This window comes from Eumetopias jubatus, unplaced genomic scaffold, assembly GCF_037043125.1.
Source record: "Eumetopias jubatus isolate StellerSeaLion01/CBP00866 unplaced genomic scaffold, mEumJub1_p1.0 scaffold_9, whole genome shotgun sequence".
Taxonomy (NCBI): Eukaryota; Metazoa; Chordata; class Mammalia; order Carnivora; family Otariidae; genus Eumetopias; species Eumetopias jubatus.
Genome location: NW_028274815.1, coordinates 126,246,181 through 126,300,386, shown reverse-complemented (window position 1 = coordinate 126,300,386; position 54,206 = coordinate 126,246,181). Strand labels below are relative to the sequence as shown.

Below are 54,206 nucleotides of genomic sequence, written 5' to 3'. Positions count from 1 at the left end.
CCCTGGGGCAGGTGTGCTGAAGTGACTGGCCCAAGGCCTCCGGTGGGCTGGGGGTAGCGCTGAGCCTGACCTGCTAAGTGCTGTCCGGGACAGGGCCCCACAGCTGTCAGAACACGAACCAGGCCACCAGACCTGGAGGACCAGCCAGCAGCCCTACTGCCAGTGACAGGGTTTGGTGAGGAGGCTAGGCTCCTGAAGAGCCACTCACCCCTCTTCCCACATACTCACCCTTCCCCCTCGGGTGTCCAAACAGCACATCTCAGGCTGTGAAGGGTATAATAAAATTATTTTTATTGCATTTTGTGCAGACAGGAGTCTAAAAAATACAGTAAAAGCTGTAAAGCATTAAATGGGAGCATTCAACAATAAAGGAAAGAACCAACGCGCTCCTTTCCATATTGGCACAAAGAACACAAGATCAATACTGAGGCAGAATGCGGAATACTGAAACACACTGAAAATTAAAGTCAGGCCTAATAATAGTAATAAATAATCTTGATTTGGTTTGCAACCTCTCCTATTTACAAGGGTGTTCAACTTCATTGCATTGCCCTGCACACAGATCGTCTAAAACAAAAGCGACGCTAGTTAGCACTACAAGTCTATTGAAATATTGCACTCGGAATTAAAGTCACTTGAATGGACATGAGACATCTAGCTACAGTGATTATGAAGATAACTTAGTGACTTAGGATGACATTCATAACAAATATTGCACATGGAGCACAGAAAACTTGGGTTTTGTTGTGGGATGTTTGTCTTCATCAATGGAAACTTCGCTCTTGCCAACCAGACATTCTGGGCCCAGATAGTGCAACTTTGGTTCCCTAATTGGTGTTGATACAGCCCCCTTCCCCTTCTGCCCAACCTACCACTTCAGCCTAGCATGTTCTGCCCACCAGAAGGCTAGGCCCAGCTGTGGTTCTCAGAGGGTGGTCTTTAGGAAGAGGTAGGGGGGTGTGGGAGGGTCAGGTGGGGGGTGGCTGGTGTCCTAATACCTCCAACTTTCTGAAGAGTCTATCTATCTGGCCCCCTCATCAAATCTCAGAGGGCTTGGCCTAACAGGCAGATATCCAGACCTGCCTCCAGCCACACCTGACCCAGTCTATAGATGGCAACAGCTCCAGCTCCCTGCCTTGGGCTCAAAGGGAAGGAGGTGGTGAGGTCAGGAGTACCCAGTACCCCCAGCTCTGGGAGGTGGACAGGATGTCTAACCAGGTGCAAATGTCAGGGCCCTGGGGCTGGAGGTACTGAACCCAGTTTCAGAGGGCGCTGGAACGAGCATGCGGTGCCTGTCCCCCTTAGTAACGTGCCCTGGGGGAAGGGAACCCGCCCAATGCGCCTTCTCTAGGGATAGAGGGCGCCTCTGACCGGGCTGCTTGGAGCAAAAGCGCCAAGGATTGGAGTTGGAGAAGCCAAAGATCTTGGGTCCTAGTTGGAGGAGGGCAGAGAGACGCTAAGAACAAAAGCACGTGGCGACTCCAGCCCAGGTGCCTGGGAGACGCAGCTAGAGGCCGCTGCTAGGCAGCGAGGCCGGGTCCCGGGACGCGGAGAAGGCGGCTGGGTCCCGGCGGCCGGAGCCGCCAGCTGCCGGATGGGGACAGGAGAGAGAACATCAGGGGCAGAGCTGGAGCCTCCCCGGTGGGTATGGCCCCTAAACCCGAATCGCCCCCCTCCTCCCTCGCCTGTCCCAGGGACGCAACTCCGGGGAGGGGACGCCCTCCAGCTCCCCAGTTTCAGTCTTTGGCGACGAGCCATGGGATAGGGGGAGCAGGCGACAAGCCGACGAGGAGAGACGCAGGCTCCCCCTGCGAAGGCACGGGGGCGGGGCTTCCTCGACCTCTCCCCACCCCCGAGGAGCCCCTCCCCTGCCCTAGCGCCTGCTCGCCGGGAGCCGAGAAGAGGCGGCGCGCTTCCCCGCAGCCGCCGGGAGGCGGATCCAGGAAAAGCCGGACACTGGTCTCACCCCATCTCCGAAAAGAACTCGCGGGAAGGGTCAGAAGCGCAGGGGCGCGCGGGAAGGGCGAGGAGGCGAGAGCGGGGCGGGGGCGCTGAGGGGCCAGGACCACGACTCCCGCCTGGGCCGAAAGCACTTTTGCTCCCAAACTCGCGGACGTCCAGGAAAACCCAGCCTCCCGAGGCCGCCGCCTGCCCCGGGCGCCCCCAGCGGGAGAGCTCGACAGCGGCGAGCAGAGAAGTCCGTTGCGCTTCTAGTCACAGAAATATGGGGACGTTAAAAATACACGCGATGTCTCCTGTACACTATGTATAGGCGCGGCCCCGCGCGGAGGGGCGGTGGATCCGGCCGAGCGCGGCCTCCCCAACCGCGCGCCCTCCAGCCGCCGGGAGCCGGGCCCGCGCCGGGGCGCTGAGGAGGACCGGGCGGGGCGGGGGAGAGGACCGGGCCGCGAGGCCCGCGGGGGCTCCTCACGGCCCCGCGCCTCCGCTCTCCGCGCCTCCCCAGCCTTATTGCAGGGTCTCCTCCCACGCGGCGAGGCCGAGCCCGCGGAGCGACGCGCCAACGGGGCGCTCGGGCTCCGGTCTCCGCGCGGGGCGGTCCTCTCCGAGTCAGCCCCGAGCGGCGTGGCCTCCGGGCTTCAGGCAGCGGGGAAAGGGGCCAGGGCGCGGGCACAGGGTCTGTATGTAAACGGTGACAGCGGCGGGGGGCGCGGCGAGGGCTCCGGGGCCGCCGGCCGGGCGCGCTCGGGCCCGGGTGGCAGGTCCTGGCTCTCAGGAGTAGATGGTGATGACCTCGCGGCCGCCGCCGCGGACCAGCATCACCCGGTCCAGGTGCTCTGTGAGGACCTCGAGGAACTCCATGTCTGAACGCGCGTCAAGGAGAGGGACCGTCCCCTTCCCCTCCACACACACCAACCCCCCCCCCCCCCATGGAATGGGGGTTGCGATCGGCGCCAGGGAATCCTGGGCCCGCGTCCGGGTCCGAGGTAACTGAAGCAGGAACGGGCTCAGCTCTTCCATCCCAGGGCTAGGACCCGGGCCCCCTGACGTCCGCCTCGATCCCCCACCCTCCACTTTAGGTCCAGGATACAGTTTTCGTCACCGTTGCGGTTGCGCGGAGGTCCAGGCATGTTGAGCAAAACCAGCTTGGCATCCCGGGATTTCTTCACGATGACCTCGTTCAGCCGCACGGCCGTGTGCATACGCCGCACGTTGGACTGGTTCCTGGGGTGGGGGGGCAGAGGGGAGGAGGGCGTATAAGCAGGAACCGGGAGAGCTGGACCCAGTACCCTCCCAGTCCCAGGCGCACTGGGCCCGGTCAACCCCAGGCCTCCCGAGACTGGGCCATTCAGAGACCCCAAAGGTCAGGACCACGAACTGAGGGTTCATGATAAAGTGAGGAGAGCAGGGACCCTGGCCAACCCAGAAGAGAGAATTAAAAAAATCCTGAAACACTTACAAATTCTCCCACTCCCTTCAGGAAACAAGAGAAGCAAAGAAGAACAAGAGAGGGGTCAGAAGAAGGAGAGACTGACGACTTGGGTCACCATCACCCCCTACAGCCCCCCCCCCGCAGTGCATACTGGTCCCTTCCTCCCAGCCACACCCCTTTCACTTTTTCACTGCCTACACCTGGGAGTGCTGACCCTCAGCAATTAGCCCAACACCCCAGTTCTCAGATGGGAAAACCCAGACAAGATTTGGGCTGGGTCTTGGACCAGGACCTCCTCTGCTCCTTTGCTCTGTCATGGGGAGCAAAGACCCCGTAGGCTCACCCCAGCCCCCAACCCCCAGCCCCCAGGTCCCTACGGCTTCATGCTGAAGAAGTCCTTGATGCCCTCGGAGGAGACGGGACTGGGGCCCTTATTCTTCTCTGCCACCGACTTGTCCTTGGTCCAGGTGAGATGCACCTTCTCAGGATCTGCCTCGCCCTCCCCCTCAGGCTCCTCCCCCGGGGATGGAGAGCTGCTGGGGCAGCTGGGAGCGCTCTGGTCATGGATCAGCTGCACCTGAGAGATGAAGGGGCAGCACGTGACTCCTTTAGAGGCCAAAGGTTCTGCCCCCACCGGCTGGGGCCAAACCACCCCAGCTGCACACCTCCTCCTCTGGCTTCTCCTCACTGTCACCAGCTGTCTCTTCTGGGACGTTGAGGCGGAGCCGAGTGTTGGCTGGATTCTTTCTCCGGATTGAGCCACGAGACTCATCTGTGATACTCTGGATCTAGGGAGTGACACAGGTTAGGACCAGCTCTGCTGTCACTCATCACCCATGCCCTGCAAAGAGCTATGGCCAGAGCTGATGCTCTGTCACAGACGCACGCTTTTAGAAACTGTACCAGCTGTTAGAATATTGCAGTGTTTCTCTACCAAATACCCCGCTCACCTGGCCACTCCAACTCATCTCCAGAACCCCTGATCTCCCCACCCTCCAGCAACCAAAGGGTTAACACTTGGCCCCTGCAGGGCTCTATCTTAGCATATGGCCCAGGGCCAGTTCTGAGTGGCCAATGCACTTGCCATTTCTTAATTTTTTTACTATCACCCCTGGACAACATTCCTGGAGTGTTCATCCTTCTCAGCTCCAAAAGGTACCCATCACCCATTCCCCTGAGGATCCATTAACTCCATCTGAGAAATACAATATCCATACCCGGGAGACCCCCTCAACCATGGTCTGTCACCCTCACCTACAGGATCTGCCACCCACTCCACAGGCACCCTCTCACCTGCCCCCAAGAGCTCTTCAGTCCCCAGTCCCAGAGTACCATCATTCATTTCCCCGAGGACTCTACTCCCTGAGGTGGGGCTTTCATCCCAACTCCCGGGGACTAGTGGTCCCACCTTACCCACACCTGGACGATCTGATACCCATACCCCATGGGAAGCTCATCATCATTGTCCCCAAGAACTCCCCAACCACATCTTAGGAGGTGTGCCCCCAACTCCCACCATTAGCTACATCCCTAAATATCTGTCTGTTACCCACTCTGGCAGGGTCTATCACAAGATCCCTTGTGCCCCCGACTCTCGCAGCCCACGCCCCTGAGGAATCATCATCCACACATATTTAGCTTCCACTGTTCTCCATTGGGCCCCAGAAGTCACATACAGAGGGGGAAATCTGTCACCCAGGCCAAAGCCCTTGGCATCGTGGCTGGCAGGCTTGGTAGGTGCAGCTGCAATGTGCCCCTGCTGCTAGGAAGCCCAGTGCTGGGAGGTGGGCTTGAGGGGGAGAAGGGTGGTGAATAACGCTCTAAGGTGAAGGCCGTGCCAGTGGCCAGGAGTGTGAGCACTGGGCCCTCCTTACTGTGCAGACCCAGAGCAGGCAGCAGCTTGAGGCTCTCAGAGCCCAGCCAGGACAACCTCACCTCCCGCTCGCGCTCATTCTTGGTTAAATGCATCTGTTTGAGGATCTGGGAACGCTGTTCCATCACCAGTGTCTTCTCGTAGGTGTAAGCCGAGATGTCACTCTCGTGCTGTGGGTGGGCAGGGACAGGGGCAGAATGACGGGGGGCAAGGGAGGAAAGCATGAGTTCAGGGGCAAGGCCATGGGAAGGGAGGCAGACCCCCTTCCTTCTGCCAGCCTTGGGTTTCTCTATCTAATGACCTAGTTTAACCAATAGCTGTGGGAGGCAAGGACAAAGCAGAGGGCAATGCTCCTTGAAGGCAATGCAGCTCATTCGCTCCTCAGCCCAACGCAGGACCAGGCGTATGAATGGGTGAATTAATGAATGAGTAGATTAATTAATTACCTGAGTGAATAGAGAAGGGGAAGAAATTTTATAAAGGAACAGTGATGAATGAGTACGTACATGGATGAATGGGGGGTTGAGTGAATGAATACATTAATGAATACACAGAGGGATGGGTAGATGGATAAATAAACCGAGGGAAAGGATGGATGAGAAGCTCTGTAGTATCATCTCAAGCCACGTGGACTCTGAAGCCAGCTTGCCGGAGTTTGAATCCTGGCTCTGCCACTTAGTTGTACTGTTGGGCAAATTACTTAACCTTTCTGTGCCTCGACTTCCTAATCTGTAAAATGAAAATGCTGATGGTTGTATCTATTTCATTGGTTGCTGTGAGAATTAATATATATAAAGTGCATGAGACAGTGCCTCACATATAATGACATGGCTATTCTTATAAAGGAGAGAGGGAGGGATGGACAGATGGATGGTGGGTAGACTGACTCTTGGGTGACTATGTGAGAGGCTAAGAGGTGGATAAGGTGCGGAGGGGGATCCACCATCATAAACTGATATTTTGGGGGTTGCCCTATTGATGCTGGGGCCAAGAGGAAAGAGGGCTAGGTAGGACCCCAAAACCTCAGAGGTGTCTCCTGGGCTCCTGGGCACTCACCATCTCCACCACCTCGACCTCCGCGGTGATACGTAAGTGGTACAGAAAGGTAGTCAGGTCCTTCTTCATCTGGATGCTATTGTCGTCCATCTGGGCCACCGTGAAGATACGCATCTTGCACTTCCGCCAGACCTGGAGGAGTGAAAGGGGACCCAGAAAGGTCCAGCCCAGATGCAGTGCAGAGACCCAGATCCAGAACCTAGAGAGAACCCTGTCCCTCGCCCTTCCCGCCCACTTTCCCACGCCTACACACAGACCCGAAATCCTCTATCTCAGCGGCCACTCCCTACAAAACCTCCCCTGCTTAGGTAAGGGTCCCCCATTAAAGCATCCCTTGCTTGGGTTAAGCATTGCTCTCCTTTACAATGCAAGGTGTTGCAAGAGGAGACACAATCAGTTCCCAGCATCTCAGGATAAGTGGGGTGATCAGCCCCCTTTCCCCTGAGCTCTCAGGGAGGAACTCTGGGGGAGGCAGGCCCTGGGCAGAGCCCGTGAGCCATGCCCGCCCTCACCTTGTGGTGCCGCAGCAGGAAGGGCAACAGCATCAGCATGCCACCATCATGAACGATCCACCAGACGTCGATGCTGCCCTCAGAGAAGCGCTCAGGGTTCCCAGGGAACATGGAAACGTTCTTGGTGACCAGCAGGGCCAGGTGACCAGCTGTGGTTTCCCGGACCAGCTCTGGGCAAGGCCAAGAAGAAAGCCAGATGGGAACAGAGTGACCCTGGTCCCTTTCCCGCACCATGCACCTGCCACGGAGGCTCCTGGCACCCAGTGCCCCACCCCACGCCCACCCCCCACCCCGGCCTTGGATGGAGTCATCAGAAAACCAGCATCCTTGTGGGTCTCATCATTTAATTGTTGTTTGGATTTGGGAAAGCCTCTCAACCACACTGGGCCTCAGTTTCCCCACCTGTTGAGTGGCAACAACACCACCTGCCCTTCCTATTAGGAACTCTCCTGTGCATGGCCTCGTTTATCCTCCCAACTGCCAACTACGTCCCACTTATAAAGGACACAGGATAGCCTGGAGTCACCAGGGCAGCCTCTAGGTTTACCAGCTGTGTGACCTGGAGCAAACACCTCGATCTCTCTGTGCCTCCGTTTCACACCAATAAAGTGGAGGAGACAGGTAATAGCCCTCACGGGACTGCTGACAGAATGAGAGGCTTAGAGTCTGGCACACAGAACATGGTCTATAAATGTTAGTTATTATATTACCATCAAGGAATCCAGTGCTCAGAGAGGGTGAGTCACTTGTGAACCATCACACAGCGAGGCAGGGCCAGAGGCGAGATTTAGACCCGGGCCTCTCTGACTTCACCGCGGTAGCTCTTTCCACTGCCCTCCACTGACTCCCTCCCAGGGCCGAGCCAGCTCTGCAGGGCCCAAGACTATCTCCTTCACACCTGAGTCCCCGGCACCTGGCACAGCGTCTGGCACGTGGCCAGCTCCAAACACCAACACCTGCGGATGCAGAATCCGCACCTGTCACGTCTGGGAAAGAGTGCCCGGGCCCAAGAAGGAGAACCTGCCGCCCATCACTGCCCACACTGTGTTACCAATGAAGTTCCTCCACGTCTGATGATCTTCCTTCTGCCGCCAGTTGCGGGGCCAGCCGACCAGCACGGTGTTGTGCTGCAGGCCCCCGAGGCCCCCAGACTGAATCAGGTGCGACACACCGTCACGCAGATTGGAGGAAATCACCACCTGGCAGAAGCCCTTCACTTTCTCTGCCTCCATCAGGCGCCGGATGGACTGGGGAAGGGGGTGGAGTGGTAGCATGTCAAACGAGGATGAGCCTCAGGCCTCCCTAGCCCTGCATGGCCCCTCGTGGGCTCCCTTCCTCCTGTCTCTCCCCTCCATCATCCCCATCTTCCTGAAGCTCAGCTCCGATCATGTCAGCCCCAGGCGGCAGAACTGTGCATGGTTCCCCATCACCTGTGGCCCCCATTCCTTGCTGATCCGTCAAAGCTTTCCATGACCTTACCCTGCACTTGCCCCCACCCTGCCATCGCTCACAGTCCCCCTGCAAGCCCTCCAGCACCGCCCAGCCACCTCCCCCACTGTCCATTCCACCCTGCCCGAAACCACTCCCCAACCCAGACCTGAATGGAACTGGGCTCCCCTGCATGCCCAGATGATTTGCTTTGAACGACTTTTAAAAAATTAGCATGAATGATAAGCATTTTAAATGCACATGCCACCCACACTATGAGGGTAGTGTTCTTCTTACTCTCATTTTATAAATGAGGAAATTGAGGCTCAGAGGAATTAAGACTTGCTTAAGGCCACCCAGCTAATGGATATCATTGTAGGGGCTCAACTCCAGGGCTCTGACTCTATCCCACACACTCTGGACCACTACCCTGATGTCAAACAGAGCAGGGCTTCAACTCCTACCTCTGCCGCCTCCTAGCTGTGGGACCTTGGGCAATCACCTAACCTCTACGAGCCTCAGTTTTCAAATCTGTCAAATGGGGATCATGACAGCTACCTCATGTAGCAACAGGAAGAATTACAAGACATGATGTGGGTAAGGTAGAATGCTGCCTGACAGATTGTAAACACTCAACACATTCTATTACTCTGATATGAACTCTAGTGAAGCACCTATCAACTGCAGACAGGTTTGAGAGCCTTCTGGGTATGTTCCATCTTCCCATTAGCCTGGAAGCACCTTGAGGGCTGGGATTTGGTCTCACAAATGCCCCCATCTCCCCATGCCTGGTACGCAGCACATTCTCAGCCACTGCATGTTGAAGGAAGCTGACCAGCGGAAGCCTCCAGCTCTGGGCCTCGACAGATTGGTGTGAACGGCCCAGTGAGGCAGAAACAGCAACTGTCACAAGCCATTAGGGGTGCCCCTCCCCATCTCTCCTCACCTCCCTCCGGCCCCCTTTCCTTTCTCCACAACTAGTCACAGCCCCAAAGGGAGAGAGGCCTGGATCGAAGACAGAACCCACTTCCTCTGCTACCCACCAGGTTCCAGAAACCTGTTAGTGCTCCAACCTGCACAAGCCTCTCACCCCTGTCCGCACTGGCTCTGGACTCTGCTCTGAGAGTATGGACCATGGATGCGGACAGCAGCAGGGGACCCAGAGCCAGGGACCCAGGCTCAAATCCTGACTGTGCTTCCAGCCAGCTTTGTGGCTGTCAGCAAGCTGCCTTCCCTCTCTGGGCCTGTTTCCTCCTGTGCTCACACTGCCAACTCTGCGTGGCGCGGGGATCGAGAGAATCACGGATGTGAGAACACGCTGAAAGATGTATACTTGGGCAGGGAGAAGTCTGGAGTAGGAGTCAAGCAGACTCATTTGAGTCTCTGTTTTCTGTCCTTAGACAAATGCTCTGACTTCTCTAGGCCTCAGTTTCCTTATCCATCAAATGGGCACTTTGGGCTCTGATGGTCTTTGGTTCTGAGAGCTGGATTCTAAGGAACTCACTCTCTGAGCCCTTAGATTCCTGTTCTAAGGAAGATGACAGAAAAGCCTGAGCCCCCTTTGATCCCAAGGGTGGCAGGGAGGGCAAGTATAAAGGGACAAGGGCTGTCTTCCTGAGTGCCCTGCCCTCCCCTCTCCCCACCAGGGCCTCGGCTCACTCACCTCCTCTGCCCGCTGGGCCTGAGGGTGGTTGTCCAGAAAGGTGCCCTCCAGGACAGAGCCCACAATGGTCAGGCCCTTCCCCGCCTTGAGCTGGGAGGTCAGTGAGAGAAGCTGTGGGTGTACCACGTTCTGGTCTTGGTCCACGCGCACCAGCACCAGCAGCTGTGGCCTGCAGAGGATGCAAGGTGGGCCATACAATACCCACCCAACCTCCACCCACTGTACACCACACACCCACGCACCATAAGCCAGTGAGTTTACTAGGCATCCGCCCTCTATACCCCCATTCCCTACCCGTCCACCTAAACATCCATCCACCCATCCATCTCCTTAAACATCAACGCATCCAACCAGCTCCCACACAGCCACCCATCCACCCACCCACCCACTCATCTCTCATCCACCTCACTTATCCATTCACCCACCCATCCATTTTATCCGTCAGTCACCCACTCGTATCCATACTAATTTACCTATACATGCATTAGTCACCTAATTACCTGACATCCACCTGCCACCGTCCGTTCACACATTCATCTGTCAGCAGTCACCCTCCGATACATATATACACTTGGCCATCGACCCAACTATTTATCCATTCATTTCCTTTTTCATTTGGCTACCCCATCCATCCCACTGCCCAACAGTTTAAGAGCATTCTCTAAGCACTCGGGGCTAGACACTGTGCCAAGCATTTAAGAATTCACAGACAAATAAGGCAAAGCCCTGGTCTCTGGAAGCCCCAGTTTAGTAGACATCAGCAAGTGCAGGCCAACAATGTCCTGGGCATAGTTCAGAGTTCAGGCCCTCCTCTCGGCCAAGTGACTTGAGGGAAATGAGTGAGGGCCGGGCCCACAGAACCGTCAGCTAGAAAGCACCCTGGGTTGAATGGCGGGAGGTAAAAATTCTGCTTCCAGTTCTGCCTTCCATGGCCTCTGAGACCCTCTCTGGCCCCTGACTTCCACCCAAATAAAGTGTAGAGATTGTTCTGAATCTCGAGATTTCTAGGAGCCCCCATAACTCCCCAGGTGAATGCAGCCACCTCCCCCAGAGTAAATGCTACACGATATTACATTCGTCTGTCTCTGTGTGGGCCTTCTCTGTGGAACTGTTAGCTCATTAGGTCCCCACAGGCTGGAAGGGGGCCTGGCACATGGCACATACCCTGCATTCATACATTTTCTAAACACACGATGGAATGAACAGAGGGATGAAGAGAGGGTAGCTCAGCCCGGCCCGGGGGCTGTAGGTGGGAAAAGTCAGATGAGGCTCGGCTAAGGAGGGGAGGTGAAGGGCAGCCCATTGTGGCGGGGGACAGCATACACCCGGCAAAGCTGGTGAGGAAGGTCAGACGCTGCTCCCTTCCCCTGGGCCCCTCCACATGCGCCTGGCCACTTACCTCCAGTTCTTGGTATGTGGGGGCCCTTCCTCTAGGCGTAAGAGGGCGTAGCGTGCTGCACTGAGGGACAGGCCTCGGATCCCGTCGCCCCACTCCTTCTCAGCCCTGGAGGCCCGAGGGAATCAACCAGGGGTGTCAGAAAGACCCATGCACACTGAAGTGGCCGCCCCAGGGCAGAAAATGTGCAGCCATTCTGTCACCTCCTTTTCTCGAAGCTTCAGCCCCTCCCTCAGCTCCTGTCCTCTATCCTGCAATCCCACACCTATCACCCCTTTCCCTCCCCCACTCTTACCTCATCGCCACCCCCTCCCATCCCTTAGCCTCTCCCAGCCCTCCCGCCCCCTGTGCTTACCCACGGTACTCGATATACTTGTAGATAAGGCCAGCAATGAGCATGGCCACCAGCGCATAATACCAGGAGCAGATAAACATGAGGGCCAGGCAGAGGCTCATGCCCAGGAAGGAGAGTGTCCTGGAGAATGGGAGGAAGACCCAGCCTCTGAGCCCTGGCAGGACTGTCACTGGTGCTGGGGTTCAGACAGCAAGAGTTAGACGGGGTAGGGCCTGGGCAAGCACTGGGAGGTCTAGGGTTGATCAGGTCTGGGGGAGCTCACACCATCATCTCCATGAGCAGCACCATAGGGATATGGGACCTTCTGGATGAATGAGCAGCCACAGGCAGGGCACCACCCCAAGCCCCACCCAACTCTTTGTCTCAGTGCCTTCTTAGACCCTGCTAGACCACCCTGCCTGAGGGCTTCCAAGGCAGAGGTCTCTGGAGAGAGCTGTAGGCAAGATCTCCTGGTAAGATTGTGCCCCCAGGAAAAGGTGACTGGCAGAGCAGGAGCACTAAGATGGGAGTCAGGCAGCCTGGATTCTAGTCCAGGTATGCCATAGTCTTTCTGGGTGACTTGGGGCCAGTCCCTTCCCCTCTTTGAGCCTGTTTCCTTTCTGTAGAACAAGTATGGTCATTCCTGCCCTGTCGGCCCCACAGGCCAACTGTGAAGCTGAAGGGCCATAAAGTGAAATGATCAGAGCCCCAGGCTCCATGTAATAAGCACCTTCTGGTCACTAAGCCCTGTAACACTCACAAGAGCCCCATGAAGTCAGGGCAGTTGTCACCACCATTTCGTAGCTGAGGAAACCTGATGTTTCCTCTTCTAGTCTGTAAGATGTTGAGCATGATGCACAGGGGAGGGATCACAGCCAAGACTGTAGATGGCCATGTTATATTACTATCTGTGATTAGAAGGAGACCCTCTCCAGAACCTTTCTCATGCTAGTCAGGCTACAAAAACTGAAGAAATGGGCTCTCTATTTAAGTTTGGGATTCTTAGACCTCAGGGAAGGGCTAGGGTGAGGTGGGGGTTGAGGTGGAGACGAGAGGGTGGTTCCATCAGGAAGGGAAGGGGACAGGGCACCCACCAGTGGTAATAGCGAAAGCGTGGCCTCCAGTTGGGTGTCCTCAGCAGCGTCTGCACTGCACAGGCCAGGTTCACAAACATGTAGCACATCAGGAAGAACCTAGAACACAGAAAAGCCCCAGGAGAGACAGAGATGCAAAGGGAGGCAGAAAGAGAAAGAGAAACATAAAGAAAGAAAGGCGGAAAGAGGATAAGAAATTGGAGAGGTGGTCAGATCACTTTCTGGTGCTTAGGAAGGGATTCAAAGGCCAAATCCCCTTACAACACACCCTGGCACATGTGGGAATGAATCTCCATATAACAAAAGACGGACCATTAAACAACTGGGTGGGCTACCCAGGGTCACAACTGGAGGATCCAGGTAGAGAGACACCCCCTTCCCCCAGAGCTGATGGGGAGGGCAAGAGGCCAGCACGCACATAGAGAGGATGGGGGCGACCTCGTCGAGGGATGCAATGAGGATGCCGATCTCGCAGATGCAGGCAGTCAGGAGCAAGGCCCACGTTGGCTCTCCATTTGCTTTGCCATGGCCAAAGACCTAGGGACACAGCAACCATCATAGAGGTCTGAGATCTTAGAGACTTCTCGTCTCTCTTCTCCAGTCTTGGGGACTAGTGCAATAAAGGCAGGACTCCCCTAACCAGTGAGGAAGTAGGGAGAGGATGCTGTATTCCTCACCCTTTAGGGGTACCCAAGGGGATGCCAGGCTTTGGCTGTGTCTCTCCCACTCTGTCATTGGTACCTCAGGGCAATGAAGTTCAAATGATCCCTTAAGGGGAAAAGAAGCACCTGCGGGACAGATGGAGAAGAGCTACAGGGGCCAGCAAATGGCCGTGACTGTGTGCTCCATAAATCTTTTTTTTTTTTTTAAGCACCATGGAGAGAGCCACACTTTTCTTGCCCTTTGGCTGCCTCCCTACCTGATCACTCAGCCAAAGGAGGGCCATTTATTTCTCCCCTAAGAGCAGACAGCTCTGCCCAAAGAGATGGCACTGCCATGGGCCAAATCCCAAATAAGGCACATCCATTCTTCTTAGTGGTAGTGCAGAACGGAAGGGCCCCAGGGGTCCTTGGCTCACTGGGTGGTCTCTCTGGGCAGTGGCTTGGCTGGCTGGTGTAGTGGTTGGGCTGCTCTTCCCACACTCCATCCCCCACTGACCTGCAGGAAGGGCACTATGCCATCCCGGGAGATGGCCTGCAGCAGGCGTGGGGCCCCCGTGAGGCTCTGCAGCCCAGCCCCACAGGTGGAGAAGAAGGATCCGATGACAATGACCCAGGGGGACGGCCAGGCCAGTGTGCCCACCACCAGATTGCCATTCACAGCTTCACCAAACCTGGAATGAAGGGACAGGCGATGCTGGGTGAGCAATGCTGCCGCAATTTCCAAGGCACGTCTCCCACACTGACCTCAGGACCAGCTGTATGCCCACTGCGGGACTAGGCTCTAAGGGAGCAAGGGGGGAGAAAAAGCTCCTAATGCCCTGGGCACTTTCTGTCTGTGTGACCTTGGGCAACTCATTTAACCTCTCCTTGCCTCAACTTTCTCACCTGTAAAACAGGATCATTATAAACCCATCTCATGTGATTGGTGACAAGACAAAAGGAGATAACACAGGTAAAATGCTCAGCACCATGCCTGGAACCAGATCCTAAGAGTGATTATGGTAAATGGTCAATTGTGTAATATTATGTTAACCTGGTAAAATCTCTTAGCTTGTTAGAACCTGTGTCTCCATCAGAAAAATGGGGTCCTGACCTCATGGCGTGGCCATGGTCGTGTGGTGTGAGAATCAAAGAAAAGCATTTTCTAACAACGGCATTATCTTAAATTGAAAGATGCTGCCTTGGTTGGTAGAGCGAGCCCTGTGACTGGAGTGTGCAACCAGAGGTTATGCTCAAATGGGCCATTGCTGAAGGACTACAAGAATCAGATGAAGCGTTTTACTGGATGACCTGCTGAATCCCTTGCAATCCTGTAGGAGGTCTATGATTAAATGAAATAAGCAGAGATTAAGTCGCCCTCAAAAGTGAGTAAGTGTAATATATGTAAATTGTCCATTTGGCCAGGTCACTCCCCTGCTTAAAACCTGTCAGGGTGCCCCTGATTTTCTATAAAATAAAGCTCTAATGTCCTGCTACCAAAAACCAGGCTTCCAGGACTGGCTCCAGCCTCATGTCCCCATTCCCCACCTTACAGAAGCCAGGACAGCACCATGGAAACTGTCTTCTGTGACGAGACCTCCTACTTCACCCTGCTGGTGGTGCATGCCCACACCCTTCAAAAGTGTATGCTCCAGCAGCTCTGACTTGCTTATAGCTACAGGCACCCACGTGCACATGCACTCGTGCACACACACACACACACACACACACAGCTGTTTCTCTCCTCTACCCTTGTTCATGTTGTTCCCACCACCTAAAATGCCCTTCCTACTCCTAGTCACCTAAGTAATCTCTAATCAACATAAATAAGAAGGATAAATATGAAAATGTGTGTGAGGCACTTCCAGCATCACCTCCTCCTCCCCAGCCCCCCGGGGACTGGATTGCAGTCTCCTGTGCACTACCAGAGCCCCCGTACTTTACTTTAGCCCACTCCTGATGCTCTGCATTCCGAGTCTGTTGTTGAGTATGGTTACCAGCCCCCAAGAGCTCCTTCAGGACAAAAAGCATGGGTTATTTATCTTTATTCCCCCCAGAACTCTGGACAGCGACCAACACATAGACATTTAGGAAATGTTAAATGGGTTAATAGATTTTAAAGAAGAAAAAAAAAAGGAAAGTAGCATTATCCTCAAAAAAAAAAAAAAAAAAAGAAAGACACTATCCAAGCTTCTTGAGCAAGATAAAATGTAATATAAAAAGGTGAATTTGCAAGCAATCCCCTGTGACCTCCCTCCCACAAGTCCCCTTGCACAGGCTCAGCACTCTCTGCTGGGTCTGTTTCCCAGAACTTGGCCCCCTATACCTACCACCCAGGACAGAATCAGCCCTGATTCCCTTACTTACTTGTCCCGCAGGACGACTCCTTCAATGCAGGCCCCAAACAGAACAACGGAGCTGATATCTGTAGCAGAGGATGAAGGAGAATCCCCAGGGTGACATTCCCCCCTTTCTCCTCCCAAGCTAGCTGGGTGAGGCAGCAGCGGAAGCTGCCCTCCCTCCAGGCCTCCCTGCCCAAGGTGGTCCCAGCCCAGCAGTGCAGGATACAGACAGCAGAAGTGGTGGCAATGGCCAGAATGGTGCCAGTGGGAATTGACTTCTGGGCATCCCGTAGGTCCCCAGAGCGGTTAGAACCAGCCATGATCCCTGTGAATAGAGAAGCAGCTAGGACAGGGTCCATAGGAGACCAGACAGAACAAGAAGGAAGGACACCAGCCCTGGAGTCAGGAAGCCTGGGATCTAGTCCTGGCATACCAACTGGTGTGAGAACCTGACCATATTACTTGGCTTCTCCTGGCCTTAATTCCCTCATCTGTGCAATGGGAATCCAGATTGTTGGCTCCTGCCTCTGTGATGAGATTGTAGGACGAAGAAATTCCCCACATCATCATTGACTCTCTACCCATCACTCCCAGGCAGAGTCCTCCCTCTCTGAGCTCCCCTTCACCTGTGACTGAGGGGAAGTAGATGCCAACCAGCAGGGTGAAGTAGGAGGTCATATCGCTGAAGACATAAGGATGGTCCATGTCGACAGGAGTGCCCTCTGCCAGGCCCACCGAGGGCATGCCACGCCTCTCCACAATCACCCCTTTGGTCAAGTAGGAGCTCCAGAGGTTCTCTGTGGGGAGAGACAGGATGCTCAAGAGAAAGACCAGAAGTCAGGGTACTAGAGCTCTAGGGCCAGGAGGTGGGGTGGGCAAAAAAGAAGGGTGAAGGTCAACCGCTTCTCACTCCCCTGGGGGCCTTGGTTCTATTTTATTTCCACTGACATTTCCTAAGCTCCTGCTTTGGGCCAGGCCATGTGCAGATCTAGTCCTTGCCCTCAAATAGTCCTGTCTAGTGGAGTAAAAAACATATAAAGACCTATCTCAGACTGATTCAATATGTCCCAAACTGATCTCAGCACCCAGCCACCTCAAATCAGCTCCTTTTTTGTATCCCTTATCTCACCAAATGGCACCACCATCAATTCAGACAACTTCACTTTGCCTTCAACTGCTGCCATCCCCCTCTCCATTTCAAAACCATCTCCAACTTCTGCCCACTATCCCTTCTAAATATTTCTCAGATATGCCCCTTCTCTCCTGTCCAGGGTTCCCTCACTTCTGCACTATTGACATTTTCGGCCAGATCATTCTTTGTTATGGAGGGCTGTCCTACAGCACTGTAGAATGTTTAGCAAAATCCTGGTTTCTATACATTAGATGCCAGTAAAAAGCATCTAGCTGTGATAGCCAAAAATGTCTCCAGACATTGCTACATGTCTCCTGGGGGGCAAAACAACCGTGGGGGAGAACCACTGCTCCACTCCCACTGACATCACTCCATCACTCTAGGTTAGAAAACCATCATCTCTCACCTGGACTCAGCATTGGCCTCCTCCTGGACTCCCTGCCTCTGTTCCCTCTCCCTTTTACCTCATCAATATTAGCAGCCAGAATGAACCTTTAGAAATGATGAGCTGACCATGTCCATCCCTTATTTGAAACCCTTTGGTGGCTCCTCATTGCTCTCAGGACATGGTTCAAACACTTCAACATGGCTTCCAAGGCCTGCCACAATATGGCTTATACCAGCCTCTCCGACATCATTTATTGCCCCTCCTTCCTCTGTACTTTATGCACCAGTCACACCAAATTATTTGTGGTTGGAAGGACACAATATGCTCTTCTCTGTCTGCATGCTTTCAGGCAAGCTGTTCTTCTGCCTTAATTCCTTTATTCCCCTAGTATAACTCAAAATCTCTTATTTTTCCTTCAAAGTCCTCTTCAGATGAGTCTAGGAAGCCTTGTCTTGCCACCTTATACACATGACCACTCCCTCCCCTGTGAGGTCTCTGTTCATTGAATGCACATCTACTCATATCGTAATTTATTTGCTAATACATCTGTGTCTGCCATTAGAGTCTTTGAAGCCAAGGACTGTGACTTATTTATGTCGTATTCCTGGCACTTAGCACAGTGCTGGACACTAAGTAGATGCTTAGTGAATAGCCGTTAAACTGATGACTTTCTTTCCTACTAGGTGGTAAGATATTTGAAGGCTCCCTTTCATCTCTGTTCCTTCATGATGCCAAGGACAGGACATGGCCAGTGTAGGTGCTCAATTAAAACCAATTTCCTTTAAGTGAATCCCAAGGAGAGTTCCTTAATCCTGACCGTTTAACCCACAATCCCTGTAGTGTTCCCTGGACACTAGCCCTCTTCCCTCCCCCAGACCTTTGATGAGGCCACTGGCAGCGCCAGGGATGCCCTGGATCTCCGTGACATTGTTTCGGGTGAAGTACTCATCACAGGTGGCGTTGAGGAAACGGGAGGAACAGAAAAGGCCCCAGAGCCGTGTGGTCACCGTCTCATTTCCTTCCCAAGCCAGCTTGGCACAGACATCAAAGCCATGGCGAGACAGTGTGCGGTTCCCCAGGAGGCAGATCCTAGGGAGAGAAACAAGGGAGGAAGATGGGGGAGGGACATAACCTTGCCTTGGCTTCACAATAGAACCACCGGGGGAGCTCTAAAAAACACAGATCCCAGGGCCCCGTATCCAGAGATTCTGATGTAATTGGGATGGAGCCCAGAATGGGTGTTTTTTCAAAGCTCCCCCAAGTGATTTTAGTATGCAGCCATCCCAAAGAAGCACCGTTTTAGTGCAACGCTATGTTTCAGCACCATGGACAGCAGTCTCTGTGCGTCATCCTGGCAGTGAGATGTAAGGGAGTTTGTCCTTAAGAAAGAGGCAGAACCCACAGAGATCTGTGCCCCTAGATCCTCTCTTCTATGACCTTTCCCATGATCGAGAAGGTGTCCAACTCTAATAAGTTGTCCTATTCCAGGAAATTGTCCCCACCCAGGAAATGCTTCCCTAACATAGAGAGTCATCCCTTCAGAAATCGTCCCACTTGCTTCTTCCTTCCTAAGTCCACCCCATCTGCAAGCAGTTTACCCTCACAGGGGAAACTCTGCCCACCTCCAGAACATATTACCCCACCCTGCAGAGATTCCCCCCAAACCAGGAGAGACTTTCCCTCCCAAGAAAGTTTGCTCTGAATCCACAATCACTCAGATTCTGAGAGATGAGGAGAGGGAGGTCGGCAGATACTGACACTGCAGACCCTGAAACTGAGCCAGGGAGGAGGAGCACAACGCCTTAGGCTCAGAGCAACAGCACTTACGGGAAGTTGGGTGGGTCGAAGGCAGATTTGATGACCCCGGCATAGATGGCCAGGATGGAGAGGATGACACAACCCAGGAAGACAAGGGCAAACTTGTTGACATACTTGACGCCCACAAATACCACAGTGGCCATGCAAGTGAGCACACAGGTGCCATACACACGCATATTGTTCAACATAGCTGCTGCCTCCCCACTGGCATCTTCTGCCTTAAAAATGGCCATAGCTGGGAAGAGGTAAGCCTGTGGAAAGGGGGCAAGGAGGTCAGGTGAGTGACACAGCAAGAACCAGCTAAGAATCACCCCCAAGGATATAACCCGAAGTGCAGGAAGCACTCTGGAAAAAAATATGCTCATCACAGCATATTTACAATAGCGTAAGACTGGAAATGACATCCACTGATAGGAGGAAATGGGATCATCTGTATTCTTTTTGCACATATGTGTTTTCTAAAATTTCCATACCAAATATTAATATGTTTATATTCATAGAAAAGTTATTTTCACTTGTAAATGATATTTACAAAGGGAGTTTCTAGTTATTTAGGGAAACCTATAAAGTTCTATTTTACAAAGCAGAATACAGTATCCCATAGTAAAACAAACAAAAAAAAATAGAAGGAAATACACCAAAATGTTAATGGTGATTTTCTTTGGGCAATTGTTATTTCCCTTTTTACATTTTTGATATTTTTTCAATTTTATGCAATGGGCAGAATTGCTTTTATAATAATTTTTAAGTTATTTAATTTTTTTAAGTCATGGAAGTCTACTATTATCTTCTCAGAATTTAGCTCCTTGGGTCATTTCTTTGCCATCCATTCTCCCTGTCCCCATAGTCCTCCCTTTCTGCCCCCAAACCAGAAGCTGCATCTTTTATTTCTAGTTCTCCAAGACAGTGTGGTAGAGTGGACAAGCACTGGCTTTGGGGTCAGAAAGGCACAGGTTTATATCCCTTCCACATGTTCCTTAAAATCCCTGAACTCTGCTTTCCTCATCTGTAAAAGGGGGACATTATCTAACCCATAGAACAGTTGTAAGGATAAACTAAAATGATAAATTGCAGGCCACGAAGCCTTGATAAGGTAGGGGCTTGGGAAATGTCAGCCCCACTTTCTATATACCAGGAAACCCTCCTCAGCTCCCACCTCCTCCTGGAGGGGCAGGAAGAGCCGAGACCCACATCCGCAGCCTCTCCTTCAAATACTGCCCAGCAACCTGACTTCTTCTCATCAGTCACTACTCCTAACAGGTCTCTTCATTCGTCCCCCTCACATCCTTCTTCTCTTTTGCAACCCACTGGTCATCAGCCCTGGACAATGAACAGCCACAGAGAAATCAGAACAGCCCCAGGCACACAGTAGGCAATCACAAGATGCAGCTATTGTGTGACATTGGTTTTATTATTTCTACCATGATTTTACTCTTATCGACCCACCTCTGCCACTTGGTAGCTGAGTGACCTTGAGCAAGTCATGTCACCTTTCTGAGCTTCTCATTTGTAAAATGGGCATAATAATACTTAATCCTCATGAGGATTCAAGATAATGACTGTAAAGCAACTGGAACTCTGCTGAGAGCACTGTGGGTGCCCAATGAACGACAGCTGCTCACGTTACGTAATTACTGTATCTTGTCTCCCCAACCAGACTGTGGATTCTTTAAAGACAGAACCACATCTGATTTCCCTTTGGCCTCACTGAGGGCTTGGACCTCTCCCTAGGAGGTGTCCAGGGAGCATTGGTTAACTGACTGACAGCCTGGAACCCCACACCTCCTCCTCAGCCCCTCTCACCAGCAGGATTTCGATGGTGCCCAGGATGTACATGGCCCCAGCAAAGGTAGTGCCCAGGTAGAAGCAAAGGCCCACGGCGCCCCCAAACTCCGGGCCCAGAGACCTGGAAATCATGTAGTAGGAGCCGCCCGCTGCAGAAAGAACCTGGTGTCAGCGAGAAGTTCAAGGGGAGCTGGCCTGCCATTGGGGGCAAGGAGGCTCAGGGACAGAGATGAGAAAGGGGTTGCTCTGGGCCTCATGCCTTACACGCTGCAGCCCTAGGACTGGTGGGAGACTCAGCCAGCCACTCTGAGTGGATTTTGCTGCACTAATTACCATGTTGCTAATTACCCCTCTAAGGAGGTCATGGCTCAGAAAAATAGGATGACAGAGAGGAGGGTCTCAGGCAAAGGGAGATCTCACATTGCCCTGTTCAACCCCATAAACTGCTTCCCTCCTTTCCCCTTAATACCACTGTCCCCACCTACCCCACCAACATCACAGCCCAGCCCCCAGGTTCACAGTATTTTCTCTCTCGGTCCTGACGGCCCATAAAGCCTACGGCCCTATCCCTCCTTCCAACTATCCAGGCCCCCCTCCCGACCATCCAGGCCCCTTTCCCCTCCAAGAAGCCCCATCACATACCAGGTACAACACCATTGGTTGCAATTGCACTCATGGAGATGGCCGTGAGCATTGTCTGTGAGGAGAGAGATCATCAGAGTGGCAGCTAGGGCGGGGGCTGCATTGCCCTGGGTAAAGGCCAAACCTTATACCCCATAAACACCTGCCAAACCCACAAGTCCTTACTGAGCTTCTCCCTGGTCCTATTCCAACTTCTACTCCTGCCAAGTCCTTCTTGTCAAGAAAACCTCTTATTCACCATGCACATGGAAGAATCACAAGCTACTTGTGCTCATCAGAGAGCTCTGGAAATCCCAGCTTGGCCTCTGACCAGCTGTCTGACCTGGGACAAGTCATTTCACTTCTCTAAGCCTCAGTGTCTTTATCTATAAAATAGGTTTGCTGTGTTCCTGCCTAAATGCATACACTGAATCTGATCCTGAGCAGGTATGTGACAAACCCAGACCAAGGGACATTATACAAACTAACTGATCCATACTCTTCCAAAGTGTCAGTGTCATGCAAGACAAAGAAGGAGGAGCTGTTCCAGATTAATGGAGGCTAAAATGAGCTCATAAATGAATATGAACGTGATCTTGAATTTTCTTCAGTTACCGAGGACATGACTGGGACAATTGGCAAAATCTGAATAAGGCTTACAGCTAAAACATGATTAAGGTGTCACTATTAAGACATCATTAAAGTCTCAGTGTTAGTTTCCTGGTTTTGATCATTGTGCTGCAGTTATGTAAGGGAATGTCCTCGTTTTTAGTAAACACATGCTGAAGGATTTAGGATAAAGGGGCATCATGTCTGCAACTTGCTCTCCAATTCAGGGGGGAGAAAAGGTATTTCCAGAGAGGATGGACTAAATACCATAATATGTTAACATTTGTTCTATTCTTGCAAATTTTCCGTATGTCTGAAATTATGTCAAAATAAAAGTTAAAAAGAAATAAAACAGGCGTACTAGCATCAGTCCCGGCTACCACACACGCAGAGGCGGCTCTAGGGTCATGTGTGAGGAAATGGAAACGTGACGAGAAGTAGGTGTTTCGTAAATATTTGATTTTTTTAGGGAGGATGGAAAAGATTCTGTTACAAAGCTGTTTGTGACACATACTCCCATTTCTTGTGAGCCTGGGCCAACCAAAATGTTAACGACTGCGATTTTCGAGGTGCATTTGGTTTCCTTCGGTACGCCTATCTTTTTCATCAATGAACCTGCATTACTTGTGTAATTATACACACACTCACTCACACACACACACACAAACACAGATCCAGGTGAAACCTGGTTAGTGGCCATCAGGGACCAGCCTGCGAGAGGCAGGAAGGATCAGACAGACCTAATTTACTCTCAAAGATCATACGCAGTGGTTCCTATAAAAAGCTCAGGTCTCATGCTTCCCCTCCTCCCTGCCCCCACCCCAGGTCTCTGCTCTGCCCCAGCGGTCAGGGGGGTGGGGAGGGGGATGGTGTCACTCACACAGGAGCAGCAGATGAAGACCATGCAGAAGGCCTCCATGATGCCTGCAATGCCCACCACCCACGTGAGTCGCAGGAAGAGAATGACACCGAAGATGTTCTGCAGGCACGGGAGGTACACGCCCATGAAGGTGCCCATGCGTGGGGCCTGCCGAGGAGGCCAGAGTCAGTTCCTGCAGCCCCTCATCACTGCGAACGCCCCAGACCCACTCCTTCTCCCCGTTCTCCATCCCCCACTCTCCTTCTTTCTCCACCCCCATCCCTTCATCCCTCTTCCCTCTGGTGCTCACCCCGCTTCCCTCTCCCCTCTTCCTTCCATCTCTATCCCTCATCTCCCAACCCTTCCTCACCCTCAGCCCCTTACTCCTAAGCCCTCTTCCTCCATCATCCATCCACCTCTCCTTCCTCCCTCCTTCTTTTTTCCCCAAAGTCCTCACCTGCACTGGCTTCTTTTTTCCACCCTCATTGTTTTCTGCCTCTTCATGCTCCCTACTTCCCTGGGGCAGGTTGGTGTAGTTGGCCAGGCCACTGAGCAGGGAGGACACCATGGGGCTGGTGTCCATCTCCTCCTGTGGAGGGAGGGTGGCAGTAGTAAGACACAAGGGCCTAGGGGAGGGACAGGCGAGCTCCTTGGTAGGAGGCCAAGAGAGATGGGGGCAAGGATGGCAAACCACTGGGGCTGGGATGCCATGGGGAAGGAGAAGGAATAGGCATGGAAAACAGGGAAAGAGGGTGGCGGGGTAAGGAGAGGGAGTAGCAGGGGTGACGGGAAGGAGAAGGTGGACCTGGGGAGGATGTGGAGAGAAGGACACCTCCTGAGGGAGGGAGGGATGGCAGTGAATGGGGGAAATGAACTGGAGAGGGGGGCACACCCCAGCAACCCACCTCAAACAGGGCCATGTTCTTGCCATCGTACTCCCTTCCCTTCTCTGTGTCAGTGCTGTTGATGAAGGGGCTGCTCTCCTTGGGGTTGCCATCACCTGAGAAGGCAGAGGAGTCAGGGGTCTGGCACCAGCTGGTTGTCATCCCTCTGCTTGCACATCCAGCTGTGTGGCCACTGGAACTCTCTGAACCTCCATTTCCACATCAGAAAAAGCTGGAGCTAACAGTAGCCCGCTGCAGTGTTTTCGTTGGCAGCATGTATAAAGAGCCCAGTGAGCTCCTTGGCACATACTACATTTTTAATGAACGTGTGAGTGCTTCCTTGCTCTTGGGGTCCTTCTTCATTCACCAGGGCACCCAACACTCGTCGGGATCCCCCTCTTGACCATACCTGGGACCATGCTGGTGTTCTGTGATGGAAGCATGCTCTTTCCCAGAGGCAGAGATAGAGAATACTACAGCCGGAGGCCCAAAGGATACTCCACCTCTTGGAGAAGTGACCCATTTGGCATCTCCTATGCTCCTCATGCATCTTCCGTCAACACATATTCACTGGATCTCTCCCATGTGCCAGTATGGGCATGGGGAGGGAGCAGAGAGTAAACACAGACCAAGACACTGTCCCTGCCCTCAGGGAACCCACAGGCAAGAGAGATAAACTAGTATCCAGGAATTTCCAACCCAGAGTGGTAAATTCTGTGATAGAAGATGAACAAGGGACTGTGGGAATATAGGAGAGGCATTCGGCCCAGCCTGGGAGGTCACGGAAGCCTTCCCAGAGGAAGTGACGAGTAGGCTGAGAACTGAAGGATGAGTAAGAGCTAGACTGGGAGGGAGGCGGGAGGATGTTCCAAGCAGAGAGAACAGCATGTTCGCTGTCCCAGAGGGGAGAGTGAACAGAGTGGGTCAGAAATGCTGAAAGAAGTTTGATCTGGCTTGAGTCTGAGGAAGGGGCAGGGAGAGCGGGGCTGAAAGGTGGAGACTGACTTATGAAAAGATGAGCCTCAGAAGGTGCGGGCTGGGTCCTTACATGATTAGCAGACCATGTTAAAGGTTTTGGCCTTCATCCAGAGGACAATTGGAAGTCATCGAAGAGTTTGAGGCAAAGAAGTGCCGTGAATGGAGTCGTGTTTTAGAGCAATCACTCTGGCCTTTAGATGAAGAATACAGATGATAGTCTGAGAATTTAAGCAATCCAGGCAAGGGCTGATGATGACCCAGACCAGAGCAATGCAGGGCAATGGGCAGACTCAAGAATTACTGGCACATATTTCTATGCCAGATGTTTGGGGACGTGGGAAGGGGGAATCTAGGGTAATGCCTGGGGTTCCTAGCATAGGTTAATGGGTGGGTGATGGTGCTATCTAATAAATGGGGGAAGAGAAGCGATTGGGGTGGGGAAGATGCCGAATTTGATCGACGGTAAGGTAGAATAGGACACTCAAGCAAATATGTCCAGAAGCCACTTGGATATACAGAGTCTGGGGCCCAGGAAAGAGGCTGGGCAGAGAAAAGATGAGGGTAACCCATGAGAATAGGTGGAGGAAGTGTGTGAAACCGTGCATCTGGATGAGATCACCCAAGGAGAACGGCTCTTGGGCATCTAGGAGAGGTCCTTTCAAAGAGATATAGGGGACCCCCACAGGCACTTTACCTTGGCTTCAGCCGGCACCCTTTCTCAGTTCCAGGGCTGAATCCCAGTAGTAGACATCTCTCTGGACCCTAGGGAGACTCCCCAATTAACAAATCCCAAACGAAGTTGAGGCCCTATGTATTCCGAATTTCCTGTTCCCTCATCTCCTGTCATGTCTCTCTCCACCTCCATCTTCCCAAATCCTCCCCCATCCCTCTCCTCCCTACCTCCTGGAAACCTTCCTTAGTCTCCCAGCCTGGGTCCATCCCTAGAGCACAACCTGTTAACAAATCCAATCTCATCCTGACTCAAAGTCATTGAAGGGGGAAGGGATGCCTCACCAGCTCAAGGGACACCCACCACCTTCTCCTCCCACGACCTCCACCTCATCCATCAAGCCAGCAACTCTTGATCCCTAAAGGGGCGGGGGGGGCACCATCACCTCCTCCTTCTCACATATGAGTTCCTGGAAATGACAAACCTGTCCCCCCAGTGAGAATCTAGCACATAATAGAACCTCAGGAAAAAAAAAAATCTTTGGAGGCAAATTCCCCCAGGCTCCCTTCCTGACCCCCAGGGTCTCAGAAGAGCTGTCTGGGGCCAGAGAACAGGAGAAATAAAAGAGAAGTGGGTCCCTCCTCCTTTTACAATGCTGACAAAATGCTTCATATTCTCACCACACTATGGTGGGAACAAGAGGGTTGGAGGGGATGAGAACAAATTTCTTGATGGTTAAGGAAAGGGGCTGGGGTCAAGATTTAGGCTCCAGTTCCAGCTTCACTGGCTGTGTCGACATGTTGCGCAAGTCGCTTAAACTCTCTAAGCCTCAGTTTCCTTCTTTGCAAAGGGATAATAATTGTGCTTAGCTCACAGGGCTGTCCTGAGGATTAAGGGAAATAATGCCTGTTGGGTGTGCCTGGCACATAAGCGGAACTATTGCTGCTATTACAAGTACGATTATTATTCATGCACATGGTGCCCCACCCAGCCCGGGCTCCCCATCCCATACCCCTCCCCAAGCCCCAGGATTTAGGGGTCCTGTGCCCTGTGGATCTGGGTCTCTCTCCCGGCGGCGTCCGCTGGGGGGCCGGAGCAACCGGACACGAGAGTCCCTCCCCTCTGCCTTTCACGCCCCCTCCCAAGCCCCTCCTCCTTCCCGGGGTCCCGGGGCGCGTGCTGGGTGGCAAGGGGGGCGTCCTGGCTCGAGATCCCGCTACTAGGCAGCCCCGCGCCGGTCTCCATGGCGACCGCGCGGGGAGAGAGCGCAGCGCGGAGCCGAGGCGGCCACGCGCCCGCAGCCGCTTATGTAACGCGACGCGCAGCGCGGAGCCAGGCTCGGGGCCGGATCCCAGCTAGGAGCTGAGGGCCGGGGAGAGGGCGGCTCAATAGGCTCGTCCTGGGTCCCGCCCTTCCACCCGCCATCTGGACGGGACGCTAGGCTCCCGGCCTCGTCTGCCGCGGCTGATTTCGTCCCCTCCTTGGAACGGTGGGCGCACTGGTTGCGGGGAGAAGGGCGAGCTTCAGGAGTTCTCAGAGAAGCAGGGGGAACTCGCCCTGAATCCCCAGAGCCAGGACGCAGGCTGATGGGTAGCGGCGAGTGGCGCGCGCGCCGAGAGGCAGGGCCAGACTGAGGCTGAGCCCTCTCCGCCTGGCCCCCGCCCCGCCCCCGCCCCCTGGGAGCTCTCAGCCCGAATCGGCTTTCAATTAAGCTGCGGCGGCCAGAGCTCCCGCAGAGGAAACAGGCGAGCGGCGCGGGCTAAGGAGCCTCCCCCGGGGGGCCTGGGGCCAGGCCTAGGGGAATCCCCAAGCCAGATTGGGGGAGTGGGGGAGGGCGTCAGACCCCAAGGGGATAGGGGTCTTCTTTAGTCCAGAGGATTCTTCTTTAGTCCAGAGGAGCCCTCTTACTCTTCGAGCTATTACCACCTCCCTGAGGTCAGTACCCAGGTCCTCACCTACATCCCCAAGAACATAAGATGAGAGATGGCAGAGGCTCTTGGTCTGATAGTCCCTCTTCCCTCAAGCCCAGCAGGTCCTTAGGGCCCCCTATGACCATCTTGGGGCATCACTAGGAGTCGGTCTCCCTCTGGGACCCCAAACATCTGACCCAGGTCCTGGCCACTCTAGTTCCAGGTTCCGGACCCTACACAGAGAGAGAAGGTCTCCAGACGGGCCCTCTACACTCAGAGTCTAGAAACTAATGGGGAGTGGGTAGAACCGAAGGGAGTTCCTAGTTCGACTCCTGTTCCACACAGAGATGCCTCTTTTCTAGGCCTCCTGAGACCCCTTGGAAACCCCAAGGCCCAGAAAGGCACAAACCTCAGGGTAGAGAAAGCAGGGGCTAGGGGATCGGACCATACCCTGTGTCTGGAGGGAGCAGAGATTATCTCTCAGCCTGAGCCCCTGTCCTCAGAATGGAGGCATCTGAAGGGGATCCTAGATGGCAATGACCCCCGCGCACACACACACACACACACACACACCTCATTCCCTGGGCACCGCGTCGGGATGCCTGGTTCTGCCGCAGACTCGACTTTGCCAAACCCTCTTCCCCCGTAGCCTAAGCCTGCTGGGGAGGGGGCGGCTGCTGGATGAGGCAACCCCAGGGTCACTGGGGAGATGGATGAGCTAGCTGGCCAGCCAGTGGTTCAGACCCCTGTATACCACTCAACCTCAGGGAGGAAAAGGGGGGTCTTAGACAAAGAATTGGGGACCCTGGTGTTCACAGCCTTCCCAATTGGCCACTTGACTCTGACTTGGATCCAGGATCCGGAAGACTTCAAGTCTAGGCTCCCAGTCCCTGGAAGCCCCGCTCTTTCAGTCCTTGGGGCTCTTTGGCCATCCCCCGGGGAGGTCTGCAAGAGTCTCAGCTCAGAGGGTCAAGCAATGCCCAGGGGAGCGTTTGAAGGAGCGGAGCGCCGACAGCCGGAGCGGGAGGCGCGCTAGTGCGCAAGGGACGCAGCGCCGCTGGAGGGTGGGGGGTGGGGGCGGCTGACAGCGTGATGGATGGCTGAGACCGCTGGGGGGCGGCGGGGGGCCTGGGAGCCCGAGGGGGTGGCTGGCCCCGAAGACCTCGGAGCAGGGAAGCCGTGGAGGAGGGCGGCGGAAAGCAAGAGCAGCGAAAGGACTTGCTTCAAGCCCCTGGGCTCCTAGCGAGTCTCCGCACCCACCGCAGCGCGTCCGCAGTGTCCGCGCCGCGGCGCCGGGGATTCAGCGGCTGGGACCCCATTCCTGAGGCCTCATTGGGGAAGCTAGCAGAGCTGACTAGAAAGGCTCCCCCTTGCCCCGCCCTGGCAACCTCACTGTCATCCCAGGGTACCGAGAGGAAGGGGAAAGAAGGAAGAAAGGAGGGTGATCTTGCTTCCCGTCCTGAATAGGAACCCATGGGTACGCGAGAGGGAGAGGGAGATTCCGCAAAGTAGAGCTGAAAATCTCCGGAGGAGGTACGCTTCAGCCTGAGGTCGGACCTCGGGCAGCTTTGGGGGAAGGGGCCCGGATTGCTACCAAGTGTCCCCTTAAGGAGACACCGCAGCCCGGACGGGGGCTGTCATATGGCTCCAACCCCCCATGGACACCTTCCCCCCACCTTTCAGCTGGAAGTCTCAGAGCGAGGGACTGCAGCAGACTGCACCCCCCCACCCCCTCCCCGCGCCGCCGGTCAACGCTCTGCGCCAGGACGCCGGGGTCCCTTCTTGGGGAAAGGAACCCTCCTCCCGCCCGTCGAGGTCCACGTCAGCCCATTCTAGCTCTTCCATCCCCTTCCCACCGCCTCCCCCGCTTAGCTAACCCATGTCTGTCCCGGGCTGTGGGCAATGGCAAGCCCTCAGCCCCCAGCCCTGCCCGGGGCGCGGCGCATTCCAGCACCTCGGACAGCGCCTGGCGCATTCCAATGGAGCAGGGCTCCAGGCCGCCCTGGGCGCCCACCGCCCGGGGCGGTCCCAGCCGCTTCTCTGAAGGAGGCGGCCCCCGCTCTGCTTCTAACCCTAGAGCTGCCTCCTCTCCTCGCCGCCCCCTCCCTCGCCGCCCCCGGGCCGCTCCTTACCGGGGTTGGCTCCCCCATCGCCGTCCTCGCAGTCCGTCAGGTTGTTTAGCATGGTGGCGGCGCGGCGCCGGGCCCGGGGATGGCTGCTCCGCCTCGCCCGCGCCCCTCTGCCCGCCTTCGCCGCTCTCTCGCTCGCTCTAGCTCTCTCGCTCTCCGCTCCACGGAGGAAGAAGCTGCAGTGCCCGCCCGCCCGGCGCACACACACTCGCACACGGACACACGCTCACACCCGCGCGCGCCCCCTCTCAGCGGCGGCGCTGCTCACCTCATCCCGTATGCAGGAGGCGTGAGCCACTGGCGGGGTTTTGGGGGGGAGCGCGAGAGGGAGGAAGAAGAAGAGACGAGGGGCTGGCAAAGCGCGGCTGAAGGCCCCCTCGCACGAAAACCGGGGGCTTGCACGGGTGGGATGGAGGGGGGTGCTGCGGGGGACGGGGGCCTCGCCTCCCACGAGCAGACGCGGCTCCGCCCGCCCCCCACTCTCCGGCACAGGCGGGGCCGGCACGTGGGCAGGTGCCATCCCGCGCCCTAAAAATAACGGCAGGGAACTAGGTCGCGGCCGCGGGGAGGCGGCCCCGCAGTGGCTGGCTGGCTGGGGGTCTGGGGTGACCCCTAGGGGGAAGGCGAGGAGTACTGAGGCGGCGGGGGTGGGGCGCCATGGAATATGGGTCCCTGGGGAGCCTGTCTGCAAAGCTGGGGAGGCCAGCCCTGAAGAGGAGCGGAGAACCAGATCCTTTCCCAAATCGCTGTTCAAGAGGTTGGAACCGGGGGGTGTGTTGAGGCCAGAGCCCTTAACTGAAGCACTGTGCTGCCCCCAGGGGGTTCAGGGTCACTGTGCTGAACTGTCTGGCTCATCCTGTCTTAAAATGGGAAGAGTGGAACCTGAGGAGTTGCAGTAAACCCTCTCATTGTGCTTAGACTGAGTGCTAGCATCTCACCCCCAAGACAAATCCCAGTAGTCCACAGACAGGGACCCTCTGACTGTAGAATGACCCTGGGAAGGAGATGTGGTGAGGAGGAGAGAAGGCAGCAATGAGATTCCAGGGATGGCTGACTCCTCACTGGGGCTGGTGCAGCCTGAAGGGAGGGCAGGCTGGTAGGAGGCTGGCCCGTAGCGGTGGGGGAGGGAGGAATGAGGCCGCTAGCCGGTTTGGGACCAGATTTTCTCCTGGGGTGGGAGTGTCTAATCCCCTAATCCAGGATTGCTTTCTGAGGATTCCAGAGCCAGCATGCTCTCTGTGTCCCTCTCCCTCCCCTGACACCAGTCCTCCAGAAGCTTGATTGTCCTAGGACCTCTCTGGGACAACCCCTAGAATCCAGACTTGAGCCTGTGGTGGAGACATCTCAGGAAGCAGCATCAGAGGTTTGGACACTCTGTGTCTCCGGAAGATCTAAACATCCAAGGGTGAGAGAAGGGGAAATCATTTTCAGACCCCCCCTGGCCCCCAGCACTGGCCCTCTAAGTTTCAGGAGAGTTCTGGGGCTGGAGGGGATCACATCAATCATCTTATCTAATGGACAACTTTCATCTTATAGATGAAAAAGCTAAGGTCCAAAGAGGAGAAATGACAGCCTATGGACACACAATGCCAGTGAATGGCAGGATTTGATCTAAAGTCCAGTTTGCTTTATTCTAGTTTAAGACTCTTTCTCAACATAAATTCTTTTAAAAAATTTGTCCTGCCTCCAACAGAAGGGAAAAGGATAGAGTCAAATCAAACTGCTCAGCTATCTCTGATTCTTGGCTACTAAAAAGGGAACAGGGAAGGGTCTGAGATGAGCTCTTTCCCTTTTCTTGTGGTCAGGCTTCAGAGATGCAGGACTGAAGTGGCCCCTCAGCTTGTAACCGGAGGTAGGCCCAGAAGATCTTCAAGGGTTCTAAAAAGCCGCCCACACTAGAGGCCCCATTCTAGGACATGACTTTTCAGAGTCATTGACTGGACCTGCAGCTCAGAGTCCTTGAACACAATTATCAGTGGCTTCAGATGAGGTCAATCATAGTCTTTGGCAGCTGACAGAAAGGGGCTCTGGAGGGACCCACCAATAAGGTATCACTGCCACTGGGTTTTGTGGACGGTAGAAGGACTTGTTAGGATGGAGAGCTAGCTATTCGGACGAGGTGTAAGAATTGGTCTTCTTAGCTTTCCCAGGGAGAAAAATTAAAAAAGAAAGGAAGAAAGAAAGAAAGAAAAAGAAAGAAAGAAAGAAAGAAAGAAAGAAAGAAAGAAAGAAAGAAAGAAAGAAAGAAAAGAAAAGAAAGAAAGAAAGAAAAGAAAGAGAGAAAGAGAAAGAGAGAAAGAAAGAAAGAAAGAAAGAAAGAAAGAAAGAAAGAAAGAAAGAAAGAAAGAAAGAAAGAAAGAAAGAAAGAAAAGAAAGGAAAGAAAGAAAGAAAGAAAGGAAGAAAGGAAGAAAGGAAGGAAGGAAGGAAGGAAGGAAGAAAGGAAGAAAGAAAGAGGTGAAGGAGTTTGAATTGGTGACAGGGGTTAAAAGGATAGCAGGTGGATAGACCCGTGCTCAGGAATTTCTAAGCACTCCACTACCTACACACCCCACCATCACCACCACTCCCAGCAGCATTATGGTTTTCCACTACTCTGTAGAGACAGGTAACATAGCAAAATGTGTGGCATGTTCATATGTGAAGTGCTGTGAAATAAATTAAATGCCGAGATTTTTTTCAGAAATCTCAGATTTGGGATGTTCCCCCGGAGGTATTTCCATTCATTTGTGGTCCAGAGCCCTGGCCACTCAGGGACTGAGCCCGCCCACAGGAGGAACCTAGATCCCAGGGGGGCACAGGTGAAGGCAGGGGTGATTTCTCTTCCCCTGGGTGCCCCATCTGCCTACCCTCACCGGAGTTCCTATCTCACAAGGCATCTGGAATTCAAGACACAGTGAAGTTACCCTGTCCTCTGCCCCCAAACTCTATCCCTGGGAAAAATTAAGTTCTCTTTCTGGGTTTCAGTATCTCCATCTGCAAAATGAAAGGATTAGGTCACATAAATCCAAGGGATGTCTTCCCACTCTGAAAGCTCTTAGTGCTCTCTCCATTTATCTCAGATGAAGCCCAGACCAAGTATGGAGATGGCCCCTAAGGGAGACCCTATCCCTTCGATTCACACCCCTTACCTCTCAAGGAGCCTGGTCCCTATTCTGGCTTCAGGCCAACCAGCTGCAGTGAGGCTTTGAGAAAACACCATTGCAGGCACCTCCTGCACTGCTAGCCTGGCCTTGGCTAGTAAAGTCACCAGTAAGGTGACCCTCAGCTCTGAGCCCCAGGAACATGGCTGCCAGCTTAGCATCCCAACTCCACCCAGAGCCCTAGGAAGATCTAGGGCAAGGGAAACTCTCATTCAAGCGACACAAGATGCAGAGCTGGGAAGGGGCCTGTTCCTGAATTCTGAATGTCTAAAGTTCACCACCACCCCTCACCTTATGCTTCTCAGAGAGAAAAAAATTTCAGGGAAGCTGCCTAAGTGTCAGGATGTGGGAACTGGAAGAGACTTTATAAATTATTTTTTGCCACCCCTCACTTAGGGGTAAATTAAAGTGTAGAAATGAAAAGGTACCAATTTTCGTCATGGGGTGAACTGTGGCAGACTGGGGACTAGAATCCAGCTCCCTGACCTCCAGCCCAGGGCTCCATCCACTGACCCAGGTATGAGGCCATTTGGAGGAAGCTGGAGCCACCTGGCTGGGTCTTCTTTCCACAGGAGGCAGGCACAGTGTTCCTCCTTACGGCTCAGTCCCTATCCATCCTTATCTGCATATCATTACCCCCCTGACCTAACACACCCACCCCAGCTCTGTCTTCCTGGAGCCAAGGCCCTGAACTCCCTCCTTCACTCCTCTCCCCAAACTATATGCCTGTCCTCCAGACCCAAAACCCTCGCAGTGAATTGATGAGTCCAGAGCACAGCACACCCCACACACACAGGGCTCGCCGCAGAGCACGTCAACCACCATTGTCTCCGTGGCAACCAGGGGCTTAATTAACAGGCTGCAGCCCTGTCACCATGGCAATGGCACCCCAACAGCCCCCCATTCCCTACAGATTCAGCCCATCTTTCCTCTTTCTCAATCTGGACCCCCTTAGCACGGCAGCCACCCCCCCACCCCCACCCCACCAGGAGAGCTGGTGCCTGCAGATCGCTCTGGTTCATTGAGAAGTGGGGGGGGAGATGAGGGGGATGAGAGAGAGAGAGAGAGAGAGAGGGAGGGAGGGAGAGCAGCCCGTCACCATGGCAACTGCAGCCCCGTTCATAACCAGTTTGTTACCATGGAGATTCCCAGGGCTCACCTTGGGCTGAAGTACTGGGCAGTGAGGTTCTGAGTCCCAGCTTGAGGAGGGGGTGACCGGAGAACACCCTGAACAGGCTGGAGATCTCCAAATCAGATATTTATACCAATAACTCAGTGTCTTTCTTTCCAATTTACAGATAGAGAGACTGAAACATGAGGTTTGGGTATGGAGGAGGCAGAGAACTTCACCCTTCTAGATCATCAAAGAATCCTAGCATTTTTATGGCTAGCATGACCCTCAGATAGCTTCCTGTTCAACTCCTTTATACTACAGATGAGGAAATTGAGGCTCAGACAGGGGAAGCAACGTGCCCAAGGGGACACCACAGAGCCTGAGCTAGAGCGTGGTTGGGCTATATTGTGGTCTTGCTCCATCCGCCTAGCGTAAGTCAGCTCCTTCTCACTCCTGGGAACGCATCTCAACTCCTGTTAGTCTTAACCCAGGCCCAAGGTTCTTTCCAGTGCCCTGTCTTGCTCCACCAGAAACTGAGGCACAGTGCGAAGTAGCATAAAGGGATGCGGGAATCGCTCAGAGTGGTAACGACTGGCCCCAGGTCCACTTTTGTCCAGCCAAGTCATCGTCAACCTCCCCATAGTACAGATGAGGCAACGAAGGTGTGGTGGCTGCAGCCCAGGATTCGTGGTGGATTCAAGGATCAGCCTCTGACTTGCTTCTTTCAGCCCCGTCAGTTATGTCCCCACTACAGCTGATCCCCTGGCAGCAGGAGGCACTTCCAGAGGCAAACTCCACCCCCTGAGTCCAGAATTAAAGACAATGCTCATACACAAGTGACCTGCCAAACCTCTCCCAACCCTTCCCCACCTTCTACATGCTGCCATTTCTCCCCATGGGCCTGGGTGAGGACAGGACGTGAGGAACACATCTCCTTGGGGCCCGAGGGCTGACACAAGAAGAGCTGTGGGAAAGATATCACCAGATTTCGGTTCCCCTAGGGAGCCCCCGTCTACCTCCCCATGCAGTGACCTACCAAGGCGACGGGGCTGGAGGCACCTCTCGGGACCAAAGAGGTTACAAGTCACCCAAATCATTCTCAAGATGAAACTTCTGATAAACTCATACACACAGGTACCCACCCCAGAGACAGGCCCAGGAATACACAAATGCCCATCAACACACTGGAATACAGTGACACATACAAGCACTGACTCACTGACTGCCCCACAGGTCATCAGAGCTCGTGCGGGATGCTCCTCCCTCAAGACACACAAAGACACACACACGCACACTGCCTCTGCCACAAGCACTCAGCATTCTAGATTCACACCCAGTTTGCGCACACACCTGCACACCCCCAAACTGGGAGCCATATTTTACTTCAATGTGCAGGATCTTGGAAATGGGAATGGGAAGACCTATCGATCCCCCAGGAATGAGAGAGAGGGCCATCTTATTCTCAGGCCAGGGGATGGGGAATGGGAAGAGAGAAGGCAAGGGTAGAAGAAGCAGGAGCTTCCAGCCACTCCCTCTCTTGTCTGACGAACATTAAGCACCTACCAAGTGCCAGGCTGCGGGCTTGGAACTTGGAACACTAAGACAAAAGGATATGGTCCCTGCTTTTGAGTTGTAGGAGCCCCACAAGTAAATAACTCCCACCCACTGGGACATGCTCAAATGGTGCAGAGGGTGGGCAGAAGAGGGATGATGGCCTCTGCCTGGAAGCAAGGGAAAGTGAGAAAGCCTTTCAGGAGAGGTGAAATGAACCATAACCTACAGAGTTATGGCTAACGGAGGTGGGAAGAGGAACACGGACAGCTATGCCTCGGAGCAGATGAGGAAAGAGTTTGAATGACAGACTACGGTGTTGCGTTGGCCTTTATCCTAAAAGCGATGGGGAGCTTGTGTGGAGGGCGGTTAGGACAGCATCAGAGGCAGGCAGACCAGTGAGGAGGCTGTGGCTATGGCCGTGGCCAGGTGAGAAATGATGGAGATTTGTACAGAGTGATGGTGACCAGAAGAGAGAGAAGACAGATTCAGGATTAGTTTTTGGGGTGGGTTGGCCAACATGTGAGGACCAACTACATCCAGTGGGAAAAGAAAAGGAAGCGTTGAGAATAGCTCCTGGAGTTCTGACTTTTGAAACTCTAAGGATGGAAAGGACATTCATGAAAATGAGAAAAAATGAGAAAGGAGGCAGTTTATGGGGAAGTATGAAGAATGGAAGGAGCCCAAGAATTCCAAATGGTCACGTCCAGGAGGCAGCTGGTTTAGGGGCTGGAGGCCTGCGGAAATCTAGGCCTCGGTTTGGTCATCTACACAAGAGGGAGTTCGCCAAAGAAACCCCGAAAAGGCCCCCTCCAGGGCTGTCGGTGCTTAGTTCTGCGGCAGAGTGAGCTCACCTGCGGCTCAGCAGCGACCCCTGGCGGCCCGGGGAGGCTCTTCCTCCTCCCCGTGCCGGGGCCACTGAGCAGATTCGCAGCGTTTCTTCCAGACCTGAGGGGCGCAGGGTCAGAAAGAGGACCCCTGACAAGTGCCCCCTGCGGAGAAGACTGTGAGTGCATCCAGGATGCTAATTCTTCACCGAAAGCTAGATGGATCCTTCACCTCCCCTCTGCTGTACCCTGCCTGTAACTTCCATTACTAGACAACAGCAATGGGTCCTCGAGGAGGACGCCCCCAATCTAGCCTGAGCTTGCTCCACCCAACCCTCTTCTGGAGTTGGAGCAGAGGGACTTATGTGGGTCCCCAAGGGTCGGGACTGGAGACCCCACAGAATCCTCCCAAGATCTAGCTGCCCAAAAGTAACTTATCTTTCTCCCATCTCCTCCCCGGGATCCCCAGGCGCTGTCCGCGACGTCTCCAGGGAGGCCGAGAATTGGAAGATCCTCCAGGCCCCAGTCACCTGCTGAGCCAGCACTAGCCCCAGCGTCCCGGACTCATTTTTACCTCCCGCCCTCGACCCCACCCCTATCCTCCCGGCACAACCCCTTCCTCTCTGGCCCCGCCCTTTTCTGCCCCCAAGCAGAGATAGTCTTGCCTCCTCCCATTGTCTTTGGACCCACCGCTTAATCATACTGCCCTCCCCTTTCCCTGGTTTCACCTTCTTCCCTCTGGTCCCGCCCCCTACCCGAAATGACCCCGCCCCTTCAGTGCCCTCCAGTTCAGCCCTCTTTTGACTCTAGCCCCTCCATCACAAGGTCCGCCCCTTCGCCTATAGCCCCACCCACCCTCTTTCTGTGCCCCGCCCACCTCGAATCTGGCCCCTCCCTTCACCATTGCCCATCCAGCCTCCTTCCCTCCCGGCTAGGTCCCAGCTCTTCTCCCTTCGCTAGCCCTCCGCTGAGACCACCCCACCTCCAGCCCTGGCCCTGCCCCTTCCAAGAGAAGACCCGCCCACCATGCCCCGCCTCTTCTCTCGCCCCGCCCCACTCCGGCAGGCCCCGCCCCCTGCGGCCTCTACCTTTGGCGTCTTCCCCTGAGAGGTGGCGGAGACAGGCTGCCGAATGCGGGTGGGACTCTAAGTCACAGGTCCCGGCGGGCGCCGCGGGAGGCAATGAGGTGACAGTGAACCTGCGGCTCATAGTGCGGAAAGGGGCCGGGCGGCGGCGGTACGGGCCCAGATCGCACAAGTGGCTGCAGCCCGGCTCTAGCAGACAGAAAGAGCGGATTCCCCCCCCCCGTCCGCCGCCCCCCACCGGGCGCGGCGCCGCGCAGGGTCCTAGTGCCCGCTGGGCTGAGCCTCAGAACGTGGCCATTTCGCTCCAAGTCCCTGGGCTCTCAATTCTAGGAAACGCCTGAGGATCCCACCTGCAGCTGAGAACCGTCCCTACACCGGGGGCCCCAGTGTGTGGCTCCTGGAGCCCGGGCCCTCCTCTGCTGGGGTCTCCTAAACACCTGGGTTTTATTCACTCATTCATTCATTCAACGCATCTTGATAGCGCTCCTGTGTTTCAGGCAAAGATACTAGGCACTGGGGATACAGCACTGCCTGAGATCGACCGGCTTCCTGCCCTGGTGTGGCTTAAATTCTAATGAGGAGTGAGGGGAGAAAGATTGTAAGTGAGCAAACGCATAGACAAGATAATCTGAGATTCTGGTATATATTAAGGAGAAAAAATAGGATCCAAGGATAATGACTAGGGGGAAGGACTACCTTAGAGGGTGACCTAAGAAGATTCCTCAGAAGATGTGATATGTGAGCTGAAACCTCCCTGGTGAGAAGGAGCCAGCTATGCAAAGATGTGGGTGAAGAGCTCTCCGGCAGAGAACATAGCAAGTGGAAAGGCCCTGCGTTGAAAAGGGGCCTGGACTGCTCAGGGAGCAGCAAGAAGGCCAGTGTGTCTGGAACAGAGTGAACAAAGGTGAGAGTGATAAGAGATGAGGGAGGGGGAAAGGGCAGATCATGTGGCCTCTTGAAGGTTTCAGAGAGGAGCCACTGGAAGTTTTTGAGCAGAGGAATGATGTGATCTGATTTATATGTTAACGGGATCACTCTGGCTATTGCACGAAGACTCCACTAAAGGAGAGCAGGAGTGGAAACTGGGAGTCTAGGTAGGAGGCTCCTGCAGAGCCTCATGCGAGAGGTGGTAAAAGCCAGACTAGAGCGGTGGCATTCATCCAATTCAAGGTATGTTTTGGAAGTAGAACGTACAGAACCTGTTGCTGAATTGAATGTTGTGTGGGATGGAAAGAGGAGTCAAAAAGGACTCCTGGAAACTGTCGCACATTGCTGGTGAGAGTATAGATGGGCAGAACCACTTTGGAAAATTGTTCGATCATATCTGCTCAAGCCAAGCATGCCTATACCTGTCTTCCCAGCAGTTCCACTCTGAGGTATGTACCCTGCCAAAGCACTTGTATGAATAAGATTTAATACATTTGAATATATAATATCCTACTTCTGCTTCTGCAATTTCTCAATACATTTCTAATTGCATCGTTATTTGCTGTACTAGGTACACTAGGTGTATGCCCCAAAGACATGGCTGCCCATGTTCGCCAAAAGACATTTACAAGAATGTTTATTGCAGCATTTTTCATAATAGCCTCAAATTGGGAACTACCCAAATGCCCATTAAAATGGGTAAATAAAAAAATAAATGGATAAATAAATAGTGGGACATTCATACAGTGGAAAACTATAGCGTGAATGAACAATCTATAATTCACAAACAATATCTATGAATATCACAAATAAAACCTTGAGCAGAAGAAGAAGCCAGATGCAAGAGTACGTACTGTAAAATACTATTTAAAGTAAAAACTAGTCAAAATCTGTCTAAGCTGTTAGAAGTAATGGTGGTAATTCTTGGGGTGGAGGGGTAGTGATTGCAAGGGAGCAGGAGAGGGGCCAGAATGTTTTGTTTCCTGATCTGGATGTGGGTTACACAGTTGCGTTCAGTATGTGGAAATTTATTGAAATGTACACTTATGGCACGTGGACTTGTCTGTATGTTTATTCTATTAGAGCAATAGTTCTCAACTGGGGTTAGTGTTGCCCAACAGGGAACACCTGGCAATGTTCAGAGACATTTTTGATTGTCACAACTGGAGGGCAGCGTTACGGACATCGAGTGGGGAGATGCCGCTTGTGCAGTCCAGGCTAACACCAAGTCGGCCTGACGTGAGCCACGGGTTCCCCATCACCTCCCTGCACTCCACCCCCACATTGGGATCTAATGTAGGGAGAGGAGCACTGACCCTGAGTGGGTCTGCCATCTGTCCATGATCCCACTACCCCCTGGAGGAAGACAGCAAACATTCCTACAATGTTCCCCACCACTAAAAAAATTATCTAGCCCGAAATGTCAATAGTGCCCAGGTTGAGAAACTGTACTAGAATAAGGAGTTTAACCGATACCTAGGTTTTAGTACTCATCAGGTTCTAAGACTGATTGAGAGCAGATGATGTCATCAAGGTAGTAATGATTGAAGCACGTTCAGAAGGTGGATCCCAAGAGTTCAGCTGGACCTGTTAGGCTGAGAAGCCTATCAGGCCCCTAAGGATCATGTAAGTCGGCCCTTGAACATACAAGTCTGGAGCTCAGGGGAGATGTTAAGGCTGAGGATATAGACTTCAGGAGTCTTTAGAAGAGAGATCTAAAGCTGTAAGGCTGGGCGAAATCCCATGGAATGTGTGTACACAGAGAAGTCCAAGGATTGAGCGCAAGGGCATGCTATCATCTAGAGGTTAGAAAGAGAAAGATCCAGCCAGTGAGGTAGGGAGAACCAGGAAGGGGTGACCCAGAAACTGAGTGAAGAACGGCATTACCAACTGTGTCAACCAAGCTGAGAGACATGTAGAATGAGCCCAGAGGGCCCATGCATCTGGCTACAGGAAGTTCATAGGTGGCTCAGAAAAGAATGATTTCAGCGGTGTGGTGGGGTGGGAGTCAGGCTGAAAGTGGTAGCAGAGAGAATGGAAATTGAAGAAGTGGAGACCGTGAGTTGGAGACTATCCTTTGGAGAAGTTTTACTGTGGGTGGAGTGAGAGGTAGAGAGATGGAACAGTATCTAGAGAGAGACAGAGGTTCAGAGGGGCTTTAAATAAGCCCTATTAAGGAATGGGGGCATGCCCCTGGGTGTGGGTCATTCCTCAGTAAGAAATGGATGAGGTGGGTTTGAATCCACCCAAAGGAAGCTCAGGAGGAAGTTCTCTGAGTCCCTCAAACTCCCACTTGGGCCTGAGTCCAGAAGGCAATCAAATCTGAACATGCCCATCAGCTCCACTCACCTGCCCCAACCCTCCAGTCAAGTCCCTCTGCTCTCCTGTGGGGTCACGTCCATGCTCCTCAGCCTGGCATTCAGACCTTGTCTCATCTAGTCCAGACCACCATTCCCCTCAACCATTCCAGAATCCTCTCTGCTCCGCTGCCATCTGCCTCCTAAAGTCACACACTAGAGTTTGGAGCCATTTCTCATTCCCCCAAATGCCCCCCTGCTTTTTCCCTTCTCCCAGGCTTTGCCCCAAGAGCCCGCAGTCAAATCCCACTGCCACCAGTCACCAGCTATGGGACTTCTGCTGAGCTGTTTAATTCTCTGTGCCTCAGTTACCTCATCTGTAAAACGGGGGGAGGGGGGATGGCAGTAATACCCATAAGGTAAGAGCAGTTCCTGCCTCGTGGGGTTGTTTTAAGGATTAGCGGTGTTAACACGCGTAAAGCGCATGGCATAGAATCTGTGTTGGACTGAGGGCCGCTGTTATCATCATGTATATAATCCATATTTTATTTATCCACTGCCTGACCTCTGTACACTTAGGATGTTGCCATTTCTCACTCTACAAGCCATACTGCAGTGTCCCTCCATCCGTTGTTTTGTGCGCATGTATGTGAGAGATGGCATAGACACATTTTTAGGTTTAACGGTTTCTAGTAAATTACCCTCTAAGGAAACTCTTGCTCATCTTTCCATATTCAGTTCAAGTTCAGATGTCATCTTGGCTGAGAAATGTTCCCTGACTTCAACCACAACATACAGAATCACATATACACACCGTTATTCTAGAATAAAGGGCCACACGCTGCACACTCTCCAAGTGTGATTCCCATCCCCACCAGACAAAGAATCACCCTGGTAACTGAGCAGGACTCTTTGGGGACTGAGCCTGGAGTCTGCATTTTAAGCAAAGTTCTGAGGGCACTCGTGTACCTAAAGTTGGAGGACCCCGAGAGGTCCTTGAGGACAGAAACATAATCCGATTCATCTCTCCTTCCCCAGCACCCAGCACCCAGCACAAGGCCTGGCTCCACGCAGGAGCTCAATAAATGTTTGATGAATGAATAATATGTTGGCCATTTCCCCAGCTGTAAAATAGAAGTCATCACATTATATCTTCCTAATAGGAAGAATGAACGTTAATATTTATGAAGTGCTTAGGACACTACCTGGCACATAGTAAGCACTCTATCAATTACATACATGCGTGCATGCATACATACATACACAAAGAAATCTCCTCAAGGTTAAAGAATTCAAGTTTATTAAAAACATTCCAGCAAAAAAGAAAGGTGGAAAGAGAGGGGCCCAGCCCACCTCAACTCTTCCTTGTCCTCCAGAACAAACCCACCAGTTTGTATCCGGCAAACTGGCTCCTTCCCCATTGGGATGGTCCCCCTAGGATCCACTCTGCAGTGCCGAAGCAGGATGGGAAGCCCTAATCCTCGGGGCACTGCAGTAAGTCAAAGGTCACGTAGCCCACTTCATCCACCTGGTTCACCTCGTTCCGAGAATTCACACGCCAGTAGAAACGGTCCTGGCAGAAGTGGGCTTTCCCTGCAGGGGGAAGGCAAGTACGAGAGAGGTGATTCCAACCCTCCCACAGACACATAAGGAACAGGAGCAAGATCTTTGCCATGGTCCCTCTTGGCCGTTCTAGATCTTTCCAAGCTTTTTAAAGGACACCTCCATCTCCTCCCCCACAGAGATGTCGGAGGGCAGGAAACCTCAATGTCCGAAGCCCTGGCACCGGGCCTGGCACACAGTAGGTGCTCAGAACAATTCATTCGACATTCATTCATTTCAGTCATTCATTTCATCAAATATTTATAGTGCTCAGCACCGTTAGAGGCACCGGGGGGATACAGCAAAGACAAAAATGCAGGCACGGTCTCAGTTCTGCGGCTGCTCACACTCCCGTGGGGTAAGAGAGACGATTAACAAGCAAACATGTAAATAAATGAGACTGTGACAGTGAAGGAAGCTATGAAGGAAATAAAAGCAAGTAGGTGAATAACTCATGAGGGCCAGAGAAGGTCTCTTTGAAAAAGCAGCCTAAGCACTGAGAGCCGAAGGATAAAAGGGAGGCAGCCCCCACACAGTCTGCCGAAGCTTCCAGGCAGAGAGAACAACTGGCGTGGAGGCCCGAAGCTAGGAGTGACCTTGATGTGTTCAAAGAGCAGCCAGAGGCCATGCGGGTGATGCGTGATCTGGAGCAGAGGGATGGACAAGAGTGCTGGGAGGGTAAGAGGAGCAGATCAGACCCCGGAAGTTTCTCTCTTTTAAGATTTTATTTGATTATTTATTTATCAAAAAGAGAGAACACAAGCAGGGGGAGCAGTGGGCAGAGGGAGACGCAGGCTCCCCGCTGAGCAAGGAGCCCGATGCAGGGCTCAATCCCAGGACCTGGGATCATGACCTGAGCCGAAGGCAGACAGTACCACCCAGGGGTCCCAGTAGTTTCTTGGACCTTGGAATGGGTCTGGAGTCCCCTGCAAGACCATGGCCCTCCATTCCTAACCACTCCCTACTTGCAGAGAGTTATCTTCATGGTATTGAACAACCAGTATGGCTTGGACCAGGGTATTTGCAAAGGAGATGGTGAAAAGTGAATATTTTGGTAGTAGAGTCACCAGAACTTGTCAGTTGATTGCATGTGAGTGGGGAGGAAGAGAAAGTTTAGTATAACTCCAGCTATCATCCCCATTTTACAGATGGGGAAACTGAGGCTCCGTGAGCAGCAATGACTTGCCCAAAGACACAGTTATGGATTGTCTTTTTTTTTTTTCTATCTCCCATGTTAGCACAGTGCCTGGCATGTTACAGGCACTTGATAAATATTGTCTAATAAAGGAATGAGCCTCCATGCAAAACATGTGTCCCGTACTGTGGGAGCAAAGAGCTTCCCGGGGAGGCAGGAAATCTGGATTCTAGTTCTGGTTGTTGTCTTGTGTCCTTTTATGATCTGGGAAAGGTCGCTGCCTCTACAGGAAACTTCATCTGTGCTGGGGCATTTGCCTCAATCTGGAGGAGACTTGTTTTTTCTCCCTCAGAATTTGACCAATCATCTGAGGCCGATTAGGTGGGAACAGCGGCACCCCGATCTGCAGCCCTTACCTTGGTACTGGAAGACGTTGTCCGAGTTCAGGGGCACCCCGGAGAACAGCTGCTCCACCGAGCTGGGGGTTTTAGGATCAACGGTCTGCGTCTTCACGTCGAACCTGCAGGAAGTGGTGAAGAGACAGGTGCTGGGCTGGAGGGCAGGCGGATGGCGCCCGGGGTCCCCCTGCCGGCAGTCGCCGTGACTCTCACCTCCAGAAACGCTGCCCGCTGAACAGGAGCACCTTACCCCTGCCTTGCGGGAGGGCCCCAGTGACTTGGGCCACCTCTGGTCCCAGGCCCAGCTTGTCCAGACGCCTGGGGCCTAGCACCGACGCGCCTGTGTACACCCACACTTGGCGCCCTGCAGGGGAGAAAAGCCGCATCGGTCTGGGGGCAGGGAGTGGACACACATTGTCTTTGAATGTCAAGAGGAAGAACCCAGCGAGGCCTTTCTGTGCCTGACGTGCCCGCAGTCTCGGTGGCCACGGAGTAGAACCGCTCCATAGGACGGTGCAAGGGAACGGTGGAGATCAGCTAAACTGCACCCACCAGAAGGGGGCGCCTTTTCCTAATCCGCGGAAAATGTATCACGGATTACACCGGGTCTCTCGGTGTTCCTAGATTGGCGAGGATGTGGATGGCGGGGGCGGGGGGGGGAAAAAGGAGGAAACTAACCAGAGAAGAAGAAAATCTTCTTGGTGAGCGGGTCCTCAAAGGCGGAGTCCAGCTTGTGGGGCAGCGCCGGCCACGAGTCAGTGATAAGGAAGGGACCCTGCACCTGGCGCCCCTTGCCCTCAGAGAATCGCCAGTACTTCCTGGGAATGAGAAAAGGGACCAAGGGGCACTGAACTTTGAACCGAAGGCCAGCGGGCGGAGAGGGGCAGGCAGGTCCCTCCTCCAAGTCCCCTCCCCAGCTACATACACATCCCTGCCCCTTTACCCATCTTTGAAGAAATGCAGCCGGTTCCCGATCCCCGCGATGGCGTCGAAGAAGTTCACTTTGCATATATCCTCTGCTGGGTTGAAAGACACTGTAGTGGCCTCAGAAGGGCCAGCAGTGGGGGGACCCGTGGGGCCAGCTGCAGGGGGGCCTGTGGGGCCAGCAGTGGGGCGCTCTGAGGAGCGGGTAGTGGGAGGTCCCGTAGGGCAGCCGGTTGGTGGAGCGGTGGGCTGGGCAGTTGGAGGCTGTGGTTCGGGGTCAGGGCGAGGACCTAAAAAGACACAGCGGATGAGATATCCTCTATTCCTGCACACATCTGCGCTGGTGGACTATATGCCCCCCAAAACCCCATGAATGAGGCCCCTGGTGCTCCCTCTTCTCACTTTAGGTGTCGGACCTGCCTTCCCCCAGTCACTGACAGGCTGATTTTTCCCCATACATTCACCTTTCATTCCAGTTATGTCTGTCCAGTCCTGGGCTGTGTCAGGCCCTGACTGGGCCCTATGAACACAAGACATGCTGGGGCTCTCCCTCTGCCACCCCCCCCCCAGGCTAGTGGGAAAGAAGTGTGTTTTGGGCACGCAGTTAATGCTAAGAGCTTTATAAAATCACATTAGCTCATTTGACTTAAAAAAAAAGTGGATTCTTTAATATCTCCATTTTTTAAATGAGAGAATAATACTAATGATCATAAGTAATAACAATAAAATATTAAATACTTATATGGTGCCTACTATATGTCAGGCATTATTCTAATTCTTTTAAACCTCTTAACAACTCTATGAGGCAGGTACCATTATTAGCCCCATTTCACAGGTGAGAAGGTTGAGGTGTGAAGTAACATACATGGACACCTAGCCAGGGAGTGGCTGGACTGGCTTTTGAACCCATGTCTGTCTCAGTCTAGAGTCTGGGCTCTTTGTCCCCATCTCCGAGCACTGACCAGGCAGCAATTGGACCCACTGGCCCCAGGCTTTCCCACAGGTAAATGTTGAGGTCCCCACTCCCCACCCCCCATATTTCCCCATTCTCCATACAGCGACAAAGCCCAGCCCTTCCCTCCATCTCTTCCCTCCATCCCTGCCCCAAACCTCACCGTACAGATACTGGATGCCCTTCACATCATCCTCATGCAGGGGGGGCCCCTCGGTGAAGCTGTACATGGGGTACATGAGTGCTTCCGGCACCAATGAGTGATCTAAACCCAGTGCGTGGCCGAACTCATGGGCGGCCACAAGGAACAGGCTGTAACCTGGAGGAAAGAAGACCCTGAGATGTGAGTCCTGGGCCGACCTCCCAGCCCTGGCCATCCCTCCCCCAACACCGCTGCCCCCAACCTTGGATCCCTGCTCACCTTGGTCCGGGCAGAAGCCCCACTTCTTGTCTCTGTCAAAGTTCGAGGTGGTGGCGCACCAGAGGTGCCCATCTCCGCGGCCCTCTCTGGTGCAGGTCGAGTACTCCTTGCCCAGGAAGATGAAGGGGAAGACACATGGCTCCCCTGCGGAGTTGCCCCCGGTCACCGTGGAGTCGACTGAAGAGATAGAGAAGCCTTGGGTGAGCCAGGTGGGTGGGTCATCAATAAGGGACCCGGCGCGGGCCACACAGGGAGCTAGATAATCCTGGTGTCCTATTTTAAAAGCCTAGGGGAGGCTGGGGCCACAGCTGAGACCCGGCTAGGGTGGTGGACGGGGCCTGGGGACCGGAGACTAAGGGAGAGGCAGCAGGCTGGGCTGAAAGGCCAAGACCCAGGGATGCGGGGGGCGGCACGTGGACCTCAGGGGAAGGGGCTGTGATCATGGATGGGGACGCGGGCGATCCTGAGGCCCAACGAAGCGTGGAGAGACAAACCGATGGGTGGAGGAGCCACGTTTCGGGGACCAATGCGGAAGTAGGGGGCGGGGCTGAATCTGGTAGGCGGGGCAGAGGTACCTCGGGTCGGGCAGAAGCCAAAGAGTTTGTCCCGGTCGAAGTTGGCCGTGGTGGCGCACCAGCGGTAGCCGTCCGAGCGACCGTCGGTGGTGCAGGTGGAGTAAGATTTACCCTCAAAGGTGAATGGAAACACGCAGGGCTTGCCGTCCCCATTGCCGTCCTGGGTGTGGAGTCCTGGGGAGGCCCACACGACGGCCCGAAGGCGCCGTGAGTTTATTGACCCCCACACCATCTGTGCACTCCCTCCCTCCTCTCCCCATTTCACAGATGAGAAACTGGGCCCAGAGAGCACGAGAGAGACTTGCAGGCCGCACAGCACTAGTGGCAGAGCCGGGATTAAAATCTAGGGCTCTGGCCCGCGCCGCGACCCCGCACTCACTCTCGCTGGGGCAGAAGCCGAACCGGCGGTCGGTGTCATAGTCAGCCGTGGTGCTGCACCAGGCCATGTCGTCGGAGCGGCCGTCCGTGGTGCAGGCGGAGTAGGAGCGGCCCTCGAAAGTGAAGGGGAAATGGCAGGGGGCGCCATCTGAGTTTCCGAAGTAGGTCGGAACCACTGCAGGAGGAGGGGGACAGGGTCAGGGTGGCTGGCGATGAGTGTGACAAGAGAAGGGAATGGGGTCCGGGGAGGCTCAGGATCTCACCGACGCCCTTGCCCAGAGACCACAACTCTTCGTCGTCGAAGTGGGCGTCTCCCTGAATGCCCTGGCCCGGAGGAAAGGCGTGTGCCAGGAGCCCGTCCTTCCCATCGAAGGGATACCCATCTCCGTGCTCTGAAGAAGCAGGTGGAGAAGAAGGGAGTTAGCCGAGTACAGTTGTGCAGATGGCGCGCTGCCCAAGGGCGCTGCACTGAGTGTGGGCTGAGATGCCGCCTACAAGCAGCTGTCCAAGCCTTGCGTCCCCGCGCTGTGCCGCGTCGGGCAGGAGGGGGCGCATAAGGGCCACCGGCGGCCAGAGCTACGGGGACAAGAGAGACAAAGCCGGGTCCAGTGCCCGCTCTCTTCTCTCCATGGTCCTCCCACTGCTGTCCCCGTCCAAGACCCTCCTGGCTTTCCCCTTTTGGCGTTCTCACCCCTAACACCAAACTGAATGACGATGTCGGCTTCGGGGCCGTACACGCGAGTGAAGGTGAGCGGCGTCACTGCGCTCCAGAGCGCGAAGGCGCGGGCAAAGGCGTCGTCGATCACGTCGCGCGGCAAGTCTTCCGAGTAGTTTTGGATCCTGGAGGGCAAAAGCGGGAGGAGAGAGGTCAGAAGTGAGGCCGGAGCAGGGGCAGTAGCGACACCCGGTGTCTCAGCGACCTCAGCAAGCACAAGCCTCCCTGCGTTCCACGCTTTCATCTACAAAGCACTTGCAGACGCATTTTTCTCTTGGGACTCTCACAATGGTCCGAGAGGGAAGACTCAAGATTGAGGGCGAGACCCATTTTCCTGAAGGAGAAACAGGGGCTCAGAGGTGGAGCCACTTGCCCCAGGCTGCACATTTGGAATCCAGGGATTGGTCTAAGGACGAGATCGCCGCCCGGGCGGGGTCTGGCCCTCCCGCTCCACCCCTCCGCCTCCGCAGGGCCCGGCCAGCGCACCAGTAAGTGATGTCGTGGTGGTGCCACTTGAGGTCGCCCTCAAAGGTCTGGAACTTGCCCAGGTCTGGGACCCCGCAGCGCGGGGCCCGCATGGCCTCCAGGGTGGTTTTGTCCAGCTCTCCAGTCTCGGGCAGAGACAGGCGCCTCTGGAGAAGCCGCAGCGCCCGACCTAGGGACTGCTTGTCGTCGTTCATCTCGGCCACATGACTGTAGCCATAGCGAAACAGATACTCCTGTGGATGGAGCGGCAGAGATATATTCCAGAGCCCTGACTCTTTCCCTGCCCTACCCTGCCCGGGTTCCCTCTGCCCAGGCACTCAGGGACTAGCAACTACCCAGGACTTGGTACACTGGATACCAGGGCTAATGCCCACCCATTAACTCCCTTCCCTGTAGACATCCTTGGCTCTTTCCCACCCCAGGATGCCCCTGGCCCGAGCCTCCCTCAGGGCCCCCTAGCATTTACCCCTGTCCACCCCGAGCCCCTGCCCACTCCAGAACCCTCCGATGCATCACCACCCCCATCATGTCCCATTGCCCACCTCGGAAACCCTTATTAGCCATTCCTGGCCGTCACTGTCCCGAGCCTCCACAGGACCTCCAGGGCCTGATCCTGGACACCTCTATTCTCCAGACATGCCCATCGCCCCCAACTTGCCCCAAGGTATCTCCTCTGAGGCCCCATGCCCTTCCTGTGACTCCTGGCCAGCCTTCCCCAACTCCAGCCTGGGGTATTAGCCTACCTCAGCCAGCTGCTTATCAGTGAGATTAGCTCTCAAGTCTCCAGGGAAGACCACGAGGGTGGGCTTGTGTGGTCTGGGAGCTGCAGAGCAGTAGCCCAGCATGAGGAGCACCAGGACCAGGGGCTGCCTGGGGCTCATGGTGAGGGTGGTGGTGTCTAGCTACAGCCGTCCTTGTGGGGGCTTTAAAAAGGCGCTATTAACTGAATCAGTAGCCCCGCCCATCCCTGGCAGGCGGGGGCTGACTCAGGGGGTGGGGTGCGTTGGGGTGGAGGGGGCAGCCCCAGCATGAGAAGGCAAAGAAAGGGCTTACACCACACCTCCACCTCTCCCCGCTACCCACAGTTCCCAATGCCAAGTGAGGCAGGACCCCAGACCCACAGGAAACCACAGGCCCATAGGGGAAGGGTTGGGTTTTGCAAACTGCAGAGCTTGTGGGAACTGAATGAAAGCAAGGGAGGGAGCGGAGGCTGGACTCCCTGAGCTCAACACCACCGAAGGCCCAGAGTGGTCAGCCCAAGGGAGGGAGATGGAAGATTCCCCAAGGCGTCTTCCTGAAACCAGTGATCCCCCTTCCTGGTCAGACCCTATCCATGGGCCCCTTCCCACACTGCTAGACTCTGTCCTCTTTTCTCCTCCCTGGAAGCCTTTCTTGGCAGCTTCCTCTCCCTGCCCCACCTTGGGGCGGAAGGAGTGGGCTCTGCTAGGCAGGAATTGGGGAATTCCACCATCGCAACCCCTGTCTTCCACGGTCTGAATCTTTCAGGATAGTAAAGGGGGAAGTTTATGGCATCTGGAAGCCAGCCCGACAGGCTTCACTCTCTTCCTTCAGGGCCTCAGGCTAATGTCCTACTACTCTGAATCTGCTTCCTCAGCTGTGAAAAAGGGCCCTTTGTCCCTAAACTGATGCGAGGATAAAATGAGATCAAACACAGAGAATGCTTACTACAGCGTATGTTGCAAGTCCTCAATAATGGCCATGGTCGCTTTTAATTACCTGGCCCAAGACTGTGATTCCAATTTGGAATCAGGAGATTGGGGTCTTGGGCTCTAATCTGCCGCATGACCTACAATAAAGGCCTTCCGATCTCTCTGAATTTGGGACTCTTCAACTGCAAAGTGGGGGAGGGGGTGATCTTGGGGGACCGTTCAGTCCTCCAGCCCCTTCCCCACCAAGCACAAGCTCTAGCCCCAGTTTTCACCAGTATGCCTTTCTCCCTCTCCTCTTCCCCACCAGCCCCGTGGGGAAGGGTCTGTGTTTGCCTTCCCTGAGGCATCACGTGGGGAGGGCAACATAACAACCCAACAAGTTGGATTTAAAGGGCTCACTATGTGCCAGGCACTTTCTTTTTCTTTCTTTTTAAGATTTTCTTTATTTATCTGAGAAAAAGCATGAGCAGGGGAAGGGGGAGAGGGACAAGCAGACTCCTCGATGAGCGAAGAGCTTGACACAGGCTCTGCTCAATCCCAGGACTTGAGCCAAAGGCAGATGCTTAACAGACAGAGCCACCCGGGTGCCCCTGCGGGGCACTTTCTATGCTTATCTAATAAATGAATCTCTGAGATGAAGACATTTCGCTTCCCTTATAGGAAAGTTGAAGCTCTAGAGTTCGCTAATCAATGAGCATCAGCTTTGGAGTCATGCAGCTCTGGTGTTCAGTCCTGCCCAGCTGTGTCGCCTTGGGCAAGTCACTTCACCTCGGAGCCATAATAATCATGCATTTCTAGAGATTCACTACATGTGGCGTACTGTGAGAACTTCCCTATAAGCATCTCATTTCATCCCCACCAGCACCTGTGAGGTAGATTTAATGAGTACCCCTCCTATTTTTAGAGGAGGATCTTGAGGCTCAGAGCAGTTAAGGAACTTGCCTATGACCACACAGCAGGTTAATTCAGAGAACCAGGATTCAAGCCCAGGGCTGCCTGGCTCTGAAGTCTTTCATCTTTATCACCATTTACAGGGAAGTCAGATGACCAGAGGGGTGGGGGAAAGGAGCTCAGGGAGGAGAGACTTAAAACTCAGCACCTTCTCCCCTGATACCCTGTGCCCGCCCAAGAACAGAGAGCAGGCTCAGGCCTTTGGGGGAATCAGAGGCTAGAACAGGGGACCAGGGGAACTATATTCCAGATTTGAGAATGTGAGGTCATTGAGCAATTATCATTTTTTTTAAAGATTTTATTTATTTATTTGAGAGAGAGAGCACGAGCAGGGATGGGGGGGTGAAGGGGCAGAAGGAGAGAGAGAGAGAAGCAGGCTCCTCACTGAGCAGGGAGCCCAAGGGGGTGGTGCCTAGATCCCAGGATCCTGGGATCAAGACCTGAGCTGAAGGCAGACACTTAACCAACTGAACCACCAGGCGCCCCGAGCAATATCATTTTAGAGATGGAAATAAAGAGACCCTCCCATCCAGGGGGTCTCCCTCTGGTGGCCGACTCAAGCTTTAGGAGACTCCACAAACCACCCCCAACTTGCCATCAAAGGTACAAAATAGGGGCGCTTGGGTGGCTCAGTCGTTAAGCATCTGCCTTTGGCTCAGGTCGTGATCCCAGGGTCCTGGGATCAAGCCCCTCATCGGGCTCCCTGCTCCACAGGAAGCCTGCTTCTCCCTCACCCACACCGCCTGCTTGTGTTCCCTCTGTCTGTGTCTCTCTCTGTAAAATAAATAAAATCTTTAAAAAAAAAGGTACAAAATATGTCGTGCCTATGTATGTATGTCATGTTTCTCGAATTTAACACTATTGACATTTGGCGCCAGATGAATTCTTTGTTTTGAGGGTCTGTCCTGTGCATCATAGGATGTTTAGTAGCATCCCCAGCCTCTCCCCATTAGGTGCCAGGAGCACCCCCCCCCCTTGCCAGTTGTGACAACCAGAAATGGCAAACATTGCCAAACGTCCTCTGGTTGGGTGGGAGGGGCAGAATCACCGCCAGTTGAGAACCACTGATGTTTGTTGATTTTTTTGTATATAAAGGGTCCAAAACATTTATCATATACTCAAACCGTTGATGATGATCCTCAAATACTCAAGCATGTGTGGAGTTTTTATGGGCCAGACATTGTGCTAAGAATTCGGGAATGCAGTAGTCACCAAGATTGTCATTTGTCATTGTGCTAATGGAACTGAGCCCAGTAGGGGAGAAACTGAATGAAAAAGTAATTACCAGAGAGACAGACATCACAAGGGGCCAGTGTACTAACCTACTCCAGTTGCCCCCACCATGTAGATGAGGAAACTGAGGCACAGAGTAGAGAATTTACCTCTCTCTGGTCACAGAGCAAGCCAGGGACAGCATGGGTTGGACAGTAAGGAGCCGTAGCTCTAAGCCCACTCTGTGGGACCAAGCGACTGAAGTTCCGATCTCAGTGCCGGCACCACCTTGCTGTGTGATCTGGGCAACTGACATAACCTGCCCATGCCTCAGTTTCCCCATCTGTAAAAAACAGGGGTAATGATAGTGCTTACTTGCCTCATGGGGTTGTAAGGGTCAAATTAACGGATATAAAGTGCCTGGCATACGGTAGTAGGTGCTTGCTGATATTTTAATTACGATGGCCATCAGGGTCAGGCCAGCTGGCTGTTTTTACCAACTCGGGGGCAGAAAGAGGACACCCAGCCAGGAACCCCTGGCTTCATTCCTGGAGTCAATCCAAACAAGAACCCTCCTTTCCTCATCCCCTCCCAACTTCCTCCTTTACCCCTGGCTCCCCAACCCCCGCATCAAGAGGAACTTGGGAGAGCACCCTTTCAACACAGCAATGGCAGGAAGTGGTTCTGGTTACCACATCCCCTTCCCCACTTCCCTCAACCCCTCCTTCCAACACCGCAAGTTTAGCCAAGGCATTGGGAGAGGGGGCGGAGAACAGGATATTCCTCCAGGTGGGTACCCCTTGACCCTGACCCAGAGGCACAGCTGGGACTCTAAATCCCTCCCCCAGGTGGAGGTCCCATAAGATGGGGAGGAGGCTGGTCCTGGAGCCCTGAGTCACCAGCCAGATGACACAGCCTGTAGGCTGCTGTTAGTAACACCAGGCCCCCCGGACCAACCGGGGTCAGCCTCACGAGGTGAGGAACCTCTCCCCACTATGTAGAATGGGGAATTCCAAGCCTGTTCCTCCTCAACCTGCCAGAGACGGGAGGGGCAGCCAGGTCTGAGATGCCCTGGCAGGAAATGGGAAAGACACTTGTGTCTGTGATGAAGCAGAAAGGTGTGGATACGGCAAGACACTGCCTCGGGGAAAAGCATCACCCAAGTCCCCGCCACCACCCACAAACACACCTACCATCCCTGGCCCCAGGGTGGTGGCAATCACCAGTGGACTCTTATAGGCCTTAGTAATAATGTCTTGCCTCCCACTTATCTCTGTTGAGCTCCTTCAAAAGGAAGCCAGATAGTAGAGACTTTGGAATCAGAACTCCTGGGTTCAAATTCCAGTTCCGACTACATCTGTCAGTGTGATCTTAGGCAAGTCACTTTGCCTCTCTGTGCCTCCATGGCCTCGTCTGTAAAATGGGGGAGAACAGTCCTCACTCAAAGGGTTGTGGTGAAGATTAAATGATATTATACACTGCAAGTTTTTAGCACACAAGTAGGTACACATACCAAAAAAAAAAAAAAATGCTGGCTGTCCTGATGCCATTACTCTAATGCTCTCTCCTTTACGAATTAGGATTCACAATCCTCGGGGCGCCTGGGTGGCTCAGTGGTTAAGCATCTGCCTTCGGCTCAGGTCATGATCCCGGGGTCCTGGGGTCGAGCCCCACATCGGACTCCCAGCTCAGCGGGAAGCCTGCTTCTCCCTCTCCACTCCCCCCTGCCTGTGTTCCCTCTCTCGCTGTGAATCTGTGAGGCTCAGGGAGTTTGCCCAAGTCCACACAGCTAGCTAGGGGCAGACCTGGGGTTCCACCTAGACCTGATACCAGTGCCCTGTTCTTTCTACCACATTTGGCATGTATGGCTAGCCATGCCAGTGGCCAATCATCCCCATAGTCAACACACAACCCACTTAACGCGTTATCCAGTGCGGTCACGTACCTTATCACGTCTGATCCGCACCGAATGGCAGAACTTCTTAACATTTTATCTGAAGCTGAGCTTTCAGGGGAGGCAGAGACTGTAGCCCATTCTCAAGGCAACAGACCCAAGGCCCAGAGAAGTGCTTCAAGCTGTTCACTGTCACACAGCGGGTGAGTGACAGCGCTCCTGCGCAAGCCTCTGACTCCAAATCCCGTGCTAAGATCAGGTCACTGGATCCGGCAAGAGGGAAGTCAGTGGGGGAAGCAGCCAGGGGGTGGGGTGGGGTGCCCAGAAATCAAGCTGGAGAGACCAACAGACGGAATAGGTGTGGAGTATTTGACTGGGTTCTGTAGGGGGAAAAATTGGGGGGATCAAAAGGGGATCAAAAGATGAAGGTAGCTGGAC

The 54,206-nt window shown here is 53.9% G+C and overlaps 2 protein-coding genes across 4 annotated transcripts; both read right to left on the bottom strand.

Annotated features, from left to right (window-relative positions):
• Nucleotides 1-2,730: 2,730 nt before the first annotated feature.
• On the bottom strand, nt 2,731-37,355 carry SLC12A5 (solute carrier family 12 member 5). 2 transcript variants are annotated; one of them, XM_028121917.2, is made up of 26 exons: nt 37,235-37,355; nt 23,848-23,942; nt 23,400-23,531; nt 22,964-23,110; nt 21,496-21,550; nt 20,872-21,002; nt 19,078-19,319; nt 18,128-18,339; nt 16,357-16,527; nt 15,957-16,055; nt 15,756-15,813; nt 13,906-14,080; nt 13,166-13,284; nt 12,748-12,846; nt 11,675-11,794; nt 11,323-11,427; nt 9,924-10,092; nt 7,884-8,079; nt 6,833-7,002; nt 6,321-6,452; nt 5,327-5,434; nt 4,057-4,179; nt 3,769-3,968; nt 3,419-3,433; nt 3,050-3,183; nt 2,731-2,822 (listed from the first exon to the last, which is right to left on the bottom strand). In XM_028121917.2, the coding sequence occupies exons 1-26, from the start codon at nt 37,353-37,355 to the stop codon at nt 2,731-2,733; spliced, it is 3,420 nt and encodes a 1,139-aa protein (XP_027977718.1). The 2 variants fall into 2 exon arrangements, with proteins under 2 accessions (XP_027977718.1, XP_027977719.1); XM_028121918.2 differs by lacking the exon at nt 37,235-37,355 and adding an exon at nt 29,517-29,583.
• A 4,383-nt stretch (nt 37,356-41,738) lies between these two features.
• On the bottom strand, nt 41,739-53,976 carry MMP9 (matrix metallopeptidase 9). Of its 2 annotated transcripts, none has more exons than XM_028121920.2 (13): nt 53,820-53,976; nt 48,042-48,274; nt 47,532-47,680; nt 47,104-47,232; nt 46,842-47,015; nt 46,463-46,636; nt 45,888-46,064; nt 45,630-45,785; nt 44,534-44,804; nt 44,269-44,408; nt 43,804-43,954; nt 43,609-43,712; nt 41,739-42,048 (listed from the first exon to the last, which is right to left on the bottom strand). In XM_028121920.2, the coding sequence occupies exons 2-13, from the start codon at nt 48,233-48,235 to the stop codon at nt 41,930-41,932; spliced, it is 1,938 nt and encodes a 645-aa protein (XP_027977721.2). In that variant the 5' UTR covers nt 48,236-48,274; nt 53,820-53,976; the 3' UTR covers nt 41,739-41,929. The 2 variants fall into 2 exon arrangements, with proteins under 2 accessions (XP_027977721.2, XP_027977720.2); XM_028121919.2 differs by lacking the exon at nt 53,820-53,976 and adding an exon at nt 48,785-48,971.
• Between the last annotated feature and the right edge of the window lie 230 nt (nt 53,977-54,206).

Bases quoted from the DNA above. Each gene is read 5' to 3' on its own strand.
- SLC12A5 (XM_028121917.2), bottom strand. From the start codon at position 37,355: ATGAGCCGCAGGTTCACTGTCACCTCATTGCCTCCCGCGGCGCCCGCC. The intron at 13,285-13,905 runs GTCAGTGGGGGA...CTGTGTCCCTAG, and splicing joins GCATAGTGCCCTTCCTGCAG to GTCTTTGGCCATGGCAAAGC. The intron at 11,428-11,674 runs GTAAGCACAGGG...TCGGGCCTCCAG, and splicing joins AAGTATATCGAGTACCGTGG to GGCTGAGAAGGAGTGGGGCG.
- MMP9 (XM_028121919.2), bottom strand. From the start codon at position 48,922: ATGAGCCCCAGGCAGCCCCTGGTCCTGGTGCTCCTCATGCTGGGCTAC. The intron at 47,016-47,103 runs GTGAGATCCTGA...CTCCTCCTGCAG, and splicing joins GTCTCTGGGCAAGGGCGTCG to TGGTTCCGACCTACTTCGGA. The intron at 44,409-44,533 runs GTAAAGGGGCAG...TCTCATTCCCAG, and splicing joins CTGCATTTCTTCAAAGATGG to GAAGTACTGGCGATTCTCTG.